The sequence below is a fragment of the Rutidosis leptorrhynchoides genome, chromosome 2, assembly GCF_046630445.1.
Source record: "Rutidosis leptorrhynchoides isolate AG116_Rl617_1_P2 chromosome 2, CSIRO_AGI_Rlap_v1, whole genome shotgun sequence".
Classification (NCBI taxonomy): Eukaryota; Viridiplantae; Streptophyta; class Magnoliopsida; order Asterales; family Asteraceae; genus Rutidosis; species Rutidosis leptorrhynchoides.
Genome location: NC_092334.1, coordinates 661019150 through 661091238, shown reverse-complemented (window position 1 = coordinate 661091238; position 72089 = coordinate 661019150). Strand labels below are relative to the sequence as shown.

General features: G+C 33.1%; 2 protein-coding genes across 2 annotated transcripts; both read right to left on the bottom strand.

Moving 5' to 3' along the window:
• Positions 1–18020: 18020 nt before the first annotated feature.
• LOC139890207 (protein S-acyltransferase 11-like) lies at positions 18021–20709 on the bottom strand. Its single transcript, XM_071873103.1, has 4 exons — positions 20614–20709; positions 20073–20298; positions 19683–19981; positions 18021–18506 (listed from the first exon to the last, which is right to left on the bottom strand). The coding sequence occupies exons 1-4, from the start codon at positions 20707–20709 to the stop codon at positions 18021–18023; spliced, it is 1107 nt and encodes a 368-aa protein (XP_071729204.1).
• A 1667-nt stretch (positions 20710–22376) lies between these two features.
• LOC139893852 (uncharacterized) lies at positions 22377–25089 on the bottom strand. Its single transcript, XM_071877039.1, has 8 exons — positions 24945–25089; positions 24559–24671; positions 24409–24480; positions 24062–24097; positions 23179–23221; positions 22801–22888; positions 22639–22696; positions 22377–22546 (listed from the first exon to the last, which is right to left on the bottom strand). The coding sequence occupies exons 1-8, from the start codon at positions 25021–25023 to the stop codon at positions 22496–22498; spliced, it is 540 nt and encodes a 179-aa protein (XP_071733140.1). The 5' UTR covers positions 25024–25089; the 3' UTR covers positions 22377–22495.
• Between the last annotated feature and the right edge of the window lie 47000 nt (positions 25090–72089).

The following is a 72089-nucleotide window of genomic DNA, read 5'->3' as shown; positions in this document are numbered from 1 at the left end:
TAATCAACTATTGTGAATCGTTTATAATGTATATGAACGGGTCCTTTCAGTTGGTATCAGAGCGGTGGTCTTAGCGAACCAGGTCTGCATTAGTGTGTCTAACTGATAAGTCGTTAGGATGCATTAGTGAGTCTGGACTTCGACCGTGTCTGCATGTCAAAAGTTTTGCTTATCATTTCTAGTCGGAAATCATCTGCTTATCATCCATAGGAAATTACCTGCTTATTATTATTAGTCTAGACACGTCTTGCTACATTAATTGCATGAGTAGTGTATAGACAAAATTCATATCTTAGCGTATCTGCTAAATCATATCTTATCGTATCTGTTACTTTAAACTTTGCCTGACATACCCCACAAATTCCTCCGTAATCTATGAAATCTTTTGATCTCTATATATAGATATCCTATGTAAATAGAATACACCCGATAGCCGAAAAATCATTTTATATCGAAAATCCTTTATCCAATCGTACGAAATGGAATTTGTCATCAGTTCAAGTCACTCGGATTCCGAAATGGAATCTCACTCAAGCTCCGAAAGCAGTGTGACCGGAATGGATCAACCAATCAGTCATCACCTATTCTGGATGAATTGGGGATGGGTTCATAGCCTCCTCAATCATTGGAAACAAGAAGAAGGCGATCCTTTCCATCCACCACATTGCCCTCTTGGCGAAGAACCTGAAGCACTTACCGGCGAACCTGTTCGAGACACCATTTTCTCTCTCATTTCCAGGGTATCTCGTCACGATTATATACTACATCAAATTCTAGATTTTATTTATCCTCTCATTCCGACCGACAATCATCCTGGAATAATAGAAGAAGTCAACGAACTTCGCGCTCGGGTAGTGGCTTTGGAGAATATGGTGCAGAGATTACAAACACCAGCAGCAGCACCAGCAGCATAACCAGTACCACCATCATCAATGCCAACAGTACCATTACCACCTCCAACCACAACCGCGTTGTAAACCTCAACTTCACAATCTGTCCCACTAGCATCAACGTCATACGCACCATAGATACCAAGGAGTACCAACAACAATAACTGACGAAGCATTAATTCATAACTTCATTGGAGAAACATTCCGCGGCGATTATATAATCTCTAAAGTCTTAGAGATTATCTAATCTAGCACTAACCATAAATCAGCTAAGCGAACCAAAATGATAGAAGGAAGAGTAGAAACCCTGACAAAAATGGTGTGTGATTAACAAGTTAAACTTGTTTTACCAACAGCATCAACAGTACCGTCAACGTCACCAGCATCGTCAGTACAGTCAACATCAGAATCAACAACACCTATAATATCACAAACTCCGTCAGTTCAAGAATCACTGTGGACATCATTACGAATCAATAACGTGTATATTGTATCAACAAGTTATGAAGAATTAACTGATTCCCTCTGAAGAAATTATATATATATTTTATATATATATATATTTTGAAATAAAAAATAAATCTTTTCGTGCTAAGCTATTGTGTGTGAATCTTAACTACTCGGTTAATTCATATTACAAATATGCAATAATGTACGTCCCTCGCCCGCGACTTAACCATCGTTAACTACAATCTCTGTCTCAATTCAACAAATTCCAATTCCTAATAAATCAAGTATATATTTTATTTTTCACTTCATCATTGATGTAACCGAAACTTTTCAGATAACATCATTCGTACTTTGAGAAGTTCACAAGAATTTAACGAAAACCAACATCACATCTCAACAAATAACGAAGTATTGATTCATAATTTCAATATTATTGAAAAAATACTTATGTAACCTCTAAAGCCTTCAAGGAATTATTCAATTCTAGTTCCAACCGTAAATCGAATGAGTTTAATTTAGTATTAACTCATTAAAATCTATGTTACATCTGAGGAGAATATATACATATATATTTTCATAAAGACTGTAATAAAATTCTTATGTACAAAATATTAATTGTGAAAAATTTTTAACGGGTAGGTAATACCCGAGAGATATATATAAATTCACAATTAATATGTTACATTCTTCGAATCAGATCAAGCAAATTATCAATTATACTTCCTACTTTCACAATAATATACATTCTTTCATAGAAATCAAAACAACCATACTCATTCAAACCCAATTACATATTCTGATTTTAAAATCTCAGAATTCAATTCGAGATATAACCGGTACCATCACTTTTAGATTCCTACATCTTTCAAAGCTATACTTTGACTTCAAAAGTGTGTTAGAACATCAAACGTATACAAACAATTACAATCTGTGTTCAAACCCTTCGAAAATCTCTGAAGACACTTCAAATAATGAGCAATCGAGATGATGATCCAACCACATATTACCCACAGTTATGTACTTAAAAAGTTCTCGAAACCAAAGTCATAATTCAACACATATCTGTGTCAGATCTTTTGGCATTTATTAGCAAAAAAATAACCTTGCAATTCCTTTGCAAAGTAGCAAATTATATCACAGCTCCAGCAAGACAACTTCGATTTTTTCATTCGGGGTAGCCTTATCATAATTTTGATATATGTGATTACCCTTTTGTTACCGGAGAACTTTTCATATTCCACCACATTAGCAATAAACTTACCAACAACTTCACTGATCTTGGGCATTCCGAAGAATCTTTATATTTATCGAAACCTCATTATTTACTCATCTGCCTCTTGTAACGAGAATTGCCATACGAATCATTGGGAATTAGCAATCAGTATTTTGAAATCTCACAGCATGTTGACGCCAACAGTTATACATAACGTCTATTTCCAAGGCTTACATACTTCGAATGTGAAGTTTCTGAAAAACACTCTGAACCGCGAACTAGTTCTCGAAATGCTGTTGAAGCAACAAAAACTGTAAACGACCTTAGCAGTAAAAAGTTTGATGATAAAGATTAGTGTATTAACAAAGCTCAGAAATAGAGAAGTTTTGGAACTGGAAAACGGATTGTGCAAAGTATGAAGGAGGCTGTGGACAAATCACAAAGACTGAACCTGCCTTCAAAGAATCCAAATGATTCAGTGTCTGCTGAAGTCATTAACGAATACCTTGCTCCTGACACTAAACCCTTACAGACAATATTCTTCATCATCCTCTGATATTAGAAATTCTAAGATATCATCGTATCTTTCATTATAAATATCCTCCATATTTCTGAAGATATTTCCATAACTATTCTTATCTGGAATCATTTATCTCTTTGCGCTATCTGTATTACATCAAAAAGGAAACTGTTTAGTTCCTATACTCTGTAAACCTTTGAGTTTAAAATATGAATGTTTTTGAAGTAGTGTTGGAAACTGAAGCATGAGTTAGTATAATATAATGACACTTGATCAACGTGATTATATTACAGTAATTCATGATGAGTTTCTAAATGGAACGTGATGATTCACAGATCATAACATCATCATGTGCCATGTTATACGACTCTTGTATTCTATTTAACCTCTAAAATATCAAGAAAATATTTCTTGATGATTCGGCCTTTTCCAAGGTATTCTAGTAATTTGACAAGTCAAGATCGTGCCATCACAATTTCCTTCCTAGAACATTAACAATGTTCATTCCGAAATTCATATCTGTGAATTCTGGACCATTACAAGCGGTGCTTAATCGCAAGAAGAAGAAACGAAAGGACAAAACTCCGAAATAGAAATTGGGGTATAAATTGCAGCAAATAAAAGAGAGCATTAACTGTGGATGACAATGATTATAGAAGATAGAAACAGAGACTTTGAAATATAAGGAAAGATATAAAGCCCAACGACAAACCAAAAATTATAAACTATATATATCGATGCATATAGCAATATAAAGACACGGGAGAACTAGAAACACTATAAACCCAAGAGTATAGTAGAAGTAAATAGATTCTTTCGGCGGTAGATGAAAAAGAAGAATGACCGATATGAAAGTTATAAGTATATCGAGAATCAGAACTGGATGGAGCATATTGATGGACACTTTAAAATATGAGTTGAGGGGGAAAGAATAGAAGGTGATCAAACATGACTAGGAACTTAGAAATTAACAGATTTAACTCACACAATGACGGAATAAGTGAATCAAACCCTCTAGTAAATAGGTTAAGCTTTTTGGGATTAATTTAGTCATACCATAACTAAATCAAGTGTGATTAAATCAACACCTAGAGCTATTATTCACTACCTGGGTGATTTGGGTTGAGAGAGAATCGGAGGAGCTCACCAGATCTGAGTGTGTATAACAAATGAGAGGCTTAACCTAAAATGAAGAACATAAGACTTTATATACCCCTGCTGTTGACTCACCCGTACGATTCATCCATCACACATACGAGTTGGCTTCATCAGCCGTACGGGTGATCACTCACTCGTGTCTTCTCATTTAAGTTATAATTGTGACTTAGCTCAGTATCAACCGTGCGTATGAGCCTATCAGCCGTACGAGTGAGGTTTCACTCGGACGTCTGACTAAGTCTAACATAGTCAAACATCCAAATCTCGTTCCTGCAGTTGCTATAACCACATACAAACACGGATAGGATAATAACGAACAATCATGGTGGCCTGTAAACTGTTGTACCTGCAATGGACGTGGGTAGATGTTTAGGGACTTGCATAAAATGCATCAACAGAAGGTGTGAGTTGTAAGAAAACGAAGGAGGTGAATTTATAAGAAAATCTCCGACGGAACAATTAAAATGGACGATCGCATTTAAAGCGGATCCTAATTCCTTTTGTTACCGGAGAATAAATCTTATTACAAAGATTTTCTTCAAATCCCTTGAAATCTGGAAATCAATCATATCTACGTCAAATGATAAGATGAATCTACACTTACTCATTTCACTCTTCTATGTTAGCTTCATTCGTACTCTTTATATAAATGGATTGTTTATCCAAATTATTCGCTGATGATAAAACTCTAATTTTCAGCCGGTATGCATCATGAAAACATACTTATTATCATTCACGACCTTTCCACTCAAATTTCGGGACGAAATTTCTTTAACGGGTAGGTACTGTGACAACCCGAAAATTTCCAACCAAATTTAAACTTTATCTTTATATTATTTCGACACGATAAGCAAAGTTTGTTAAGTTAAATTTCAAGAATTTTAAATTGTGTTCATACATTCCTTATAACCTCGATTAAATTCCGACGATTCACGAACCATTATATATAAATAAATATGTATATATATATTATAACTTGAGAATATTAATAAAGTATTAAACGTATAATACTTTACATGAACGTATTTGTTTCAATATGTTTATCGATGGAATTAGAAGATAATATCAAATAATTGATTTATCAGATACATTATGATATGATTACGGGTCTATGTTATGAGGTCCACTGTGATTTAAGAAATCTATTCTTTTTGACAACATTCGGAAAATAGTAAAGTGATTTATAAGTAAGAACGTGAAGTGTAAATAACTTAGATGTTGGATATCGACAAGTTAAGTAACTCGACATTTTTCATTAAGATGATTTCATACGTTTATTTAACCTTTGAACTTTATCTCATGCTTCACCAACAAACTGTAATTTAAAAACTTGAAACCTATTATGAATATATATGATTCTACTTTTCTAAAACATTTTATGATATAACGATTTCCATTATTTTAACCTTTAAACAAAATGATTCTTAAAAATATATTTGGTTTTGGAAAACAAAATTATTATATTTATTTGATTTAGTTTCAAACGTACAAAAACGTTTTCAGTTTAAAAAGAACTTTATTATTAAAACGTATATAACTTTTATAAATATCTAGAACCACTTTTGACAACTCATTACTTAACCAGTATGATAAAGATAATGATATTTATATTTTATTTAATATATATAACTATTTAAATTAATATTATATATATTTATACGCGTATTATACGTACATAGTTTTATACTTTTACTATACTTAAACTTTACCTTTACTTTATTTTTACTTTACTTTAACTTTAATAATTCACTTTAATAATTCATACTTTAATAATTCACTTTAATAATTCATACTTTAATAATTCACTTTAATAATTCATACTTTAATAATTCATACTTTAATAATTCACTTTAATAATTCAAAAATTTATTATAAATAGAATTCAATAGGTTTCATTATTTCATAGAAACTTGAAAATATTTTTCTCTAAACTCTCTCAATCGATTTACATATATATATTTACTCCGTATTATTTCAAGATATTATTAGTATACATAAAATATTATGTCAGAGTGCTGTCCGAGTGATTTCGAAATTGTTTTTCGAATGGGATTGGATTAAGGAAATTATGGGTTATAGCTATGGAGGTGATTGGGTATGGTTCATGGGTATGCTCGTGAGGTCAATATAGTGTTTATCATTTTCGTTGCGTCTACGTACCTTTCCTGCAATATTGAATCTCAATATTGATACGTGAGTACTCATAATTTAACTTTTACATACTAATAGTGTATCCCTGACTAGTGCTCGAGTATATAGGATTATGCATGTTTGTACTTTTGATATTGCCTTTAGTTAGGTTATGTTGAATCCTGAATTAGTTATATATGCGACTGAGATAAGGTATAAGATATGCATGTCGTTGGAAAGCTAGCGAAAAATTAAGAACTTTTCATTTAGATATCGAATGATTTCGATGAACTGATTTGAAGTTATAGTACATCGAATTTTTGTATTATTATTAAAAATGATTATTATTATCGTCGTTATTATTGTCGTTCTAGTTTTATCTTATTATTATTATTATTATTATTATCTTTATCAATAAAAGGATTTATCATTAAAAAAAATTGTTATTTTTTTATTATTACTATCGTTATTATCATTAAAGTTATAATTAGTATTATTATTATTATTATCCAATTATTATTATTATTATTATTATTATTATTATTATTATTATTGGTATTATTATTATTATTATCATTATTAATATATATATCATTATTTAAAAATGGTTATTGTTATTGTTAATATTATTATTACTATATTATCATTAAGATAATTATTAGTATTATCGTTAATAATGTTATAGTAACTATCATTATTAATATTAGTGTAATTAAAACAAATATTTGTAACACCTAATTATTTTGATTACTATTATTATCATTATTACGAACACGATATAAAAGACGATTAAAAGCAATTAAACGAAACGATTAGGAAATAATGGGTAAGAGTATCATGATGAAATTAAAATATTATAAGATATTGATTTAGATAAAATTATCGTTCTTATTATTTTTATCATTACTATTATTATTAAAATTATCGTTAGTATTAAAACTATCATTTTAACAAAAATTATCATTTTAATAAGAATGTCATTGTTACTATAAAATATCATTATTATTATTATTATTTTAAATAGAATTATTATTTTAAAGATAATATTAAAAATTATCGTAAATATTAAAGTTATCATAATTAGAATTATCGTTTTATCATAATGTCATCTTAGTAATTATAAATATTGATATTTTTATAATAATAATTATTATTATAAAATAATACAACTTTTACTTACTATCATTATAGATATTATTTTATCAAATAAATATTTGATACAAACATATTTTACTACGTGTAATAACTTACTTTAATAATACCTATCATATTATCTTTATAATATTAAATGAACCCTATAAATTTTATTACTTAATATATATAAAAGTATATTTTATTATATACATATAATATAAAATTTTATTTATTAATAAATAAATTATATTATTTACTCTAATAAATCTTTTAAAAATATTTAAAAATATAAAACGACTATATTTAAACTATATATTAATCATGTATAGATTTTTGGAAATTATTTTGAGTCAAATTTACTTTTGTTGACTTTTGCATATTAGTCTCGAGCATTAGGATTGTGGTACACTATGACTTGACCTAATTTGTTAGACAAATATTGACCAACACATAAATATATATAATTAATTTAGGTTCGTGAATCCGAGGCCAACCTTGCACTTGTTCAATGACGTTATATGTATTTTTACTACGAAATACAGTATGGTGAGTTTCATTTGCCTTTTTACCCTTTATATTTTTGGGACTGAGAATACATGCACTTTTATAAATGTTTGATGAAATAGACACAAGTAATTGAAACTACATTCTATGGTTGAATTATCGAAATCGAATATGCCCCTTTTTTATTAAAGTCTGGTAATCTAAGAATTAGGGAACAGACACCCTAATTGACGCGAATCCTAAAGATAGATCTATTGGGCCTAACAAACCCCATCCAAAGTACCGGATGCTTTAGTACTTCGAAATTTATATCATGTCCGAAGGAGGATCCCGGAATGATAGGGGATATTCTTATATGTATCTAGTTAATGTCGGTTACCAGGTGTTCACCATATGAATGATTATTTTTTGTCTCTATGCATGGGACGTATATTTATGAGAACTGAAAATAAAATTCTTGTGGTCTATTAAAATGATGGAAATAAATGATTATGATAAACTAATGAACTCACCAACCTTTTGGTTGACACTTTAAAGCATGTTTATTCTCAGGTGTTAAAGAAATCTTCCGCTGTACATTTGCTCATTTTAAAGATATTACTTGGAGTCTTTCATAGCATATTTCGAAGAACGTTGCATTCGAGTCATTGAGTTCATCAAAGATTATTATTAAATCAATTTATAGTTGGATAGTGGATATTATGAAATGGTATGCATGCCTGTCAATTTTTGATGTAAAGAAAGATTGTCTTTTAAAAACGAATGCAACGTTTGTAAAATGTATCATATAGAGATCAAATACCTCGCAATGTAATCAACTATTGTGAATCGTTTATAATGTATATGAACGGGTCCTTTCAGTATAGGGCTGAAAGAATTTGGGTACCAAAATTTGGAGAAATGAGAGAAATGGTACTTAGAGAAGCTCATAAAACCAGATACTCAATACATCCTGAAATGGGGAAGATGTACAAGGATCTTAAGAAACATTTTTGGTGGCCAGGTATGAAAGCCGATATTGCTAAATATGTAGGAGAATGTTTGACGTGTTCTAAGGTCAAAGCTGAACATCAGAAACCATCAGGTCTACTACAACAACCTGAAATCCCGGAATGAAAATGGGAAAACATTACCATGGATTTCATTACTAAATTGCCAAGGACTGCAAGTGGTTATGATACTATTTGGGTAATAGTTGATCGTCTCACCAAGTCAGCACACTTTCTGCCAATAAGAGAAGATGACAGGATGGAGAAGTTAGCACGACTGTATTTGAAGGAAGTCGTCTCCATACATGGAATACCAATCTCTATTATCTCTGATAGGGATGGCAGATTTATTTCAAGATTCTGGCAGACATTACAGCAAGCATTAGCAACTCGTCTAGACATGAGTACTGCCTATCATCCACAAACTGATGGGCAGAGCGAAAGGACGATACAAACGCTTGAAGACATGCTACGAGCATGTGTTATTGATTTCGGAAACAGTTGGGATCGACATCTACCGTTAGCAGAATTTTCCTACAACAACAGCTATCATTAAAGCATTGAGATGGCACCGTTTGAAGCACTTTATGGTAGAAAGTGCAGGTCTCCGATTTGTTGGAGTGAAGTGGGGGATAGACAGATTACGGGTCCGGAGATAATACAAGAAACTACCGAGAAGATCATCCAAATTCAACAACGGTTGAAAACCGCCCAAATTCGACAAAAGAGCTACGCCGACATTAAAAGAAAAGACATAGAATTTAAAATTGGAGAAATGGTCATGCTTAAGGTTGCACCTTGGAAAGGTGTTGTTCGATTTGGTAAACGGGGGAAATTAAATCCAAGGTATATTGGACCATTCAAGATTATTGATCGTGTCACACTAGTAGCTTACCGACTTGAGTTACCTCAACAACTTGCGAATGTACATAACACTATCCACATCTCGAATTTGAAGAAATGTTTTGCTAAAGAAGATCTCACTATTCCGTTGGACGAAATCCAAATCAATGAAAAACTTCAATTCATTGAAGAACCCGTCGAAATAATGGATCGTGAGGTTAAGAGACTTAAAAAAAACAAGATACCGATTGTTAAGGTTTTATGGAATGCTCGTAGAGGACCCGAGTTCACCTGGGAGCATGAAGATCAGATGAAGAAGAAATACCCGCATCTATTTCCAGAAGATTCGTCAACACTTTCAACAGCTTAAAATTTCGGGACGAAATTTATTTAACGGGTAGGTACTGTAGTGACCCGAACTTTTCCATGTTTTTATATATTAAATGAAATTGATATTTACATGATTAAATGTTTCCAACATGTTAAGCAATCAAACTTGTTAAGACTTGATTAATTGAAATAGGTTTCATATAGACAATTGACCACCCAAGTTGACCGGCGATTCACGAACGTTAAAACTTGTAAAAACTATATGATGACATATATATGGATATATATATAGTTAACATGATATTATGATAAGTAAACATATCATTAATTATATTAACAATGAACTACATATGTAAAAACAAGACTATTAACTTAATGATTTTGAAACGAGACATATATGTAACGATTATCGTTGTAACGACATTTAATGTATATATATATATATATCATATTAAGATATATTAATACATCATGATATCATGATAATATAATAATTTAACATCTCATTTGATTTAATAAACAATGGGTTAACAACATTTAACAAGATCGTTAACCTAAAGGTTTCAAAAGAACACTTACATGTAACGACTAACGATGACTTAACGACTCAGTTAAAATGTATATACATGTAGTGTTTTAATATGTATTCATACACTTTTGAAAGACTTCAAGACACTTATCAAAATACTTCTACTTAAGAAAAATGCTTACAATTACATCCTCGTTCAGTTTCATCAACAATTCTACTCGTATGCACCCGTATTTGTACTCGTACAATACACAGCTTTTAGATGTATGTATTATTGGTATATACACTCCAATGATCAGCTCTTAGCAGCCCATGTGAGTCACCTAACACATGTGGGAACCATCATTTGGCAACTAGCATGAAATATCTCATAAAATTACAAAAATATGAGTAATCATTCATGACTTATTTACATGAAAACAAAATTACATATCCTTTATATCTAATCCATACACCAACGACAAAAAACACCTACAAACACTTTCATTCTTCAATTTTCTTCATCTAATTGATCTCTCTCAAGTTCTTTCTTCAAGTTCTAAGTGTTCTTCATAAATTCTACAAGTTCTAGTTTCATAAAATCAAGAATACTTCCAAGTTTGCTAGCTTACTTCCAATCTTGTAGAGTGATCATCCAACCTCAAGAAATCTTTCTTATTTACAGTAAGATATCTTTCTAATACAAGGTAATACTCATATTCAAACTTTGATTCAATTTCTATAACTATAACAATCTTATTTCGAGTGGAAATCTTACTTGAACTTATTTTCGTGTCATGATTCTGCTTCAAGAACTTTCAAGCCATCCAAGGATCCTTTGAAGCTAGATCCATTTTTCTCATTTCCAGTAGCTTTATCCAGAAAACTTGAGGTAGTAATGATATTCATAACATCATTCAATTCATACATATAAAGCTATCTTATTCGAAGGTTTAAACTTGTAATCACTAGAACATAGTTTAGTTAATTCTAAACTTGTTCGCAAACAAAAGTTAATCCTTCTAACTTGACTTTTAAAATCAACTAAACACATGTTCTATATCTATATGATATGCTAACTTAATGATTTAAAACCTGGAAACACGAAGAACACTGTAAAACCGGACATACGCCGTCGTAGTAACACCGCGTGCAGTTTTGGGTTAGTTAATTAAAAACTATGATAAACTTTGATTTAAAAGTTGTTCTTCTGGGAAAATTATTTTTCTTATGAACATGAAACTATATCCAAAAATCATGATTAAACTCAAAGTGGAAGTATGTTTTCTAAAATGGTCATCTAGACGTCGTTCTTTCAACTGAAATGACTACCTTTACAAAAACGACTTGTAACTTATATTTCCGACTATAAACCTATACTTTTTCTGTTTAGATTCATAAAATAGAGTTCAATATGAAACCATAGCAATTTGATTCACTCAAAACGGATTTAAAATGAAGAAGTTATGGGTAAAACAAGATTGGATAATTTTACTTGTTGTAGCAACGTGAAAATTGGTAACAAATCTATATTAATCATATCCTAGCTAACTTATATTGTATTATACATGTATTCTAATATATTATGTAATCTTGGGATACCATAGACACGTATGCAAATGTTTTGACATATCATATCGACTCATGTGTATATATTATTTGGAACAACCATAGACACTCTATATGCAGTAATGTGGGAGTTAGCTATACAGGGTTGAGGTTGATTCCAAAAATATATATACTTTGAGTTGTGATCTAGCCTGAGACGTGTATACACTGGGTCGTGGATTGATTCACGATAATATATATCAATTTTTTTCTGTACATCTAGCGTTGGACAACTAGTTGTAGGTTACTAACGAGGACAGCTGACTTAATAAACTTAAAACATCAAAATGTATTAAAAGTGTTGTAAATATATTTTGAATATACTTTGATATATATGTACATATTTGTTATAGGTTCGTGAATCGACCAGTGGCCAAGTCTTACTTCCCGACGAAGTAAAAATCTGTGAAAGTGAGTTATAGTCCCACTTTTAAAATCTAATATTTTTGGGATGAGAATACATGCTGGTTTTATAAATGATTTACAAAATAGACACAAGTACGTGAAACTACATTCTATGGTTGAATTATCAAAATCGAATATGCCCCTTTTTATTAAGTCTGGTAATCTAAGAATTAGGGAACAGACACCCTAATTGATGTGAATCCTAAAGATAGATCTATTGGGCCTAACAAACCCCATCCAAAGTACCGGATGCTTTAGTACTTCGAAATTTATATCATATCCGAAGGGTGTCCCGGAATGATGGGGATATTCTTATATATGCATCTTGTTAATGTCGGTTACCAGGTGTTCACCATATGAATGATTTTTATCTCTATGTATGGGATGTGTATTGAAATATGAAATCTTGTGGTCTATTGTTACGATTTGATATATATATAGGTTAAACCTATAACTCACCAACATTTTTGTTGACGTTTAAAGCATGTTTATTCTCAGGTGAATACTAAGAGCTTCTGCTGTTGCATACTAAAATAAGGACAAGATTTGGAGTCCATGTTTGTATGATATTGTGTAAAAACTGCATTTAAGAAACATATGTCGATGTAATATATTTCTATTGTAAACCATTATGTAATGGTCGTGTGTAAACAGTATATTTTAGATTATCATTATTTGATAATCTACGTAATGCTTTTGAAACCTTTATTGATAAAATAAAGGTTATGGTTATTTTAAAAATGAATGCAGTCTTTGAAAAACGTCTCATATAGAGGTCAAAACCTCGCAACGAAATCAATTAATATACAACGTTTATAATCAATATGAACGGGACATTTCAGAAGTGGATTTAGCCAACGGAACAACTTCTCCAAAGAGAGAAGCCACCTTCGAAGTATTGCAATCAGAAACGTGTGTTAGCAGAATACCAACTATTTCGATCCAAGTAAATCTAAAGAAACCGTGAGCAAGGTCCTTGAATGGCGAAACCAAAACAAACTCATCACAGTCACTTTCCAAAACAGATTTCATTCCACCTAGATCCGCACATAACACCATACACCTGAAACGACCCAATTTTATAACCCCGTTAACAACAACCTTGTGCTTGACTAAAAACACTTGTAGCTTCAATTCAGAAAAAGGTAACACATCTACCATCAAAACGCTAAGTTCTAGGGAATCAGAAACAAGAGCGTTTGAGGACAACTTACAACGTAATTTTAAAGTTGCTGATTTGCGCCCATAATCTGAAGACTTTTTGTTGCCTCTTCGAACCGGCCACCTTACATATATGGGGCGACCAAATAGTCGTGAACCGTTCATAGACTTCACAGCAGCATCGGCAGCAGCACCCGCATGATTGGAAAACGAAACAAAGCTATATCTTCAGCCCTCTTGCTAAAAGTCTCGTGGCTCACTTTATTTAAACTCTCATTCATAATTCCTGGTTCCTTCAAGTTTCTTTTACTTCAAACTAAGGCACATTTCTTTAAAAAGGGGTATTACTTTAAAAAGGGGCGAAGCCCATTCATCATTCGCACTCGCTCGTGACATTTCTAATTTGTTCGCGAGTCATCGATAAATAACGCCACTCACATATTTCTTTTTAAAAGAGGAGCGAACCCATAAAAAGTTCACACTCCTACTCACATGAACCACGATTCGCACTCCTACGCACACGAACCAACAATTTTGGTTTGTAAAATATTACAAACCTCGATAACAACTTAGTTCACACAATTTTGGTTTGTAACTTATTACGATCCTTGATAACAACTTCGTTCGGACACGTCACACGCGAATTAACGCGAAAGAAGGGTGTAAATTGACAAAATAAATAAATAAATAAAATTCTTCAGAAAGTGTAATTTGAAATAGGCATCGTTAAAAAGTGTATTTTAATTAATTTTCCATACATTAAACTAGGGCATCTAGGCTAATGATGGGCTAGGCCCGATACAATATGAAAGAGGTCTTAATGGTTTAGTCTTAGTTCTCCATGACTAGACGCCACATCAGCACTTCCTTCTTAGGACTAAACTCATGATCAAACCTGGAACTAAACACTCCCAAAAGTTACATCTTTCTTCCATATTTTTTAATTACTTTTTATTTTTTTCTAAACAATTAAATAATTAAATAATTAAAATTAAACATAAAAGGTATTGATATAAAACTAAAATTTCATTAAAAATAAAAAAAGCGTTACAATAATTAAAATAAAACGCGACATAAATAAAATAAAATACTAAAAATAAACTACTCGTCGTCGTCCGGACGTGCCAATTCCTTAGCATATATTTTCTTAAGTCTCGCTCGATAATTCATCATCATTTCATATTCGTCGGGAGGCAAGTCACGTGACACCGGTTTGGAAAGAAGCTTCAAACTTTTCAACATTGTTCTCGTCTCGCTTTCTTCACAAAGCTTTTTCATGGTTTTAGTCCCCCCTAGTTGAGAAGCTTCAGCGGTTTGATCTAGCTTTATCCGAACTTCGTTGGATGACATACGACTCGCGGCATCGGATGAGTACGAATCCCTTTGACTTTTAGCTCGACTTAGAGAACGTCGTATTGGGTCGTGATCTTTGACTAAATTTTCAAAGTGGGTTAGGTCAGGGTTCGTGCTTGTGTTCGGGTTCGAACTAGCCACGGTTGGAATTGGTATTTCATCGGCTTGTTTTCTTTTGTTGGTACCCGATATACCTTCACTTTCCATAAACTTCGGGCAATCCCTTAAAACTCGCCACGCCTCCTCAAAAGCGAATTGTCGCTTGGTTTGGTATTTGAATTATTTTCGTGCCACATTCATAACGTCCTCCCCCCGAACAACCACTTTTCCACATTTTCTCAAGTTTCGAATAAATAGCAATAAAAATCTTAACATATCTTTGAATTTTATCCCATTTACCACTTATTTGATCTGCACGCCTTTGCTCCGAAACTAACGAATTGTATTGTCTTCGGACTTCACCCCAAAATGAATTATAAGTTTGGTCGTTTCCCGCATCCGGATGTTCGGAAACATACACATAACACTCGGCTAAAAATTTTGTTTCCAAGTCGGTCCAAGGAACTTTTTTCCGACACCTCACTTTTTTCCCTCGAACATCGGCCATGGGTTCATCTCCGGATTCGACATCGGCTTCGACATGGCGTGGAGTTTCGAGAACTTCTTCATCATCCGATTCGTCACGAAGTCTTGGATAATATGATGTTTGTTGGGATTGTTGTTGAGACTGTTGTTGAGATTGTTGGTTCGCGAAAATTGGAAATGGTTGAGATTGTTGATTCATATTGTAGGGATATTGTTGTTAATATTGTTGGTTAGTGTAGTATTGTTGTTGCTGACTTTGTTGTGTGTGAACGTTTGAAAACATACCCGCAAATGCATTAGATGGATTAGCATTTGCAAAGCGAGAAAAACCGGTATTTTGTTGCGATTGTTCAAGCAACGTTTGCATCATGTCGCGACCGACCACATTCGAATCTTGAACTTGAGGGTGTTGTTTCGATTTGCCTTTGCTTGGAGTTTTTTTGGAACTCATTGTTTAGTAAAAAAAGATGGTATAAAATGTGGAAATGAAAGAATTTGATTTAAATGAGTGAAATGGAGTGTAGCTTGTAGTTGTGTAAAATCTAGAAATGGAGTGTAGTTTATATAGTGTTTAAAAAAGAAAAGAAAAGAAAGCCGTTAGCTAGCCGTTATACCTTTTTTTTGTTTTGTTTTGTTTTGTTTTTTTTTAATCTCAAACGGTCATTTTTTGGAGAAATATCCGTCCACAAATATGTTTTAAAAGGACGATGAGAAAGGCGATGAGCTGGGCGAAGAGCTAGGCGGCCCCCTGGGCGGCTCGCTACCATCGGCGCCCAGGAGGGCGGATGGCTGGGCGGCCCCCAGGACTAATTCTAGGGCAACTATTCGTTTTGCGAGTAGCCCGGAGTCATTGCAGGCGAACCGCCCTGGCAATGAAAAGAATAACTTTGTGGTTGCATGGAATCGAACCCTTCACCTCCACATTGGAAGGCCAAAATCTTACCACTTCACCACCCACCCCATGGTTGGTTCGCTTGGTTGCTAGTTTACTATAAAGCACCTACGTTGATCACTTGTTTAAATATTTGGAAATGATTAGGGTTGTTTAAAATTCCATTTCAAATTGTTTCATTTGAAAATTGAAATAACAAAATCGAATGAGGAAAAACAAACAGATGGAATTTAATTTTGGGGTTTGATTTTGTTTAGGTTCACTTTACAGACCAAAATTCGATTTTCGGGTTGCTTTTTCGATCTTACTGTTATGAATTCGCTTAAATAAAAATCGAGTTCAAAGTCAAATTCAAACTAAGTACAGTACTCGTAATATATTTCAGTCGCTTTTCGATTTTAATTTTATGAATTCGCTTAAATCAAAATTCAAGTTCAAAATCGAATTCAATTAATAAAATATTGAAATATAATTTTATATATAGATCACAAATAGTTTTTAAAATCAAAAGTCGAATTCAAAACTGATTTGGTATGATTTGGTATTACTATTTTTGGTTATATTATGGTTACAATATTTTTTTTGGTTTTTACCGAAATCGAACTGAGTTCAAATTCGATTTATGTCGAATTTAAAATTGATTTTGTATGATTATTTTGGTTATATTATGATTTTTGGTTTTGTTTTCCGGTGCGTTATTGGTCGATTTTGGATTTTGCTTCCAAAAATTCAAACAAAACAAACTGTAGAAAAACGGAGGAAACCGAAAACTAAATCAATGAACACTTCTAGATATTCGAGATTTTTAACAGAGAATATATAAGTACTGTCACCTTTTTGAGACCATGTACAATTTATATGCTGCACTTCTATGAAATTTGTGAACAAGGATGACCGAGGACATTGTAGGTAATAAGTTTCAAAACAGAACATTTTCATCATCCCTAAGAAAAGGTCAACCTAGAATTGTCTTCACTTAGTTAGTTGCTTAATTTGTTAAACTTCGTCTTGTTGAAAAATCAAAACTGTCGTCAACTTGTTAGTTACTTAATGGGTCAAGCTTGGTCTTTTTGACACTAAACCTGACTATTGTGACAACCTTTGATACTGCAAATCAAATTTTCCTTTGTCCTAATCCAAAGTTAGGGATTTGATGGATCCCTTAACTCCTTCTGGTAGTAATAATTAGAACCTGTTCTACACAATGGTAAACAACTAAATTTTTTTCTAAAGACTGAACAAATCATATACAGATATAAGCAGAAAACTTTCTTACTTTTACAACACAAAACAAGTGACCACATGACACCCCAACTCGTATAAGTTAGTTATGACGTACAATACGGTTCACTTCTTGTGGATCTTTCTAGAATTCCAAAAACCTAGTAGATATCTAGTTGCAGAATAAGGGCATCCAAAGAACCTAACAATATTTTTGCAATCTTTTTTGCTGTTTCGATTAGTCCCTCGAGAACTCAAATGACTTAAATACGTCTTTCCTTCATATATGTAACACATTTGCTGCCACAAAAGCACACACAACCCGATTTCTACTGAAATACTTGCAACAAATAGGTATACAAGAATAAAACCTCTGATCGATAAAGACTCTACGGATGTAAACAAGAAGAAAACAATTTCCTTGAGAAATGTATAAATTAACATGTAGTCAGTTGGCCTACTCAAAACTGAGATAGGAATTTTTCTTAACGGTGGCCATATATGAAACGCTGCGAACGAAGTTACTAGTGATACGTAAAAATTACTTATCACTGCTGAAATCAGAAAGATAACGAAGACACGATGATTTGCAGTGCCCACACAATTCCCAATCTGCTTATATAAAGTTAGAAAGTACATTTAGTATGTAATTTTGAACTGCTGATTTAAAACATTATACAAATCTAAAATTCTGATAATTTAAATTAGGAGAGCAGAAAAAAACTTTTTGAAGTTGAAAATCTTACACAGATATTAGGGGTGTTCAATATTTGGTTTCAAACATGATTAACCCAAAAAACGAACCGAGTGATAACTGAAAAAGAAAACTAAATTTGAATTCAGTTTTCGGTTCGGTTTTCTAATTTGAATTTGATTTTCGATTTTACTTTTTTGAATTCGGTTTAACGGGAAAGTGAATTCAACTAATGATATATTGAACTTATTATTTTGCTTAAAATATATTTTTTGGGTTTTAACTGATTCGAATTCGAATTCGATTTTAATTTCCGGTTTTACTTTCAAAATTTTCAAAAGAGAACAAATTGAACTGAATAAATCGAAAACAGAACCGATGAACACCCGTAAAAATATTTTGCCTTTCAATTTTTAAAATAGTTTATGTTATCATTCCTAATGTTTATAAAACACAAACAAATTTTTTTTGAAAATGCAGATTAAAAAAAAAGCAAATTAAAAATCCAATATCTGATTCTAATAAGCTTATAAAAAGAGGAAATTTTTTTCATAAAATCATAAAAGTAAATACATAATATATATTTATTTTTTTGAAAGGCAAAGTTAATACATAATTGACATCGTATAAGACCTCTGCCAACGCTAGTCCTTTTTGGTTCGTCATTTTGTTGTTTAAAAAGACACCATAGTTATCAAGCAGTCGTTTGCGTCTATAGAAGGATTTGTAGCAAAATCGTCTTTATGAAGATATACAAAGACACCACATGGTGGGCCCAAAAAACAGAAAAAGTCAATAAATATTCATGTTCTATATAGTGTTAATGGCCCATGAGTTGATTATATATTAATATTGTATTATTATTATTATAATTATTATTATAATTATAATTATAATTATAATATAATTATTATAATAAAATATGTAGGTCCAGTCTTTTTTAAAAAGTATGTAATGATTGAGAGTGTTTAGTCTTTTTCAGTGTTTTTAAGAAAATAATGATGTGACGCTGACGTGGAGTTCAGTCTTTCCAAAGAAGCATGTCATGGTTGGGAGTGGTCTAACATGTAAGGTTAAAAAAGACGAATGCTTACAAAGGGACAATGATGATCCATGTCCAACACACAAATTCCACATGAACGACAATGATGAGTATTCGATGACTTCGGCTTTGCACAGTAGTTACAAAAAGTGTACCCTTCAAGCCCACCTTTTCCCACTGTCGGATAACTACCCCAGGGTATGAGCGGCGGTGTACCAGGAGATCGAAACGCCGAAAGTATATAAGTAGAAATTGTGATTATCGATAACACAATCGATGTAGTCATATGGAATATGCCACAAAAATAACTTACTGAAAAAACTACCGGATATATAGCCCATATACCACCACCTACATACTCGGTTTGACACACTAAATCAGATAAAAGAACACACCCTGAACTTATAAACACAATTAAAAGTTAAAAGGTACAAAGTTTTACCTATAATGAAAGACATGAATAGTAGGAGAATACAAACGGAACATCTATCTCGCAAACGTCTCCACCAAAAGTAGTTAACATCACATTTAAGTGCATTATGATTAGTTATGGCTCCACACCACCCACATTTGAAAATTGGTGTATAAGGCGAAAGTATAAGAATTAATCCACACCCCCAACAAGTTACTTCGTGCTCTTCCGTTATCGATGCTACATAATGATCTTCCTACAAATGTTAAAAATTCAGTTGTTTAGAATAATATAAAAATCAAAGATCACAAATTAATATCAGAAAATTTAAGCAAGTAGCAGTTATACAATTTTACAATTACAATATGATGTATATAATAATATATCATATAATGTATGTATAAAATAAATATAAAAAGATGCATAGGAGACAATATTGTTGAAAACCTAAACTAATATAAGGTTAATGAAATAAATAAAAATTTATTTAATTGGATTACAGAATAATTAAGGAACTTATAGATTCTGATGTATAATTAATTGGATAATGTGATAATGAGGATGAAAGTACCTGATCGGAAGGAGGCTGGAGGGTGGGGCCTGGGGTGTATTCTGATGACGGTGGTGGTGGTGGTGGCGGAGTGGTGGTGGAGTCCGTTAAATTCATCGGAAATGAAAAATTGAAAAATATGATTGGATGTAAACTACTCTTGTTTGAATTCAGATCAATAGGAAAGAAATAAATTGCGACCTCAATCCTTTTGATCGATAAATGATGTGACTATGATTTATAATTCATTAAACCCAAAAAAACTGTGTTGGAATCTGCATGGATTCTTCATTGGATTTGGCTAGAATCATAAAGAAGGGGATTGAAGAATTATTATTACATTTTTCATAAGCATGGGCAAAACTAAAACTATCATTTTATTATTTTTATATTTATATTTATATAAATAATATATAATATTTTGTTATGTTATTTAACATATTCATAATTTTTATTAATTAATTGAATTCTTTTCACGATATCTTTTAAATTTTGGAAAATGCTAATAACAACACTTAAGAATTAAATTGATTTATAGTACATAGAGTAGTTATTTTCTAGGAGCTGTTTGATTTTTATTAATGTACAAGTAGTTTTTGCATGTCCCAACCTCTTAATAACAATTCATTGTTAAATTGCATAAAACTATTGTATAATTTCATAACTGTCACTTTAAATTAAGTATATAACAAAAACGTAAAAAAGATTATTTACCTTAACGACAACCATTAGAGTTTGTCATTAGAAAAAAATATTTAAATTTTATATCATTAAATAGACTTCTTTTTCTTATTATTAATATTAATATTAATATGTATAAATGAATTAAAACTAAAAATTTTCTAATGACAGCCCTAAGAATGTCTTTAAGCCATTCAGATATGCATCAAACAATTGTACATCGAGTATAACTAACCACTTCATCCAGAAAACCACCCTAATGTACCAATTATTTATGCATACATTTATTTCTTAATGACAACCCTTAGGGTTGTTATTAGAAAAAGCCATCCTTAAAATTACCATGTTTTCGAGGGTACGTTATTAGTTACTTTTTTTCATATTAACCAAAGGATCATGCTAACAATAATTTTTAGGACTGTCGTTATTATGTTTTAAAGGGGTGTAATGAGCGATTACTTACTAGGTTGAAAGCAACACTTTTTAAACTGTGTAATAGTTTTATGCGCATTAACAACGGCATTAAGGGCGGTCACTAGCAAAATCCTAAACTGAATATACATTTTTATATTTTATCTTGTCTCAAAATACCTATTCATTATAAATTTCTTAACAGTCAAAATTTTTATAGAGGTTAACATAAAATATAGATAGTGTATAGCATGATGACCTAAGGATTTTTAAACTATGTTTAAAGTGAAAATGCACATTTAATTTGGAACGAAAAAGTACAGGTTTTCATTCTCCTTACAAGAATGTGAACCATAAAATCAAGTAACAAGATAAAAGCAGTAGCTATGGAGTGTTGTGCTCGGGTTCACACGCACATCACGCCTTGCACCAAGCCATCTTGAGTTGCAAGCAGGACCTAGAGGTGGCAGCAGCAGCACAGTACAATTCATAGTTTAATCTAGAATAATGCGGATAAATAAAAAGAGATGATTTACCATTGATAATGTGATGTACATATCTGTCACTGGAGTGTAATTGAAATGTTTCAAGTTATGAATAAGTAATAATAGTTAAGGTTTAGTTGGGGAATTTTTTGGTATCCTGTTATCTTATATAATTTTAATTTCAATTGTATCAAAAATATGAAAACATACATCTCAAGAATAAGTTATATTGAAGCTATATATCTGTCTACATAGTGAAAGACGTTAAGAGATTGTTCTACATTTGATTAAATCGCCTTTCTGTCAAGGGGATAATGATATGCCTGTTACTCTTTTGAAGTTATTACTAGCAGCCCAAGAGCACCTATTAGAATATACTGTAAACAAGCAAAATCAATCAGTAATCGTTGATTACGCTATAAATGAAAAAACAGTTAGAAATAAATAAGCTTATTATACAAAATTTAACCTTGATAATGGGCTGTTCTGTCATTATAATTGTCACCCAACCAACATAAGGCAAGAATCTGTCAAAAAAAAGAACCAGATGCATGAATTTTGTTTGACAACAAATATGAGTAGATATTTGGTATAAAATAAATGAGCAGTTTAGTTTGAAATTTTATTTTACCCAATAGCTCTCCCCATAATATGATGCCGTTGCAACCACATCTGACCTTGAGCATACAGAAGCCTGTCATCTCCAAAATTGTTGTCACCTAGAAGAACACAATGGCCGCCAAATATTCAATTTACTTATTTGTTAACACATGATATTGTGGACTCGGGTAGGATATAAGACACGCTGTATCCTGTTGTTAAACGTATTTAAGGGGACCCATATAAGTAAAACTACAGCAATCAACACACAACTTAACTTGCTATTCTTCCCCCTCATTTCTTTAAGTGATCTCAACATCATTAATGCAAAAAATTTAAAATAATTTATTGTCAATTTATAGCTAGCTTAATAATCTAGTTTATAAATGTATATAGATAAATAGATTACCTTTTGTAAGGACATCAACTTCTCCGTCTTCATGCTCATGTACCTACAGAAAAATATATAAGTAATAAAATATGATAATTGGGACAATATACTTGTCCGTAGCTAAAACAATATTACTCTTGTAAGTTGCAACTGATCCAGAAAACACAGAAGTAGTGGTTTTTGGAAGATGGGTTTGGAATTTGAGAAACTATATTGGCACATAAGTTGACAAGTCAAGTACCAAAAAGAATTACTTATTTTTGACTAGGTAATTTAAGAATAAATCTGATTGTAAAACTTTGAAAAAAGTTGGTGACAGCGTATTACATACCAAGGAGTCACAGTAAATAACTTATTAAAGCTTTGCAATAAATGGTACCAGAGTCAAATTCCCAAAAGTTATGATCAAAAATGCATGTTGAAGACCAATATATAATGTTAAATCAGAACACAAAAGCTAGCTACGCAAAAACTTAATTAGCCCCGCCTTGCTTAATAAAAGTTATTCTAAGCTCAGCAAGCTCTCAGTTATACAAACATGGAGAACATGAAACGTGTACAGGACAAAGCAATTGCAATGAACATGTTAGTGGTTAGTACAAATATACAACACTTTTAAATCAAACATTCCTCGAGGTGATTAGGTGGACACTGATGTCTCCTTATAACTAAGTGGACACGGCAGATGATAGCACAAGATATATGAAAAATCTTTCTCTGGATGAGCTTTGAGCTATGAGTAAGTTGATACATCAAATACCATGTTGTTTGAGAAAGCTCGATTTACTCAATTCAACGCAACTCATGACACCATTTACTCCAAAACATCAGCTATTGTTCAAGATTATTGGATACAGCAAAAAATGAAAAAGTAAATGTCTTTTTGACATGCATAACATACCTTAATCACACGATGAACTATTGGAATTTCCCGGCCCTACATAATACAAAGGCAAGAACATAAGAAAGCAAACTTTGTCAAGCACTAACAACATAACATTTATCAAAGTAAGATGACACTACCTCCTTAATTATCGATAACAAAGAAACAATAGAAAAGAACTTATATCTTATCATTATAAGGATCAACCGATCTACGTAAATGACCTCCGTAATTTACTAAGGTTATGATATATAGGTAAGAAAGCTCTAAGTTCTAATATAATCATGACACTAACCACAATACATAATCTAAAAAGGTACAAAAAGAGCATTCTACGAACAAAAGCTATAAATTAAGAAGCATACGTCAACATTAAACACCACGATTTCTCCAGCGCGAATTGGTTCCTTACTCATATGCAAAAACAAAATATCACCCTGCAACACATTCAAAAGAGTTAAAACCAAAACCGTATTCACATACCAATAAGCTTAGACATGTATCTCATCACTTACCCTTTTAAAACCAGGTTCCATACTACCAGAAAGCACAACAACAACAGGTGATTCACTACCAGTAATACACATTAGTCCTTTCCATATTATTAACGCAGATGTAACAATCATACCTACAATTAAAAACAATAATTTATTCCAAAAACTAATACTACAAGTAAACAAACACTTGATATAAATTATCTTCACAATTAACAGAGTATTAATCAAACCCTAAATCTTCAAAATTCAAAGATCTACAGATTAATATCACATCTACGATCATTCGCAGATATCTAAGATGAATTTGCAATAATAAAGTTAAGTACTCAGCGATTATATATGAATTATGCAATTTGTATCGATGAAAAACGGAAATGTAAGATAACAAGTGCAAAATTATTAACCGAGGCTAATTGCTTGCGTGATTAATTGTCTAAACTGCATCGATTTCACTGAATCGATTTGCTCCCCGATCCATCCCATCTTGTAAATAATCTGTTTTGCGTGCTCGATTAAGTAAATTGGGAGTGTGTGAAGTAATTTTGCCCTAATCTGTTCATCTGTTACTCAAATTAAAGCATTTCATAAAAGTTTTAAAAATGGTCCCTGGACTGTATGGTAAGGTGTATTTTTGACGCTTAACTTATTACTATACTAAGTTATGAATAGTATCAAGGGCGTTTTCGTCTTTTTACTTCTTCTTCTTTTTTCCCTTTCAGAAAAGCCCCCCACATTTTGTTCCCTCGCTTCGCGCCGGGGCTCAGTTTCCAATGTATTTTATTATGTTTATTTTGCAAAATTATTTCGTGGCTAACGATGATATCGTTGAAGCGCAACTCGAGTCGAACGAAAAGGTATTACCCGTCAAAGATTTAGATGTTATCTTAAATTAACAATATATGTGTATTCCCGCGTTTCGTTAGGGAGTTGTTGACTTTTTAAAATTTAACGCAATTAACTCGTTAGCTTATATTAACACTCTATATGATTTAAGAATAGAATATTTAGTTAGTAATATAAAAAAAATTACTAAATAATTTTTTAAAAAAATAATAAGACCCATATGTATATGTTGTTAATATATGAAAATAGTTACGGAGCCTGTGAGGAAAAAATCAACGTGTATGAAAGGTGGACTCAAATATTTAGCGTTTTTTGAAAAGTGTCCGTTTTGCGTATAGTTAGTGACATTGAGTTCGTAAAATTATTTCGAGCTTAACGATGATGTCGGAAAAATTTAACTCGTTGCGGGCGAGAAGATATGACCCGTTGAATATTTGAGTGGAGTTTATTTAAGATTTTTTATGAAAATGTTGATTTGACACTTTACCCTCTAAAATTTTGACGGGTTATACCTTTTCGTTCGACTCGAGTTGCGCTTCAACGACATCATCGTTAGCCACAAAATAATTTTGCAAAATAAACATAATAAAATACATTGGAAATCGAACCCCGACGCTAAGCAAGGTTGAAAGACTAGCTGTAAACCTAAACTTAAAAAGTTAGGACTTTTCTAAGGGTGACTACTTGATTTTTAATAAACCCACTCTAAATTACTTCTAAATGTATAATACAAACTGTTAATATGTAGAAATGAATAAATTTATTAAAAATTAAAGTGAACATATCATCATTGTTATTCTAAAGACAATTTTTAGAATAGTCGTTGGTGTATTGGTAATGAGCAACCTATTTCGCAGATCTCAGAGGTTGTGGACGTCTTGTGTTCGAGTTTTACCTTAGGAGGTTTTATCACACGCGATTCCTGTATGGATTTGTCATGGGGCTTTCCTCCTGAGAGGTAGTAGGATTGTAATTAGGAATGGCAATGGATCATATATGGATCGGGTGATATCGTATTCATATTCATATCCATTTAGTTTTTGTTCATCCACATTTATATCCATATGCATTTGATTTTAGTTCATCCATCCATATGCCTATTCACTGGATTAAGCCGGTTAATGAATATCCATTGAATATTAAAAAAAATGTTATATTATGCGATGAAAACAAAAACGTGGTATAACAATAATAAATATAACATGACATAATTAAAAACTATCCACAAGAATATGTAATTTTTGTCGAATATAGTACATAATTTGTTAATTAATTATTAAATGTAGATTATGAAAAATCAAATATGTATTTTGTATGTTTACTTTGTTAGATATACGTGTTTTATCGTAATATATAACAATTATTTCATTATAAGGTTGAAAGCAAAATGTAAATTTAAAGCTAAATGCATTTGTTATAGTAATTATGTAAGCATATATCTATATTTATGTATTTGTATATGTATTTCAGGTGTTAATGGATATATTTATGGATGAAACTTTTCATACATATCCATATTCATGTCCATTTAAGTTCATCCATAATTGTATCCATAATCATGTAGGTTCATCCATATCCATCACGAAGCGGTTGGACCGGATGAATATCCAATAGATCGGGTGGTCATTGTAATCCATAACTGTAATGTTCGTACCAAGGAAATGATCGGGTGGATAAGTTCCGACATCGCGTTCGAACTTCCGTCAGTAAATCCTAACCTCCGTTATAAAAAAAATTATGTATAAATATATTGTACATTAAAATAACTAACAAAAAAGTTATATTAAGCGTTATCTACAATACACTCATGAATATTAACGATAACCTTTGTTAAAAAAATTCAAAAATAAAAAAGATATGTATTAGATATGTCTATTGATTTAGTAAAGCTTGTCTAATTTCTTTTCTAGCGAAAAAACAAGAACTTGTTTAACAGGCTTCAACAAAAACTAAAGATCCAAATAAACGTACAAATCAAAGACAACCGAGTTTAAAACAAGAACTACAACCTAACTTAACGATCTCTATTGAGTAACTATTTATTAGTGATCATACTATAATACTAAATAAGATGGGATGATATTGAAACACTGTTCACAATGGCGCTTGGAAAATACTTTAAACTTTGGAGGTATTTTGGTAATTTTCTAATTATAATTATTAATATTAATTTCTTTTTGCTCTTCCTTTTAATTCTTTTATTTTTTTTAACGTTTAATTGCTCGATCATTAACCGTTTTTTTACCGTTCAATCAACCGACCCATAATCATCTTTTTAAACGTTCAAGTAATCGACTGTTAATATCAAAACTACCCCACAGCGAAACACGAGTTTTATATCCTCGTTATTACTATTTATTATCGGTTTCAAAAGTAATCTGAAAGCTAAAAACACATAAATGTGAGTTACACGTTCAACACACTTAACATAGCTAACACTTAATAAAAAAAAAAACAAAACTACATTAACTTTATGCCTTCAATTGTATTTATTCTTAAACATGTTTTATTTCCATGCAAATATCATGTTGGTTTTTGAGTAATCCAAACTCTATCTTTAATTAGAATATCTGAGAAGATATTGTTTGTGAGTTTATAGTTTCTAAAAGAGTTAAACATAAGGTTGAATTTATCTCATATTATTACAGATTTTTTTTCTTTCCCGAACTATTCAACTTAGAGGTCGTTAATCCAAGCCCATGAGATATTATTATGGAATATGTTACTTTGTATAAACAGAATACATCATTGTAACTATGTGATACCAAAAGGTCATTCACCTAACAATATCGTAGTATCATTTCAACAAGGTAGTTTAAATGTTCAAGTCTTGGAATGTACAAATATTTATATATTTACGATAGATGGTAGGGTGTGTGAGAATTAAACTTTTTTAAAAACCGCATAATATAATAGAAAATACATAATGATATATGATGTATATTCAATCATTTTAGAAATTTTGAAATAAGAGTACATAAAAATACAATCATCATGTTACTATATGTTTTATCAAAAACAAGTCATACACACTTTTGGGAGTTATAGTACTAGTATCTATTCAAAGGTAAAAGATGTTCCAAGTAGTCATGGCAAAGGAGTTGACCAAAAAAACCCCTTGAATATTGAATACTATACTAATCTCAAACATTTGTGAAGAAAAAACGTCATTATAAGCATATTTTAAATATCTTTTCATTTGTCTTCATTCATGTTAAACCATAATACAAATACCAGCTCTTTGATTCCTTCGTTACAATCAACATTTCTTTGATCTTTCCAAAGCTAACCATGGCCAAAACTAGACTTCCCCAACAACCATCTCTCAAAATCTCCAAGAAACAACCCACACAACATTTCAATAGTCTCATTAAAGTTTTGAAACCAAAAGTTTACATAACTAACTCATCCGACTTCAAAACTTTAGTACAAAAACTTACCGGCAACACTTCAAAATCTCCAATTACTACTATGCCTATTGTGGCATTACAACCAACTCATGTGATTGAAATTGACGATCGCGATAGCCCTGATCCTAGCCTTGATTGCAGTTTTGATCATAGCCCTGATCCTAGCTTTGATTTTAGCATTGATCATAATCCTATTCTTGATTGTAGTCCCGATCCTAGTCTTGATTTTAGCGTGGAACATATTCTTGATTGTAATCCCGATTCTAGCCTTGATAGCAATCTTGATCATAGCGTCAATTGTAGCCCTGATCCTAGTCTTGATAACATGTTCATGACGTTTGATTATAGTACCTGTTCTTCCGAAGTGGTAGTACAATGGCCACAAGATCGAGTCATGGACTACGTGAATGAGATCGAGCTCAAGAACCTTGAGTCGTGGCTCTTAGACTTTGATCCATCGACTATTATACATGATACATCGTTTGTGCCCACGAATACGTACGATTATAACTACAACTTGTAGTTTATCACGTGAGCTATGAATGTGAATGTATATATATCTAGCTACTAGTTATGGTTTTGAACATCTTGTTAATATTACTTACATATACATAATATATTCTTTCTCCTGCATATCAATCGCCAATTGTATTTATTTGTTTCACAATTACAAAATTTAAATTATTATTTATATAACTATAAATAGAAAATAGAAACTTTGTTCTCAATATTTGTGTTATGTATGAAAAATTGCTAGAACTACGAACAAAGTTTACAAAAGATCAATTTTATCAGCGATATATTAAACTAGGAAGTGGCCGTTGGCCCACTTCGTTGGGCCAGAAAATTTAAACCTACTAAACGAAGTTTGTAAAAAAAAAAAAAAAAAAGTACTGTAGCGGTACTGTAGCAAACGAAGTTTGCAAAAAAGTTACTGTAGCGGTATTGTTCATTCGTGCCGGCTGTTATATATATTGTAAATATATAATATAATTATTGTATTATGACTTGTATTAGGATATTAGGATATTAGGATAGGGAGTATTATTGTATTAGGTTTTAGGAGTCCTCATGAACAAAGACACAAAGTAATCTTAGGATTCAAGCCTTGTATCCATATATTTACTTGTATTGAATGGAACTAGTTTTTTTGTCCACGCTTTGTTGCGGATCACCATAATTTTTTGTTTTCAAATTTAAATTGTTTTTGTGATTTAGAAATAGTATATACAATTTCAATAAAAATATGCAATTAAATATATTTACATAATAGTTATGCAATTTGTTTTTAAATAATCATTAGATTACCAACAACATGACCAAGAAATTGTACCTTTTATGACAAAAAATCACATTTCAAAAATTTTGCATATAATTCTTCCTCCTTGAGCAACTTCAACACCAATATTAAGTGCTGCTCATGCTCTTCCTTACTCTCTGAGTAGACCAAGATATCGTATATAAAGACAATGGAAAACTTGTCTACGTACGGTACAGACCCATTTCATGAGATCTACAAGCACAAGCGGTGCATTTGCCAAACGAAATAGCATGACCAGAAACTCATAATGACCATAGCGGGTTCTAAATGTTGTTTAGGAATATCATCCTTCTTCACTATCAACTGATAATATCCCGATCTCATATCGATCTTAGAGTAAACATAAGATCCTTGCAGCTGATCAAATAAATCATCAATAGGGGGTAACAATTATTAATCGTTAATTTGTTCAAGTCACGATAATCAATACACATTCTGAAAGACCCATCCTTCTTCTTGATGAATAATACCGGATCTCACCAAGGTGAAGAACTCGGTCGAATAAATTTTCTCATCCAACAACTCCTACAATTGGCTTTGGAAGTCTTGCATTTATGAACGTGCCAAATTGTAAAGCGAACTGGATACCGATGCTGCTTCCAAAACTAAATTGATTTGAAATTCCAACGCTCGATGCTGGGGAGACCAGGCAATTCTTCCGAAAAAACTTCATGAAATTCCCTGACACATCATCGATGCGCTTCCCTTCCGTCTCAATCTTCTTCACATGAGCTAAAATGACATACGACCTTTCCTCAAGTATATTTAAACCTTCAAACAACTCATATGATTTAGCATCGTGTTGCTCTTGTCTTCGTAAACTATCAACGATACTTCATTCACACAAGGGATTCAAATGACCTTCCCAGCACAAATAACCTCCGCTTTATTCTTGGATAACCAATCCATACCGATCACCACATCGAAACTTCTCAATTTTATGGGCGCTAGGTCCACCTCAAAGTTCTCACCTGCTAGGTTTATGTTGCACCCCCGATATATCTTTTCGTTTTTCATCAACTTACCTTGGCTAATTCTATTTTGTACTTATTATCTAGGGATGTTAATATCTGTAGCAACATAAAATAAAATTGAACTTGCGGGCATAGCCCAACGGTTCTCCCCAAGTACTTTGTGTCATGGGATATGGAGAGGTCATGGGTTCGATCCTTAAGGATGACATGAATTTCTTTAAACCAATTGAAACACAAACAATGGTGGTATATATTGACCCTATAGAGAGGTTTTACCGGATTCGTTCACGGACCCCTACCCAGAATCACTGCCCAAATGGATGTGTTCCCGGGTACCGTCGATCGGGTTCGGGTTTTCGCGCGAACGTGTGTGTTACGTGTAAATGATGAGGGTCGTTGAAAGAAATGATCTACTGATGCCAAAAAATTGCCGTTAAAAAAAACATCAAATAAAATTGATACCACAATATTGTTGAGCAAGAACGTACACGTAACTAAGTCATGATGCTCAGCAGCTTCCCTTGCATTGATATTGGAAGTCCTACCACGTGCGGGTCCAACATCATTTTTCTTGTTCGAGCATTGATTCTTGAAATGACTCGGTCGACCGTACTCAAACAATAATGCGAAGTAGTTTTATACGCATTTCCGGCAGGAGCAAGGCTTCTACAATGCTTGGTCATATGGCACATTTTGCAGTTCTCACAAATCACAGTGCAATACCCAGAATGGTGTTTACCGCATCTCCTACAAAATGGTTGATTTACCTTGTAACCCAATTTAGAAGATGAATATTCCTTGTTGTTCCAGGTCACCTCATTTTTGTTATTTGGGTATGAGTGGAATTACTTCCTTGATTCTCATTCCACTTTGTCTTACCATCATTCGCTTTTACCTTAGTAGACGACACTTTCTTTTCCCGGCGAACAATTTGATCCATCAAGTTATGTGCCATACGAATCGCATCTTGAATAGTTTTTGGGTTTGATGAAGTAACATAGCCTTGTATATTCTTAGAAAGTCCCCACATATACCTCTCAATCCTCAAGTATTCAGGTGTGACCATAGTCGGGCACATCAAAGCTAACTTCATAAACTGATTTATATATAGCAATATCACTTCTAGCGACCTTTAAATTCCAGCACGGTTTACATTTTTTGAACTTTGTTCCTTGAAAAGTACTATCAATCATTCTTCGTTTAACCTCTTTCTACAAGGTGGCATAAGCTTCCTCCATCCCCACAGATTGGGAAAAGAACTCCACCAAGTTAGGGCACTATCATAGAGTGTGCACATGACGTAATTAACTATGTCTGCATCTGCGTATCCACTGATCTGGAATACTGACTTGATTTTTTCAAATCACCAAGTGAAGCCAACTGGTCCCTCGGTCCCTTTGAAAGTATGAGGTTTGTAGTTCATGAAGGCTTTGTATGAGCAACTTAGTGGAGCATTAACTCCACCAGTATTATCTGCGTTTTGAGCATTTGCCAAGGCTTCAGTCTTGGCTCTTCATGGAAGTTGCGGACGCCTTGCGTTCTAGCCTCATCTGAGGGAGTTTTACTACACGTGATTCCCGTACGAATTCGTCATGGGGGTTTCATTCTGAGGGGCGGTAGGACTATAATGTTCGTACCAGCGATATCATTGGGTGGTTGCGTTCCGACATCACGTTCGGACCTCGGTCGGTGACTCGTAACGCTGTTAAAAATGACTAAAATCGCGATAATAATTCAAATTCTCATAATGGATAGGACATAAGCTCAAGAGATAGTTTAATCTCAGTTAACTAGTAATTAGTCAACTTAAATTATACCTTACATCAATAAATAATCAATTTACCTGATCATAATATGACAACGTACTAATATTAAGATATAACATTCGATTGTGATGTCGATGGCAATGGTAACATCAAATGTCAACTTAACGTCCACATTGAAGATGTTAAATCCATACTTTGATTTGCATACGGCGATTCATATATATTTATCATAAATATATAAATATAAATTTTTAAACCAACAATTTTAAGTACTTAATACTGTATTTCAAAAATCAAGTATTTGGTGAACACATTCAAATGTTTAGAGGTGAAGTTTTTATTTTACTTTTTCATGGCGAAGATACAGTAATATAAATAACGAATTCGAAAATCAACAAGGTATAAAACGGATCATATAAAATTATAAATCTAGAATAAAAACAAACCGCACTAAAAAGAAAACTAACAAGATAAACCAAACAAACACCTAACCACAAACATGGTAGAGAAACGGATAACAAGGCCAAATAAAACAAACAAGGCTAAGATCTAAAATTCTAAACCCAGAATCACCTAAACCTTTCTCGACAAAACACCGAACAATCAGGAGAACGGTGAAGGCCGATGAATCGCCAAAAATTAGAGAAACGGAAAAACCCCGAACGCTACGAAATTTTACGAGGTGTCGCGAAAGTGATCTCATCCAAAAAGACTCGTCCCGACCCGAGCTCTGAAACCAGATCTCCAACAAGGAGATCGTCGTGGTCCAAACCCGAAGGCATTACCAGAAAAACAAGGGACCCGACGAGAAATCCATATCAACAAGTGAAACAGAACACGTACCCGAAGTTCGCCAACTGCCACATCCCCCCCCTCAACCAAGGACATCTACCACGAACAGGGTGATGGGCAACACGACCAGCCAACGAAGGTCAAAACCCCTCGCAGCCACCAACAAGAAACCATCATTAGTGAAATGCCCCGTTCATATCGATTATAAACGTTTCATAATAATTGGTTTCATTGCGAGGTATTTGACCTCTATATGATACATTTTACAAACATTGCATTCGTTTTTAAAAGACAAACTTTCATTACATCGAAAGTTGACACACATGCATACCATTTCATAATATATCCAAACTATAAATGACTTAATAATAATCTTGTTGAACTCAACGACTCGAATGCAACGTCTTTTGAAATATGCCATGAATGACTCTAAGTAATATCTCTAAAATGAGCAAATGCACAGCGGAATATTTCTTTCATACCTGAGAATAAACATGCTTAAAAGTGTCAACCAAAAGGTTGGTGAGTTCATAAGTTTATCGTAAACAATAAAATTCAGTAATTTTGATAGACCACAAGATTTAAATACAGTACACCTATCTCGTGTACGAAACCATTTTTCATAAATGCTTGGCAGAGTAGGTTCGTATCCTTTTCTCCCTCGTAGGTTACCTCGCGATTTTTAATAACCGTACACATATCTCGTGCACAAAATAACATACACATAACCTGTGTATAAAAATCATTCTCTCTACATATAACATTTACTTGGTAACCGACCTTAACATATAAAGCGCATCATGAATATCCCCAAAATAAACAGAACTTTCAGTCTGTAATATACAAGTATCGTCTGTATATATATAAACCTCAAAGTACTAAAGCATCTGTAACCCGGATGGGGCTGGTCAGTACCTATAGATCTACCTTTAGGATTCGCGTCAATTAGGGGCCATTTCCCTAATTCTTAGGTTATCAAGCTATAATAATCAGGGGCGATATTCGATATAATAATCCACAGAACAACCCGTCTGTATAATAATTCGTTAGAGGAATGTTTTGCTTGTGTCTATCGCGTCAAACATTTATAAAACATTTCATGTATTCTCAGTCCCAAAAATATATATTGCAAAAGTATTGAAAAAGGGAGCATATGAAACTCACGATACGATATTTTGTAATAAAAATATGCATACGACGGAACTGAACAATGCAAGGTTGGTCTCGGATTCACGAACCTATATCTGTTATATATATATTAAAACATGTAACAAGTTCGTATATTAATTTTATTAATATACTTTTTATATATAATGATTCGTATTAATAAATAACTTAAATATAGTTATTTTATATATTTTAAATAAATACATAATATTTATATATGAGATGTAAGATCCTGTTTTTGCAGTGGTTTTGGACGTCGTCCAAAAGAGTGGGACGCCGTCCCATTGTGAAGGGCTGAACGCTGTCCAGTATTCTGGACGCCGTCCAGTTGAACTGGCGAGCCTGCTTTTGTGTTTTTGGATATTTAAAAGGGGTAGTTTGGTATTTTCACATTGTGAACGACTTTAAGGCCCTAGATCAGTTTGTGGAGCCTCATTTACTCCATTTACAACCACCAAACCTCTTCCACTTAAATTCTAGAGAGAGAGAGAGAAAGAGTGATTCAAGTGTGAGAAAGCTCAAATCGAAGTAGAAGGAGCTTGTTTCGGGTTAGAGCTCGAGCATTAAAGTTGTTCATCTCCTCACTATCTACATTTTGATTGTAGTGGTAAGTCTTAACCTTGATTTCCTTACTATTAATTGTTTAAGGGTTAGGGTTTGGGTTAGTGATGTGTATAAAACCCATTTGTTAGTGATTTGGGGATTTTTCGGTAAGTTTGGGTCATGAGGACCCAAAAGATGACTAACCTAGGGTTTTGAAAAGTTAAAGTGTGTAAATGGGTCTTAAGGACTTAGTAAATCACTAGCACACTTAGTAATTAATGTTAGTGGGTGTCATTTGGGTGTGGGTGACCCAAATGGGTGTGTAGACCTTGAGATGGGTCAAATGGGTCTTGGGCGACCTAGGTTGTGAAATGTGTATGAAAACACACTAAAATTGTGATTATTAAAGTGTTTTAAGACGATAATTGGCTAGCGTTAGGGTTTTGGCGAAGTTGACCTAATCTTAGGGTTAAAGGTGCAAATGGGTCGAAATTGTACCAAGGGTCAAAATGACGCTAGAATGGTGAGTGAGTTGGTTGACCAACTTGATCTTGTGATTGATTATGTGCATAATGTAATAGGTACGTTACATTGAAGATTGCAAGCTCGATTATCTTTCACAAAGGACTTTGAGGTGAGTGGAATAATTATATATGTATGTATATGATTTATTTGCTTGTGGGGTATGGATTTAAAGTTCGATGTTGACGATGCCATACCACTATTATTTGTTGGATGAGGGTTTAAAGTTCGTTGTTGACGATACCTCATGTATGGAGTTAAAGTTCGATGTCGACGATGCCATACCGCTTTTGTAATGATTTTGATGAGGGGTTAAAGTTCGATGTAGACGATACCTCATGTGTGGGTTTAAAGTTTGATGTTGACGATACCACATTAATTGGGACGGGTGGGGTTTAAGTTCGATGTTGACGATACCATTCGTTGGGCTAGCCTTGGGTTTTGAGTACTTTGGATGTTGTGAACATCAATGTTATATATATTCGTGTTGTAGCATGTTATATTGTTGTGTTATATGCTATTGTTATACTAGCTTTGTTATCGTGGTTTTTAGCGTTATACATTGTGATGGTATGCTAATTATGTAGCTAGTATGTATGTGGTTGGTGTAAGTGTTTGCAAGTAAGTAAGTTATATATGTATATGTATAATTTTTGCATTCACTAGGCTTTAGCTTACCCTCTCGTTGTTTATCTTTTTATAGGCTCCGGCGTTGACAAGGGTAAGGGCATTTGATTGGATTAGAGATCCCGCTTGTTGTTTAGGGGATGCTTTTGGGTTTTGATAGCTTTTGCAGTTTGACCGAGACTTGGGTAGTTTAACCCCAAACACCATGCTCATAGTGTCGTTTGGAAATTAAACTAATGTGGTCGAAACTCATGATTTGTACGAAACTCGTAAAACGGCCGTTGTGGGCTCCGTTTTGTAAAACTTGTTTCGATGTTGGAAATTTATTAGTTTTACTTATATTGATATGTTGCGATAATTTGTTTCGTTGGAAAGTGTCGGGAAGCGGGTTTTTCGTTCAAGTGTAAAGAAAACTGATCAGTCCCTGTTAGATCAATTGGACGCCGTCCAAAAAGGCTGGACGCCGTCCAGGCTTTCATTACTGGACGCCGTCCAGAAATCTGGACGCCGTCCAGATGTACAGGTCCAGATTTTTTTTTATGCCGTATTTTTGGTATAACGAGGATTGGGTCGTTACAAGTGGTATTAGAGCATGGTCTAAGGGATTTAGGCGACTTGAGATAGGTGCCTAGACTTAGATTTTATTGTGTGTGCGTTTTATTGCGGGACTTGTAGGAGACGGGTCGGACCGGGAGTTGATTAGTGCTTAGGTTTATGTAAACTAACCTTGCGCTAATTGTTTTGTGTTGTGATTAGCAATCATCAAGCGAGATAGACGTTGTACTAGCGAGTTAATGCGACATGATTGCGTAACAATGATTAGCTACCATTGTTACGGGTTCAAATCGTGTCAAACAAGTGATGTACGACGATTGTTGAGCAAGATGGGGTAGTGTGGTGTATATGTGTATACATATGTGTTAAGTCCTTTCGTTTCGTTGCTTAATTTACTTCGTTTTATAGAATGAAGATGAGAAATGGACACGACACCAATGACGGAAGTACGAGTGAGGACGTTGAACTCACGGCCAAGGTTGAGGCCATCTTTAAAAGGCTAAAAACGGAATTTCTTGACGATGTTCGAAAGGTTTTCCAAGAGTCTGTTGATGGGCAAGTAACCGAAATGATAAATGAGCGAATGAATGCCGCGATCGAGGAGGCATTAGAAGCTAGAAACATTCATCCTCGTGGCGAAGGGGGTGATGGTAACGGTGGGAATGGAAGGCGGGACTTCCATTACAAAAATTTCAAGGATGCTCAACCCCCGATGTTTAATGGGGTACGAGATCCGTTAAAAAGCACATGTTGGATCTCCGATATCGAGGGAGCTTTCCGTACCGCGGAATGTCCTCCAGAGAAGAAGGCGAGGTATGGTTCTAGCATGTTACGAGAAGAGGCGAAGTTATGGTGGGATGATAAGATTCAATTGTACGGGGAGGAGCAATGCATGAGCTTAACTTGGGAAGAGTTTAAGAAGGAATTTTTCAAAGAATACCGAACTTCTTCCGACCTCGATAGAATCCGGGACGAGTTGCACAATTTCCAACAAGGTTCAATGGACTTGGTTACTCTCAAGTCTACCTTCTTGGCAAAGACTCATTTTTGTCCGCAATATGTTGGTGATGATCACAAGTTAATGAAAGATTTCTACCGTACGTTAAGCGATGAGTTGACGGGTAAGATTAGTCAGGGAGCGGCTAAGTCTTTTGACGAGTTATTTGAATTGGCTCGGGGTTTTAAGCCGGAGGTTCCAAGAAAAAGCGATTTCACTTTTTCTAAAAGAAAGTTTGAAGGATCAAGTCATTCGAACTTTTTAAACAAGAAGTCAAAGAAGGGGTTCTGAAAGTGTAAATAGTGTGAAGAAGGGTGATTTTGGGAACTTTGTCCCTACTTGCTACAATTGTGGGGTACGTGGACATATGGCTCGAGATTGTCCGAAGCCAACTTCAACAAACAAGCTCACTTATTTTAATTGCAACAAAGAAGGATACCGAAATTCGGAGTGTCCCGATTTGCGAAACAATAATGTTAAGCGTCTAGAGAAAGCAGCGGGCACGGCTAGGGGTTGCAACTACTTGATGACGAATGATGAAGCCAAGCAATCCAACGAAGTTGTCTCAGGTACTTTTATGGTTAACTCTAATCCAGCAAGGATTCTATTTGATAGCGGTGCGAATTTGTCATTTGTGTCTGATAATGCTAAAAACGAACATATATTTCATAGCATTATCCCTCAAGAAAGACAAGCTTTTAGTTGCAAATGTCCTATTTACAAGTGATATTCGTTTAAATAATAAAAGGTGAAGACAAAAGATAGATTCGACGAATTGAAGACGCAAAACGACCAAAAAGCTCAAAAGTACAAAATACAATCAAAGTGGTTCCAATTATTGATAAGAAACGTCTAAAAATTACAAGAGTACAAGATTCAAAACGCAAAGTACAAGATATTAAATTGTACGCAAGGACGTTCGAAAATCCGGAACCGGGACCAGAGTCAACTCTCAACGCTCGACGCAACGGACTAAAAATTACAAGTTAACTATGTATATAAATATAATATAATATATAATTAATTATATAAATTATATATATATTATATTTATATATTAAAACCGTCGGCAAAGAAGATCCAAAAAGGGATGAGCTGTAAAAGCAAACTCCGCGACTTGCGGAGTTTGAAGGGGAAATATACCGCGACTCGCGGAGCCCCAAATTCTGAAACTGCCTATAAAAGCCAGCGAATTAGACGAGTTTTATATATCTTTTTCTTCTCCTCATTCATACGTAATATATATATATATATATATATATATATATATATATATATATATATATATATATATATTATAATTTTAATTTTAATTTTAATTTTAATTTTTAATTCTAATAATAAGGGTATGTTAGCGAATGTTATAAGGGTGTAAGTCGAAATTCTGTCCGTGTAACGCTACGCTATTTTTAATCATTGTAAGTTGTGCTCAAACTTTTTAATTTAATGTCTCGTAGCTAAATTATTATTATGCTTATTTAATGCCGAAGTAATCATGATGTTGGGCTAATTATTAAAATTGGGTAATTGAGTTTTGTACCATAATTGGGGTTTGGACAAAAGAACGACACTTGTGGAAATTAGACTATGGGCTATTAATGGGCTTTATATTTGTTTAACTAAATGATAGTTTGTTAATTTTAATATAAAGATTTACAATTGGACGTCACTATAAATAACCATATACACTCGATCGGACACGATGGGCGGGATATTTATATGTACGAATAATCGTTCATTTAACCGGACACGAAAATGAATTAATAGTCTATGAAATTATTAAAACAGGGGTGAAATTATGTACAAGGACACTTGGCATAATTGATAACAAAGTATTAAAACCTTGGGTTACACACAGTCGATATCCTGGTGTAATTATTAACCAAAGTATTAAAACCTTGTTACAGTTTAAGTCTCCAATTAGTTGAAATATTTAACTTCGGGTATAAGGATAATTTGACGAGGACACTCGCACTTTATATTTATGACTGATGGACTGTTATGGACAAAAACCAGGCAGACATATTAAATAATCCAGGACAAAGGACAATTAACCCATGGGCATAAAACTAAAATCAACACGTCAAACATCATGATTACGGAAGTTTAAATAAGCATAATTCTTTTATTTCATATTTAATTTCCTTTATTTTACATTTAATTGCACTTCTAATTATCGCACTTTTATTTATTGTCATTGTATTTAATTGCACTTTTAATTATCGTACTTTTTAATTATCGCAATTTTATTTTATCGCACTTTTATTTATCGCAATTTCTTTATCGTTATTTACTTTACGCTTTAAATTAAGTTATATTTATTTTTATTATTTTACATTAGGTTTTAACTGCGACTAAAGTTTTTTAAAATCGACAAACCGGTCATTAAACGGTAAAAACCCCCCTTTTTATAATAATAATATTACTTATTTATATATTTGTATTTTTATAAATTAAAACTAATATAGCGTTAAGCTTTGGTTAAAGATTTTTTCCTGTGGAACGAACCGGACTTACTAAAAACTACACTACTGTACGATTAGGTACACTGCCTATAAGTGTTGTAGCAAGGTTTAAGTATATCCATTCTTTAAATAAATAAATATCTTGTGTAAAATTGTATTGTATTTAATAGTATTTCCTAGAAAAATATACACTATTTCATATACGCCTCGCATAACATCAAGTATTTTTGGTGCCGCTGCCGGGGAACAAAATCTAGCTTAAAAGTCGAAAGCGCAACGCTAAATATAAAAAAAAAACGATTTTTATTTTTAGTTTACTTTTATAAAAATATGTTTTTGTAAAAATACGTTTTAAATATTCGAAAATATAAAAAGAAAAACAAAAATATAAATATTTTTAAGAGTTTGTTAAATATTTAAGTTTTATAAAGTTTCTTTATTTTTATTTTATAAAAATATAAGTTTTATTTAAATATTTTGTGTTTATTTAAAACATAAAATCAAAACTGAAAAAAAAATATGTATATATATATATATATATATATATATATATATATATATATATATATATATATATATATATATATATATATATATATATATATATATATATATATATATATATATATATCTAGTTTTAAGATTTTTATTTATAAAATTATAAAATATTTCTATTTTTATTTTAGTTTTTAAAATATAAGTTTTATTAAATTTATATAAATATATTAATTAAAAACAGAAAAATAAAAAAAAATAATTACGAAACCTGTCAAACGAAACCACCTAATCTGAAATTTCATACCCCGCGACTCGCGGAGTTTGTTGCCAGGTGTACCGCAACTCGCGGAGCCACCCTGACACGACCAGAAACCCTAATCGCATTAATTACGGAGTATTATTAATTATTATTATTAATAAACCCTAAATTAGTTAATTAATTTATTATTTAGTTTAAGTTTTAATTAATTTGTAATAATTAATTTTAATTAGTTTTATTTATATATATAAAAGTAATAGTTTTATAAAATAAATAATATAAAAATAATATTTTTATAAAAATTGTACTTTTTACAACTTTAAGTTTATTTTTATATTTTGTATCTTTTTATTTGTTTATTCGTAATATTTTTATTTTTCGCTCGTAATTAGTTTTAAGTTATAGTTTTTGCCATAATTATTTTTACTTCTAGATTTTTAGGCTTTGCCGTAAATTCCCTTAAGTGCTTTTTCTTTAGACTAAGATTTAGGTGCTCTAGAATTTTGCGACGCCTTTTTAAGTTTTAGTTCCTTTTTAAGTTATTGCCATTTGGAATATAGTTTTACTTGTAAGCTTTAATATTTTTAGACGCAACTTTTAATTCTTAGTTTTTAGTTCCTTTTTAAGTTTCGACGCGCTACTTTCTTATTTTTATTTTTCGACGCCTTTTATTTTTCAACCCTTTTCTTTTTCGACCTATTTCGACGCGCTCTTTCTTTTTCTTTCTTATTTCTAGCCATTCTAGTTTTTAGGACATAGAATTTTTTTTTTTTTCCTACTTCTTCTCTAAATTTCTTTAAATTACGAAAATTTATTTTAAGTGGTTAAATTGATAGACATCGAAATTTTCTGGTTCATAGTAATAGTTGGATTTGTACGTAGACCGGGTTATTGGAGCCAAACAGTACTCAATTATATTGAGACCAAACGAATCCTGCCCCTCTGCTGCATCTTTTGGCTATTCGAAACGTGGGCAAAATCAGAAAAGTCTATTAATTGGATAACTTATATAATTTTTCTTTCCTTTTAAAAACTAATAGGATATTCAGCGAATGCACCGAGCAAGACGTTCACCACCTTTTGTATGTTCACCACCTGTAACTCGATCAAGACATCTAGCAAATATTGTCGCCGTTGATTTTTTTTAGAATCGTCATCCAGTCTACCAAGTACTCCAATTCAAATTTTCGATAATCCATTTTTTGAACCCGACCTCACAATTGAGAATCCGGAGAATATTCAGGGACGATTCATAGATCCTGAACCATTAATCTTTCCTCCGGAACCACCAATCATTCAAACAGAGATTGTTGAGGAACGAACCATTAAATCAGAATCCTCTAGTGATTCAGATTCAACAAATTCAATTATGGAGAATCTGGAACCTTTAAGTATGGAAGACCGAATGAGAGCTAAACGCACTGGCCAAGGTCACGCAATTACTCATCCAGACATTAATGCGTCAGATTATGAAATCAAAGGACAAATTCTACACATGGTAACTAATCAATACCAATTTAGTGGTGCGCCGAAGGAAGATCCAAATGAACATCTTCGTACCTTTAATAGGATATGCACACTATTTAAAAAAAGAGAAGTTGAGGATGAACAGATATATCTCATGTTATTTCCCTGGACTTTAAAGGGAGAAGCCAAAGATTGTTTGGAATCGTTACCTGAAGGGGCGATTGATACATGGGACGTTTTAGTTGAAAAATTTCTTAAACAATTCTTTCCGGCTTCTAAAGCCATAAGACTTCAAGGAGAAATTGTTACGTTCACACAGAAACCGAATGAAACTCTATATGAGGCGTGGACAAGATTTGGAAAGTTATTAAGAGGATGTCCGTAACATGGTTTAGACACCTGTCAAATAGTACAAATATTCTACCAAGGATGCGACATCACTACAAGGAAAGACATCGATATAGCAGCTGGTGGTTCTATTATGAAGAAAACAGAAACTGATGCTTACAAAATTATTGATAACACTGCTTCCCACTCACATGAGTGGCACCAAGAAAAAGATATCGTTAGATCATCTAAAGCAGCTAGAGCCGATTCTAGCTATGACTTAGATTCCATTTCCGCAAAGATAGATGCTGTCGAGAGACGAATGGAAAAGATGACTAAAGATATTCACTCAATACGAATTAGTTGTGAGCAGTGTGGAGGACCACATTTGACAAAAGATTGTCTCAGTATTGAACTAACTATGGAACAAAGAGAGAATATTTCATACATAAACCAAAGGCCTGGAAATAATTATCAGAATAATTATCAACCGCCAAGACCGATTTACAATCAAAACCAGAATTATAACCGAAATGTTTCATACAACAACCAACAAGGTCCTAGCAATCAACAAGTATCCAATAATACTTACAATCAGCAAAGACCAAATTTTCAAAACAAACCACCACAACCCGATGATAAAAAGCCGAATTTAGAAGATATGATAACGAAGCTAGTTGAAACTCAAACGCAGTTTTTCACATCTCAGAAACAAACTAATGAACAAAATGCTCAAGCATTTAGAAATCAACAAGCTTCTATTCAAAATTTGGAACAAGAAGTAAGTAACCTAGCAAGGTTAATAGGTGAAAGAAAACCGGGAAGTCTACCTAGTGATACAAATGCTAACCCCCGGAATGAAACAGCTAAAGCTATTACCACAAGAAGTGGTACAACACTTAAACCACCTGAAATACCTGTAATTTCTGATGAAGCTATTCCTACTCTACAAGAACCACAACCTGAACAAGATAAGGAAAAAGAACCGATAGTTGAAAAGGTTAATGAAGATAACACAATTAAAGCTAAACCTTATGTTAAACCATACCAACCACCACTTCCTTACCCGAGTAAAATGAAAAAAGAAAGACTTGAAGCCGAGCAATCCAAATTCTTGGATATGTTTAAATAGATAAATGTAAATCTTCCTTTCATTGATGTGATTTCAGGAATGCCTAGATGTGCTAAATTTCTGAAAGATCTAATCTCGAATAGAAAGAAAATGGAAGAACTCTCGGCTGTTACTATGAATGCTAATTGTTCAGTAGTGCTGTTGAATAAGATACCAGAAAAATAATCTGATCCAGGAAGTTTCACAATTCCATGTTTTCTGGGTAGTCTTAGTTCAATAGAAGCATTGGCAGACTTAGGTGCTAGTATAAATTTAATGCCGTATTCACTATACACTAAACTAGACCTTGGAGAATTGAAACCAACACGAATAAGCATACAACTAGCTGATCGATCAATAAAATATCCTAGAGGGATAATGGAGAATGTGCTAGTTAAAGTTGGTACTTTAGTATTTCCAGTAGATTTTGTTGTTCTGGACATGAAAGAAGATTCTCAAGTTCCTCTCATATTAGGAAGACCATTCTTAAACACGGCTAAAGCAATGATAGATGTAGTGACCCAAACTTTTCCATGTTTATATATATTAATTGAGATTGATATTTACATGATTAAATGTTTCCAACATGTTAAGCAATCAAACTTGTTAAGACTTTATTAATTGAAATATGTTTCATATAGACAATTGACCACCCAAGTTGACCGGTGATTCACGAACGTTAAAACTTGTAAAAACTATATGATGACATATATATGGATATATATATAGTTAACATGATACTATGATAAGTAAACATATCATTAAGTATATTAACAATGAACTACATATGTAAAAACAAGACTACTAACTTAATGATTTTTAAACGAGACATATATGTAACGATTATCGTTGTAAAGACATTTAATGTATATATATCATATTAAGAGATATTCATACATGATAATATCATGATAATATAATAATTTAAAATCTCATTTGATATTATAAACATTGGGTTAACAACATTTAACAAGATCGTTAACCTAAAGGTTTCAAAACAACATTTACATGTAACGACTAACGATGACTTAACGACTCAGTTAAAATGTATATACATGTAGTGTTTTAATATGTATTTATACACTTTTGAAAGACTTCAATACACTTATCAAAATACTTCTACTTAACAAAAATGCTTACAATTACATCCTCGTTCAGTTTCATCAACAATTCTACTCGTATGCACCCGTATTCGTACTCGTACAATACACAGCTTTTAGATGTATGTACTATTGGTATATACACTCTAATGATCAGCTCTTAGCAGCCCATGTGAGTCACCTAACATATGTGGGAACCATCATTTGGCAACTAGCATGAAATATCTCATAAAATTACAAAAATATGAGTAATCATTCATGACTTATTTACATGAAAACAAAATTACATATCCTTTATATCTAATCCATACACCAACGACCAAAAACACCTACAAACACTTTCATTCTTCAATTTTCTTCATCTAATTGATCTCTCTCAAGTTCTATCTTCATGTTCTAAGTGTTCTTCATAAATTCTACAAGTTCTAGTTACATAAAATCAAGAATACTTTCAAGTTTGCTAGCTCACTTCCAATCTTGTAAGGTGATCATCCAACCTCAAGAAATCTTTGTTTCTTACAGTAGGTTATCATTCTAATACAAGGTAATAATCATATTCAAACTTTGGTTCAATTTCTATAACTATAATAATCTTATTTCAAGTGATCATCTTACTTGAACTTGTTTTCGTGTCATGATTCTGCTTCAAGAACTTCGAGCCATCCAAGGATCCGTTGAAGCTAGATCCATTTTTCTATTTTCCAGTAGGTTTATCCAAGGAACTTAAGGTAGTAATGATGTTCATAACATCATTCGATTCATACATATAAAGCTATCTTATTCGAAGGTTTAAACTTGTAATCACTAGAACATAGTTTAGTTAATTCTAAACTTGTTCGCAAACAAAAGTTAATCCTTCTAACTTGACTTTTAAAATCAACTAAACACATGTTCTATATCTATATTATATGCTAACTTAATGATTTAAAACCTGGAAATACAAAAAAACACCGTAAAACCGGATTTACGCCGTCGTAGTAACACCGCGGGCTGTTTTGGGTTAGTTAATTAAAAACTATGATAAACTTTGACTTAAAAGTTGTTATTCTGAGAAAATGATTTTTATTATGAACATGAAACTATATCCAAAAATTATGGTTAAACTCAAAGTGGAAGTATGTTTTCTAAAATGGTCATCTAGACGTCGTTCTTTCGACTGAAATGACTACCTTTACAAAAACGACTTGTAACTTATTTTTCCGACTATAAACCTATACTTTTTCTGTTTAGGTTCATAAAATAGAGTTCAATATGAAACCATAGCAATTTGATTCACTCAAAACGGATTTAAAATGAAGAAGTTATGGGTAAAACAAGACTGGATAATTTTTCTCATTTTAGCTACGTGAAAATTGGTAACAAATCTATTCCAACCATAACTTAATCAAATTGTATTGTATATTATGTAATCTTGAGATACCATAGACACGTATACAATGTTTCGACCTATCATGTCGACACATCTATATATATTTCGGAACAACCATAGACACTCTATATGTGAATGTTGGAGTTAGCTATACAGGGTTGAGGTTGATTCCAAAATATATATAGTTTGAGTTGTGATCAATACTGAGATACGTATACACTGGGTTGTGGATTGATTCAAGATAATATTTATCGATTTATTTCTGTACATCTAACTATGGACAACTAGTTGTAGGTTACTAACGAGGACAGCTGACTTAATAAACTTAAAACATCAAAATATATTAAAAGTGTTGTAAATATATTTTGAACATACTTTGATATATATGTATATATTGTTATAGGTTCGTGAATCAACCAGTGGCCAAGTCTTACTTCCCGACGAAGTAAAAATCTGTGAAAGTGAGTTATAGTCCCACTTTTAAAATCTAATATTTTTGGGATGAGAATACATGCAGGTTTTATAAATGATTTACAAAATAGACACAAGTACGTGAAACTACATTCTATGGTTGAATTATCGAAATCGAATATGCCCCTTTTTATTAAGTCTGGTAATCTAAGAATTAGGGAACAGACACCCTAATTGACGCGAATCCTAAAGATAGATCTATTGGGCCTAACAAACCCCATCCAAAGTACCGGATGCTTTAGTACTTCGAAATTTATATCATATCCGAAGGGTGTCCCGGAATGATGGGGATATTCTTATATATGCATCTTGTTAATGTCGGTTACCAGGTGTTCACCATATGAATGATTTTTATCTCTATGTATGGGATGTGTATTGAAATATGAAATCTTGTGGTCTATTATTATGATTTGATATATATAGGTTAAACCTATAACTCACCAACATTTTTGTTGATGTTTTAAGCATGTTTATTCTCAGGTGATTATTAAGAGCTTCCGCTGTCGCATACTTAAATAAGGACGAGATTTGGAGTCCATGCTTGTATAATATTGTGTAAAAACTGCATTCAAGAAACTTATTTTGTTGTAACATATTTGTATTGTAAACCACTATGTAATGGTCGTGTGTAAACAGGATATTTTAGATTATCATTATTTGATAATCTACGTAAAGCTTTTTAAACCTTTATTGATGAAAGAAAGGTTATGGTTTGTTTTAAAATGAATGCAGTCTTTGAAAAACGTCTCAAATAGAGGTCAAAACCTCGCAACGAAATCAATTAATATGGAACGTTTTTAATCAATAAGAACGGGACATTTCAGTTGGTATCCGAGCGTTGGTCCTAGAGAACCAGAGTTTTGCATTAGTGTGTCTTATCGAGTTTGTTAGGATGCATTAGTGAGTCTGGACTTCGACCGTGTTTACTTGAAAAATGATTGCTTAACAAATTTTGTTGGAAACTATATATTTTTAACATGTGAATATTATGTAATATATTAATCTCTTAACGCGTTTGATATTATGTGATAGATGTCTACCTCTAGAACAAGTCCCATTGACTCACCTAATAATAATGAAGAGTCAAATGTAAATTGGAATGATTCGTGGACTGATTCACAAGTTCCCGAAGAGGAACCGGAAGAAGAGTCGAAACCGGAAGAAGAATCGGAACCGGAAGAAGAATCGGAACCGGATGAAGAAATAGAACCGGTGGGGGAAATAATAAAACGGTTACGTAAAAGAAAATCCTCAACCAACCGACCAAGGTTAATTATGGTCAATGGTGTTTCCGCCAAGGAAGCAAAATATTGGGAGGATTACCAATTCTCCGATGAATCGGATTCAGACGAGAATTCCGATGATGTTATAGAAATTACCCCAACTGAATTTAAAAAGGCAAAAGAAAATAATAAGGAAAAGGGCATAAAAATAGAGAAATCTAATTCCAACCCCGATGAACTTTATATGTATCGTCAACCCCCGAAGTCCTTAAGTTGTAACAATGACCCGGGAACCTCTAAACCACCAGGTTTTTCTAAACCAATGTGGAAAACGATGGCTCGTATTAGGGGAACATCATATATCCCTAGAAACTTGGCAAAACGAACCAAAACCGAAGAAGAAGAAGAAACAAGCGAGTCGGAATAAGATAGTTGTATTCGTGTGGTGTAATATATATAATATAGTGTGCTTATGCTTTATGATATATGTAAAAATTGCTTGTATTAATAAGTATTTTTTTTATGAATCTAACTCTTGTCTATTTTACAGTATAAAAACACAAAATGGATAGACAACCCAATATTTTAAGAGACCTGCCTGGAGACATGATTGATGAAATCTTGTCTAGAGTCGGTCAGAATTCTTCGGCACAACTATTTAAGGCGAGATCAGTTTGTAAGACATTTGAAGAATGTTCCAGGAATGCCTTGGTTTATAAAAGGCTTTCGTTTGAAAGATGTGGGATATCACATTGGGAAATCCATAAGTTACGATGTGTTTACTTTGACGCATATATTGCGGGGAACCCAAATGCTATTTTACTCAATGGGTTAAGAAATTATTTTGACTCAATGTATCCGAATATTGGACTTGGTGATTTAGAAAAAGCGACTAACATGCAACATAAAGAAGCATGTTATGCTTACGGATTAGTAATGTTCGCTTCTCACCAAAGTGAGAACAAGAACATCGGGCTACAACTATTAAACAAAACGTTCCCACAAGTGACGGAGTCGGTAATTGGGGTAAGAAATGAGGTTTTTAGATTGTTACGGGACTGTTGGACATTACGTAACCCTCATCCCTTTGACGACGTTACAACACGCTGTCTTATCAACGGCCATAACGGTTATGTTCCACAAGACCAAGGATGGGAAGTAATCCTAGTAAAACCAGAATGCATGACTTGTTTATGGACGTATGAATTACGTGTCTTTATTGCCTTTGCTGAACGACTTGTGTACTAGCTAGAATTATCTTCACAACCATCTTGTATCAAATTTATTGTGTGCTATATTTCATGCTATATGTAAAATAAGCGGTATTGTAAGTTTGTAAAATATTGTGTAAAAGTTTGAACGCCAAATATTATTATAATCAGTTTTTCATATAGAATTGAAGTAGTTGAATTGTATATTAGCTACTAAGTATGAACTTAACGGGTAGGTACTACCCGAATTTAAACTTATAAAACGCTAATATGAAGAAAAATCTTTTATAAATGAGTTCATATTATGCTACGAAATACTATTAACTACACTTAATATTCTGTATGATTAACTTGTTCCATTTGACTATTTTGAAGGAAATGGCACCGACTACTCGACACACCGTGAATATGAATGAAGAGGAATTCCGTACTTTTCTAGCTTCAAACATAGCCGCAGTACAGGCTGCGCTACATACCAACAATAACCTTGGATCTAGCAATACAGGAAATCGTGTAGGATGCACCTACAAAGAATTCACTGCCTGTAAACCTTTGGAATTTGATGGAACCGAAGGACCGATCGGATTGAAACGGTGGACCGAGAAGGTCGAATCGGTGTTTGCCATAAGTAAGTGTACTGAAGAGGACAAAGTGAAGTACGCTACGCATACCTTCACAGGTTCTGCGTTAACATGGTGGAATACCTATCTAGAGCAAGGGGACAAGACGATGCGTACGCACTACCGTGGTCAGCATTCAAGCACTTGATGAACGAGAAGTACCGTCCCAGAACCGAGGTCAATAAGCTCAAGACAGAACTTAGAGGGTTACGAACCCAAGGATTTGATATTACCACGTACGAAAGACGATTCACAGAATTGTGCCTATTGTGTCCGGGAGCATTCGAAGATGAGGAAGAGAAGATCGACGCGTTTGTGAAAGGATTATCGGAAAGAATCCAAGAAGATATAAGTTCACACGAGCCCGCCTCCATACAACAGGCATGTAGAATGGCTCACAAACTAGTGAACCAGATTGAAGAAAGAATTAAAGAACAGACTGCTGAAGAGGCCAATGTGAAGCAAGTCAAAAGAAAGTGGGAGGAAAACGGTGATAAGAATCACCAATACAACAATAACAGCAATTACAACAATAATCGCAACAATTATCCCAACAATCGCAGCATCAATCGCAACTATAACAAACGGCCCAACAACAACAACAACAACAACAACAACAACAACAACAGCAACAACAGCAGCAACTACAACAATCATCCCAACAACAATAATAACCGCAACAACAACAACAATCAGAAGCAGGTATGCCAAAGGTGTGAAAAGTATCACTCGGGGTTCTGCACCAAATTTTACAACAGGTGTAAAAGAAATGGTCATAGCGCGGTGAAGTGTGAGGTCTACGGACCAGGGGTTAATAGAACGAAAGGAACAAATGGTGTCGGAACGAGTAATGGCAGAGCAAGTAGTGTCGGAGCAAGTTATGCCAATGTAGTTTGTTATAAATGTGGAAAACCGGGCCACATTATTAGAAATTGCCCGAACCAGGAGAACACGAATGGACAAGGCCGCGGAAGAGTTTTCAATATTAATGCGGCAGAGGCACAGGAAGACCCGAAGCTTGTTACGGGTACGTTTCTTATTGATAATAAATCTGCTTACGTTTTATTTGATTCGGGTGCGGATAGAAGCTATATGAGTAGAGATTTTTGTGCTAAATTAAGTTGTCCATTGATGCCTTTGGATAGTAAATTTTTACTCGAATTAGCAAATGGTAAATTAATTTCAGCAGATAATATATGTCGGAATCGAGAAATTAAACTAGTTAGCGAAACATTTAAGATTGATTTGATACCAGTAGAGTTAGGGAGTTTTGATGTGATAATCGGTATGGACTGGTTGAAAGAAGTGAAAGTAGAGATCGTTTGTTACAAAAATGCAATTCGCATTATACGAGAAAAAGGAAAACCCTTAATGGTGTACGGAGAAAAGGGCAACACGAAGCTACATCTTATTAGTAATTTGAAGGCACAAAAACTAATAAGAAAAGGTTGCTATGCTGTTCGAGCACACGTCGAGAAAGTACAAACTGAAGAAAAGAGCATCAATGATGTTCCCATTGCAAAAGAATTTCCCGATGTATTTCTGAAAGAATTACCGGGATTACCCCCACATCGAACCGTTGAATTTCAAATAGATCTTGTACCAGGAGCTGCACCAATAGCTCGTGCTCCTTACAGACTCGCACCCAGCGAGATGAAAGAACTGCAAAGCCAATTACAAGAACTTTTAGAGCGTGGTTTTATTCGACCAAGCACATCACCGTGGGGAGCTCCTGTTTTGTTTGTCAAGAAGAAAGATGGTACATTCAGGTTGTGTATTGACTACCGAGAGTTGAACAAACTTACCATCAAGAACCGCTACCCACTACCGAGAATCGATGACTTATTTGATCAACTACAAGGCTCGTCTGTTTATTCAAAGATTGACTTACGTTCCGGGTATCATCAAATGCGGGTGAAAGAAGATGATATTCCAAAGACTGCTTTCAGAACACGTTACGGTCATTACGAGTTTATGGTCATGCCGTTTGGTTTAACTAATGCACCAGCTGTGTTCATGGACCTTATGAACCGAGTGTGTTGATAATGCTAAAAACGAACATATATATTGCATAGCATTATTCCTCAAGAAAGACAAGCTTTTAGTTGCAATTGTTCTATTTAAAAGTGATATTCGTTTAAATAATAAAAGGTGAAGACAAAAGACAGATTCGACGAATTGAAGACGCAAACGACCAAAAAGCTCAAAAGTACAAAAGACAATCAAAGAGGTTCCAATTATTGATAAGAAACGTCTCGAAATTACAAGAGTACAAGATTCAAAACGCAAAGTACAAGATATTAAATTGTACGCAAGGACGTTCGAAAATCCGGAACCGGGACCAGAGTCAACTCTCAACGCTTGACGCAACGGACTAAAAATTACAAGTCAACTATGCACATAAATATAATATAATATTTAAATAATTCTTATAATTATTTATATATTATATAAATAAAATAAACCGTCGGCAAGAAAGACTCCAAAATGGAGTGAGCTGTATTTACAAACTCCGCGACTCGCGGAGTTTGAAGGCAAAAAATGCCGCGAGTCGCGGAGTATCCCTGAACTCAATTCCCTATAAAGCCAACCGAATTCTGACCATTTTACACACTCATATATCTATCTCTCTCAATATATACGTAAATATATATATATATAATTTATATTTTAATTTTAATTTTAATTTTAAATCCTAATAATAAGGGTATGTTAGCGAATGTTGTAAGGGTGTAAGTCGAAATTCTGTCCGTGTAACGCTACGCTATTTTTAATCATTGTAAGTTATGTTCAACCTTTTTAATTTAATGTCTCGTAGCTAAGTTATTATTATGCTTATTTATTCCGAAGTAATCATGATGTTGGGCTAATTACTAAAATTGGGCTTTGTACCATAATTGGGGTTTGGACAAAAGAACGACACTTGTGGAAATTAGACTATGGGCTATTAATGGGCTTTATATTTGTTTAACTAAATGATAGTTTGTTAATGTTAATATAAAGATTTACAATTGGGCGTCCCTATAAATTACCATATACAGTCGATCGGACACGATGGGAGGGTTATTTATATCTACGAATAATCGTTCATTTAACCGGACACGGGAATGGATTAATAGCCACTAGAATAATTAAAACAGGGGTGAAATTATGTACAAGGACACTTGGTATAATTGATAACAAAATATTAAAACCTTGGGTTACACTCAGTCGACATCCTGGTGTAATTATTAAACAAAGTATTAAAATCTTGTTACAGTTTAAGTCCCCAATTAGTTGGAATATTTAACTTCGGGTATAAGGATAATTTGACGAGGACACTCGCACTTTATATTTATGACTGATGGACTGTTATGGACAAAAACCAGACGGACATATTAAATAATCCAGGACAAAGGACAATTAACCAATGGGCATAAAACTAAAATCAACACGTCAAACATCATGATTACGGAAGTTTAAATAAGCATAATTCTTTTATTTCATATTTAATTTCCTTTATTTTATATTTAATTGCACTTCTAATTATCGCATTTTTATTGTTATTGTACTTAATTGCACTTTTAATTATCGTACTTCTTAATTATCGCAAGTTTATTTTATCGCATTTTTATTAATCGCAATTTCATTATCGTTATTTACTTTACGCTTTAAATTAAGTCTTTTATTTATTATTTTACATTTGGTTTTAACTGCGACTAAAGTTTTAAAATCGACAAACCGGTCATTAAACGGTAAAAACCCCCCTTTATAATAATAATATTACTTATATATATATTTGTATTTTTATAAAAGTAAACTAATATAGCGTTAAGCTTTGTTTAAAGATTTTCCCTGTGGAACGAACCGGACTTACTAAAAACTACACTACTGTACGATTAGGTACACTGCCTATAAGTGTTGTAGCAAGGTTTAAGTATATCCATTCTCTAAATAAATAAATATCTTGTGTAAAATTGTATCGTATTTAATAGTATTTTCTTGTAAAATTTAATAGTATTTTATATACACCTTGCGAAACATCAAGTTATTTTTGGCGCCGCTGCCGGGGAATCTCTTAAACGCCGGAAGCGCAACGCTAATATAAAAAAAAAAAAAAAAGATTTTTAGATTACTTTTATTAAAATTCGTTTTTATAAAAATACGTTTTTAATTATACAAAAATATAAAAAGAAAAACAAAAATATAAGTATTTTTAAGATTTTGTTAAATATTTAAGTTTAATAAAGTTTCTTTATTTTTATATAAGTTTTATTTAAGTATTTTGTTTTTATTTAAAACATATAAAAAAAACCGAAAAAATAAAAAATAAAATATATATATAAATCTAGTTTTACGATTTTTATTTATAAAATTATAAAGTAGTTCTATTTTTATTTTAGTTTTTAAATATAAGTTTTTATTATATAAAAATTTTAGATTATAAAACAGAAAATATAAAACAGAAAATATATAAAAAAAAACATCGAATTAAAAACTGTACCTGAGTTGAATTCTGGAACCCCGCGACTCGCGGAGTTTTCTGCTTCGAGCACCGCAACTCGCGGAGACACTCTGACACCGACAGAACCCTAATTCAGCATTAATTACGGGGTATTTATTAATTATTATTATTATTAACCCTAAATAATTATATTTATTATAATTAGTTTTATTTTAAAGTTTCTTTTTATTTAATTTATTTTATTTAGTTAAATTAGTTTAATTAAATTGTAAAATTAATAGTTTTAATAAATAATTAATATAAAAATAATATTTTTTTAAAAATTGTACTTTTTACAACTTTTTGTATATTTTTATATTTTGTCCCTTTTTAATCGTTTTAGCGTAATATTTGTATTTTTAGCTCATATTTAGTTTTAAACTTAGTTTTTGCCATAGTTATTTTTACTTCTAGATTTTTAGGCTTTGCCGTAGAATTCCTTAAGTGCTTTTTCTTTAGACTAAGATTTAGGTGCTTTAGAATTTTGCGACGCCTTTTTAAGTTTTAGTTTCTTTTTAAGTTATTTCCATTTGGGATTTAGTTTTTCCTGTAAGCTTTAATATTTTTAGACGACTTTTACCTATGTATCAATTATCATTCCAATTAGTAATCTCAATTTGCGATTATAATTTTAAGTTAGTTGTAGTAATAAGGTTAGGTTAGTCAAGTGTTTTTAAGTTTTATAAGTTTCTTTTATTTTTCCGTCACCTTTTATTTTTCAACCATTTTTCTTTTTCGACCTTTTTCGACACGCTCTTTTTCTTTCTTATTTCTCGCTATTCTAGTTTTAGGACATAGATTTTTATTCTACTTCTTATCTAAATTTCTTAAAATTACGAAAATTTATTTTAAGTGGTTAAATTGATAGACATCAAAATTTTCTGGTTCGTAGTAATAGTTGGATTTGTACGTGGACCGGGTTATTGGAGCCAAACAGTCCTCAATTATATTGAGACCAAACGAATCCTGCCCCTCTGCTGCATCTTTTGGCTATTCGAAACGTGGGCAAAATCAGAAAAGTCTATTGATTGGATAACTTATTATAATTTTTCTTTCCTTTTAAAAACTAATAGGATATTCAGTGAATGCACCGAGCAAGACATTCACCACCTTTTGTACGTTCACCACCTGTAACTAGATCAAGACATTTAGCAAATATTACCGCCGTTGATTTTTCTTTAGAATCGTCATCCAGTCGACCAAGTACTCCAGTTCAAATTTCCGATAATCCATTTTTTGAACCCGACCTCACAATTGAGAATCCGGAGAATATTCAGGAACGATTCATAGATCCTGAACCACTAAATTTTCATCCGGAACCACCAATCATTCAAACAGAGATTATTGAGGAACGAACCATTAAATCAGAATCCTCTAGTGATTCCGATTCAACAAATTCAATTATGGAGAATCTGGAACCTTTAAGTATGGAAGACCGAATGAGAGCTAAACGCACTGGCCAAGGTCACGCAATTACTCATCCAGACATTAATGCGCCAGATTATGAAATCAAAGGACAAATTCTACACATGGTGACTAATCAATGCCAATTTAGTGGTGCGCCGAAGGAAGATCCAAATGAACATCTACGTACCTTTAATAGGATCTGCACACTATTTAAAATCCGAGAAGTGGAGGATGAACAGATATATCTCATGTTATTTCCCTGGACTTTAAAGGGAGAAGCCAAAGATTGGTTGGAATCGTTACCTGAAGGGGCGATTGATACATGGGACGTTTTAGTTGAAAAATTTCTTAAACAATTCTTTCCGGCATCTAAAGCCGTAAGACTTCAAGGAGAAATTGTTACGTTCACACAGAAACCAAATGAAACTCTATATGAGGCATGGACTAGATTTGGAAAGTTGTTAAGAGGATGTCCGCAACATGGTTTAGATACCTGTCAAATAGTACACATATTCTACCAAGGATGCGACATCACTACAAGGAAAGACATAGATATAGCAGCTGGTGGTTCTATTATGAAGAAAACCGAAACTGATGCTTACAAAATTATTGATAACACTGCTTCCCACTCACATGAGTGGCACCAAGAAAAAGATATCGTTAGATCATCTAAAGCAGCTAGAGCCGATTCTAGCCATGACTTAGATTCCATTTCCGCAAAGATAGATGCTGTCGAGAGACGAATGGAAAAGATGACTAAAGATATTCACTCAATACGAATTAGTTGTGAGCAGTGTGGAGGACCACATTTGACAAAAGATTGTCTCAGTGTTGAATTAACAATGGAACAAAGAGAGAATATTTCATACATAAACCAAAGGCCTGGAAATAATTATCAGAATAATTATCAACTGCCAAGACCTATTTACAATCAAAACCAGAATTATAACCGAAATATTCCATACAACAACCAACAAGGTCCTAGCAATCAACAAGTATCCAATAATACTTACAATCAGCAAAGACCTAATTTTCAAAACAAACCACCACAACAAACCGATGATAAAAAGCCGAATTTAGAAGATATGATGACGAAGCTAGTTGAAACTCAAACGCAGTTTTTCACATCTCAGAAACAAACTAATGAACAAAATGCTCAAGCATTTAGAAATCAACAAGCTTCTATTCAAAATCTGGAACAAGAAGTAAGTAACCTAGCAAGGTTAATAGGTGAAAGAAAATCGGGAAGTCTACCTAGTGATACAAATGCTAACCCCCGATATGAAACAGTTAAAGCCATTACCACAAGAAGTGGTACAACACTTAAACCACCTGAAATACCTGTAACTTCTGATGAAGCTATTCCTACTCCACAAGAACCACAACCTGATCAAGATAAGGAAAAAGAACCGGTAGTTGAAAAGGTTAATGATGATAACACAGTTAAGGCTAAACCTTATGTTAAACCATACCAACCACCACTTCCTTACCCGAGTAAAATGAAGAAAGAGAAACTTGAAGTCGAGCAATCCAAATTCTTGGATATGTTTAAACAGATAAATGTAAATCTTCCTTTCATTGATGTGATTTCAGGAATGCCTAGATATGCTAAATTCTTGAAAGATCTAATTTCAAATAGAAAGAAAATGGAAGAACTCTCGGCTATTACCATGAATGCTAATTGTTCAGCAGTGCTGTTGAATAAGATACCAGAAAAATTTTCTGATCCAGGAAGTTTCACGATTTCATGTTTTCTGGGTAGTCTTAGTTCAATAGAAGCATTAGCAGATTTAGGTGCTAGTATAAATCTAATGCCGTATTCACTATACGCTAAACTAGACCTTGGAGAATTGAAACCAACCAGAATAAGCATACAACTAGCCGATAGATCAATAAAATATCCTAGAGGGATAATGGAGAACATGCTAGTTAAAGTTGGTACTTTAGTATTTCCAGTAGATTTTGTTGTTCTGGACATGGAAGAAGATTCTCAAGTTCCTCTCATATTAGGAAGACCATTCTTAAACACGGCTAAAGCAATGATAGACGTGTTCGGTAAGAAACTGACCCTAAGTATAGAGGATGAGAGTGTTACCTTTTCGGTTGATAGAGCAATGCAACAACCACAATCTGCAGATGATACATGTTATTATATTCAAACCATAGATGCACATGCAGAATTATTAGAAGAATTTCCAGAATTACAAGGAACATGAGAATGTTCTTTAGGAGAAGGTAATGAACCAATTGATGAAGCTGAAATGTTAGCTACACTTATAGCTAATGGATATGAACCAACAACAGAAGAAATCCAAATGCTAAAAGAAGAAGACAGATATCGATACAAATCATCGATAGAAGAACCTCCGAAATTAGAGTTAAAGCCACTTCCAAACCATTTGGAATACGCTTATTTACATGGTGAATCTGAATTACCTGTAATAATATCGTCTTCTCTTACTGAAAATGAGAAATCACAACTCATTTCTGTGTTGAAAGCTCATAAACCAGCCATTGCATGGAAGATTCATGATATTAGAGGAATAAGTCCTTCGTATTGCACACATAAAATCCTTATGGAAGAAGGTCATAAAATGTATGTGCAACGCCAACGAAGACTAAATCCTAATATGCAAGATGTAGTTAAAAAAGAAATTATTAAACTGCTAGATGCAGGTTTGATATATCCAATCTCTGATAGTCCATGGGTAAGCCCAGTTTAATGCGTACCTAAGAAGGGTGGCATGACTGTCATTACAAATGAGAAAAATGAGCTTATTCCTACTAGGACTGTAACAGGATGGCGTGTGTGTATTGATTATAGAAAATTAAATGACGCCACCAGAAAAGATCACTTTCCCTTACCTTTCATAGATCAAATGTTGGAAAGATTAGCCGGAAATAGTTACTATTGTTTTCTAGATGGATTTTCCGGATATTTTCAAATTCCAATAGCACCCGAAGATCAAGAGAAAACCACATTCACGTGCCCTTATGGTACTTTTGCTTACAAACGCATGCCATTTGGACTTTGCAACGCCCCTGCAACCTTTCAAAGGTGTATGATGGCGATTTTTCACGACATGATAGAAGAATGCATGGAAGTTTTCATGGATGACTTTTCAGTCTTCGGTGATACATTTGAATCATGTCTAGTAAATCTGGAACGAATGCTTATTAGATGCGAACAATGAAATCTAGTACTTAATTGGGAGAAATGCCATTTCATGGTTAAAGAAGGCATCGTTCTTGGTCATAAAATTTCAAAAGAAGGAATTGAAGTGGATAGAGCTAAAGTAGATGTAATTGCTAAACTTCCACATCCCACCAATGTTAGAGGAGTTAGGAGTTTTCTAGGGCATGCCGGTTTTTACCGACGTTTCATAAAAGATTTTTCTAAAATTGCCACTCCTATGAATAAACTCCTAGAAAAGGATGCTCCATTCATCTTTTCAGATGAGTGTATCAAATCTTTTAATATTCTTAAAGAGAAACTCACTAATGCGCCGATCATGATAACACCAAATTGGAATCTACCATTTGAACTAATGTGCGATGCAAGTGATTTTGCAATGGGAGCCGTTTTAGGACAAAGGATTGAAAAACGATTTCAACCTATATATTATGCTAGTAAGACGTTACAAGGAGCACAAATGAACTATACAACTACTGAAAAAGAACTCCTTGCTATTGTCTTTGCTTTTGACAAATTTCGATCATATCTCGTTCTAGCAAAAACGGTGGTCTATACCGACCATTCTGCTCTTAGATACCTATTTTCAAAACAAGATGCTAAACCAAGATTAATCCGTTGGATCTTACTCTTACAAGAGTTTGATATTGAAATCCGAGATAAAAGAGGAGCAGAAAATCTCGCCGCTGATCATCTTTCTCGTCTTGAAAATCCCGAATTAGAAGTTCTAAATGAATCGGCCATACAAGACAACTTTCCTGATGAATATCTATTGAAGATAGATCATAAAGAAATTCCATGGTTTGCAGACTATGCAAACTACTTAGTTTGTGGATTCCTTGAAAAAGGATTATCGTACCAAAGACGAAAGAAATTCTTCAGTGATATAAAACACTATTTTTGGGAAGATCCACATTTGTTTAAAAGTTGTCCCGAGGAATAATATGCCGATGTGTATTTGGAGATGAAGCTAGTAAAATATTAAACCATTGTCACACAGGACCAACAGGAGGGCATTATGGGCCTCAACTAACAGCAAGAAAAGTTTATGATGCTGGATTCTATTGGTCTACAATTTACAAAGACGCACACCTTCTTTGCAAATCCTGTGATGCTTGTCAAAGGGCTGGAAAAATAAGTCAACGTGATGAAATGCCACAAAATGTCATCCAAGTATGTGAAGTATTTGACATTTGGGGTATTGACTTTATGGGTCCATTTCCAAAATCTCATAATAATCTCTATATTCTCGTAGCCATTGATTATGTATCTAAATGGGCGAAAGCACAAGCTCTCCCAACTAACGATGCACGAGTTGTAGTCAACTTTTTAAAACGTCTTTTTGCAAGGTTTGGAACACCGAAAGCTTTAATAAGTGATCGGGGTACTCATTTCTGTAATAATCAACTTGAGAAAGTTCTTAAAAGATATGGAGTAACTCATAAAATCTCCACCGCATATCATCCACAAACAAGTGGACAAGTTGAAAATACCAACCGAGCTTTAAAACGTATTCTAGAGAAAATCGTAGGATCAAATCCGAAGGAATGGTCCATTAAATTGGAGGATGCACTCTGGGCTTTTAGAACAGCCTACAAAACTCCAATTGGAACCACACCTTTTAGACTTGTTTATGGAAAAGCATGTCATCTTCCAGTAGAAATTGAACACAAAGCATTTTGGGCTTTGAAGACATGTAATCTTGATTTACATGAAGCCGGACGTCTACGATTAAGTCAACTAAACGAATTAGAAGAATTAAGACATGAAGCATACGAAAATTCGTTAATCTATAAAGAAAGAACGAAGAAATAGCATGATAAAAGAATCAGAAGTTCAAAAGAATTTAAAGAAGGAGACAGAGTTCTTCTTTTCAATTCACGATTCAAGCTATTTCCTGGAAAATTGAAATCAAGATGGTCTGGACCATTCATAGTCAAAAGAGTTTTCCCATACGGAACGATAGAATTAATAAATTCAAATGGGATTGAATTTAAAGTTAATGGTCACAGAGTTAAACACTACATAGATAGTCCGATGGAAGTCGACAACGAAGTTAATCACAATTTCGACACCACAGCTAACTAAGTGTGGGGAGAATCAAGTCTTTAAAGGATAATATGTATTTCTGTTAGAGTTAGATTGTCTGTTTTCGTGTAGTTCTCAAAAATGAAACCTGAATGGTCTTTCCCTAGCAGACCCTAAAGAACTAGTTTTCTCCCCCCATTCTGAATTTTTTTTTTTTTTAGGTTTTTACAAAATAAAGACTGCCCGTGAACTAAACCATGGTCTAATGCTACACGCTTTGATCACTAAACGTAATAATGACACACTTTCGAGTGAAATAGTATCAGTAATCAGAGAAAGATTGGACGGAGTTAGAAAAGAATCCAGATGCGAAGATAATAAGCTACAATTTGGTAAAGAAAAATCAAAATTCGCAGCGAAAAGAAGAGCACGACATCTAGAAAGATGTCACAAATGCGGAAAATGGTCACATGGAGGTAAATGTTCAAATAATCAAACCTATTCAAACACCGAATTTGTTACTTTATGCAGAGACAGACCGTTCATATGTTTAGAAGAAAAGACACTGAATGCTCGAGGTTACGCCTATGTAGACATGGAAAACCAAGTAAACTGACTATCTTATGAATGGGATAGATCATATAACTAAGAAATCTATTTCACAGGTATGTTTGTACAGTTTTTATTTTTTTTATTTTTAACCATTTGATAATAAACGCTAATTTGTTCGCTATAAAGTATTAAATTGGTATTGAATAAAATTAGGTTTGGCGACCGAAATTATTGATATCATTCAAAAATTTATTACATCACTGCGAAATTTAACGTTTATTCTTAAGGTATAAATATCTTTAATCAATCAACCCAAAATATTTCAAAAATTTTTCATGAGTTAAATTAGGTCTTGGAACCGAAATTACTTTACCGAAAAGAGGGGCGCATATTTTTGATAATATTTGATTGATTAAAGTGGGATAAAAAGCCAAAAAGATTTTTAATTTTATTTTTACCATGTTTTTAAAATTAATATATAAATCTTAAATTAATATTGTAAACTTTGTAAAATCAATATATTTAAAATTGTAAATATTTGAAAAATTAATATAAGTTTGGTGTGAATTTATAATATGAATTTTTAAATTAAGTTTGGTATGAATTTATAATATGAATTTTTAAATTAAGTTTGGTGTGAATTTTTAATTTTTAAAATATGAATTTTAATTTTATGCATTTTAAATTGTAAGTTTGGTGTGAATTTTTAATATTAATTTTGAATTTTATATTTAAGTTGTGTGAATTTAAAAACAAAAATTTACTTTATCTCATTAAGTTAAAAATATGATTTTTAAAATTCGTCGTGAGTTGAAGACTAGGTCTTTGAACCGAAATTGCTTTACCCGAAGGAGGGACGAGAACTTTTATTATCATTATTTTTAATCTTATTGAATTAAAGTATGCCAAAAACATTAAAAAAACCCAAAAATCTTAGCTTTTAAAACAATCACTACAAAAAGACAAATTTTAAAATTTTATCGAAGGACGGACTAGGACATCGATCCAAAACGACCTCGTCCTAAATAACAAGGGAAACAAAATTTTAAAATTAATTACTTAATTGTTTTAATTAGTATAAGATATTTAAAAAAAATATATATATATATATATATATACAAACTCCGCGACTCGCGGAGTTTGAAGAGTAAAAACCCCGCGACTCGCGGAGGGACCAAATTACAGAAAAAAAATAAAGCTGAACGAACAGCTCAAACCACACACCACAAAAACACATACAGCTAAAATACTGCGCGAAAAAACCCGAAAAACACCCCCAAAATCACAATTTTTAACCGTTAATCATCAAATCTTTTACTAAAATCATGTTGAGAAGGATGCTATCAAGGAATTACTCAAGAAAAATGGTAAATTTCTACACCTAAACACCATTTAATCCGAAAATTAGTGTTCTTGAGCAATTTTTCCCCAATTTGATTTTGATGCTTTTTAGTGTAATTATTCTTAAATTGTTTATGTATTATGCTTGTATAACCTAGATTGATGCTATTTAACATGATTAGAAGCCTTAAACTTCAAATTTAAAGTAATCTAGGGTTTGTGTTCTTGAGCAAATTTGGGGCTTTTTGATATAAACAGGTTATGGCCGATTTTTGTCTTGAATTGTTGCTAAATTAAGTAGTGTAACATGTTTAGGTAGTTAAATGATCCAAACTTTGAGCCTAAACATGATTTTGAGAATTAAAGGGGACTTTTTCAAGTCTAAAATTCATGAACTTGATTTTTGAGAGATAATGCCATTTGAAACTTGTTTAATTGCTAGTAATGATTATTTTGACATGTTATTTGAGTTGAATGCTTATGAACTTGGCGAACATTTTCGTATATGCTTATTTGAAAAAGTGTAGATTTGATAAAAATGTGAAAATGAGCTTAAGTTTGATATAAATTGATCATGTCATTGTAATTATTTTGATTGATGATTTTGCTGACACTAATGCATATTTGGATGCACAAAAATTGTGTTTGATGTGTTTTGCAGACTGAAAGGGGTGAATCTTCATCCCAAGCTCGCAATGCTCCTGCTGAGAATGCGGAACAACAGGAGGTGGATAACTACTACAAGCAAGATATACCTCATCCAGTCATGACATTTTCTGATATGCACTTGGAAGATTTGCACCCGAACCTGAGATTTGACAGACTTTGGATAGATTATCCAAAATACCAAAGGGGTTTGCATACTCTTCATTCTAAAGTTGTTGAGGTACCTAGGGTCATAGAATGGGGACCATTAGAAGCTGTAGAATTGGCCGGGCCAATTAGGGAATTACTTGCACAGAGGTATGGTAATTCTACTTTTAATGACTGGGTACGTTTATTCACCATGCGTAGACCTGTATATAAAGTATGGTGTGAAGAATTGTTGTGTAGTATAGAATTAAATGATCGGGTAGCTAGTTTAACCGATCGATCTTTTATTAGATTTTTGTTAGGAGGTTCGATGCACCACATGTCTTTACTAGACATGGCTCAGGCTTTACGTATATATACGCCTGAGGAGTTAGCATCTGCCGATTGTAGAGGGTTGATACTAAATGGTAGAAAGATAGATGAAAATTTTGATACACATGGTGTATGGAGTCAAATGACAAGCCATCACCGATTCAAAGGGGGAAATTACTCTTATTTGGATATAGATAGAGCTGAATTAAGAGTGATTCATAGGTTTTTAGCTAATTCGATTACACAAAGAGGTAAGAACAAGGAAAAGGTAAATGAACAGGATTTGTTTTACCATATGTGTATTCGAGACCCACAAAGCACTGTAAGTATACCTTATTGTGTGGGTTATTATTTATCAGCTATGGTTAGGGGGATGAGACCGCATAGCATAATAGGAGGTGGTATTTTTATTACTTTCATTGCTGAATATCTCGGTGTGGATATAAGTCGGGGGGGATTATTAGTCGAAGAACCAGAACCCCGCGATACTATAGGTTTAAATGTATACCATGGTGCGAAAGTTTTGAAGAGGCGAAATAACGCCGCAGTACAATACCATGGTAGACATCCACAGGTTGAGAGAAACCAACAGCAAGGTAATGTAGGAGGGGGAAATGAAATGCAAGAAATGCAAAGGTTTATAGCTTCACAGGAGTACGAAAATGCTAGACAGAGAGCATTTGAAGATTGGCAAGTTCATCAAAACCAAATCATAGCTCATTGCCAACATATAGGTAGAAACTATATTCCTACTCTAAAACCCATATTCCCTCCCTGGTCTATAGAGATGCAACCACCGTATCCTACTTATAACCCTGCCGAAGCATTTTATAGCACCTATGGTTATGCATGGAACCCCTATTGGTATCAGTATCATCCCTAGTCTACTTAGTTTTATTTATTTTGTAATTTGTAATGTTGATACGTTTAATACTTATGTTAATATTGTAATAGTTTTTATAATTTTCTAACTTTTATTCTTAGATTTTAATAATTTTTGAATGTGGGGTAATATACCAAACTTCAAAAATATGTATATATATTTGCAGTTTATCTTATGTACACAACAGGGTAAAACAACGCATTTTCAAAGACTGGTATTAAGTTCAGCAAAAGCAACTAATTTTGACGACAAGATGCAAAATATATGTGAAATAACAACAAGACGGAATGAACAAATGATGTGCACCATTTATCATTCAGCAAACAAACGCCAATATATTTGGAAACTTTGGTAAAAATTTAATCATTTTCACATAAATCACCCTCAATAATTTAAATTGTTACTGATTTCTTGCAAATGAGGGCATTGCAAGATCTTAAGTGTGGGAAGGGGTTAAATTCTTTCGGATTTTATAATTTTTATCTTAAACACTTGGTTACCATTAAAAATACTAGTAAAGCAGTAGTTGTATTAGAATCTAGTGCTCTCTGATAATAAAGAACAGCCCTAGTCTTATATACTGACTACCCAATTCTAGTAAAATTTTTCAAAATTTTCAATTAAATGAACTCAAAATCATGTTTATACATATTTATGAACGATAAAACTAGGTTTTAACACCGAAATTATTGTAACCTCGGAAAGGACATAAATTGAGAAACAAACCAAAATGTTAAAATTCATTTAAAATGGAATAGAGGACAATAAAAAGGAAAATAAAAGCCAAGTGTGGGAAAATTCTCCAAGTTATTCAAAACATATATCACATATTTCTGTAACAAATAACTGAAAATACTTTTGCTTTGGACTAAACTAAATTGTTTTACCTGATTTACTGTAAGAAGAGATGGATCTACACGATGAATCAATTCCATTATTAAAAGGAAGTAAAGTCTTCCGAAAAAGACACGCGCTTCTTGATTTAGGTCAAGAAGTTGTCGTCCAGACCAGCTGTAGGTTGACGAAAAATCTAGAAAAGTCATCACTAAAATTAGCAGGAAATCCACGGACCTCAGCATTAAACAGGGTCGCCAAGTGGTCAGATTTATCCTAACCATGAGAAGGATTTATCTCGTAAAATGGGGGGGCACCATGCAAATTAGCTGGATAAGACTAATGAATCAGATCCCCAGAAAGGATAATCTCCTTAAAAGATCAAAAATCAGCTTTTAAGCCTGATATTACTCAATCCTTGAGATTGACCTTAAAGATTTAGAATTACAAACTCATGGAATTCAATGATATCTAAACTCGAGCTTGAACGAGAAAATATTTTGATCAAAATTACAAACCGATTTGTTTTCTGAAAACCCTATTTTCAATGCGTTCATTACCATTGAACGTAAAATCCTAGGAATTCACCTGGAATTCATTAGGTCACCTGAACTAAATCGGGTGTCAACCGTAAGAACGGTGGTTGCATAGTGGTTAAAGACAGGACCTTGTGCCAGACCGAAAAATCATAAGGGTGAGCTTTACTATTGCTCCTACCAAGGATAGTAATTGCGTTCGACACGTTATAGACCATAATTAAAAGCATGTCAGGGGACATTGCCTTAACAGTTGCTTGTTCAACGCTTTCCTTTACAACCGGACGGTAGTTTACCGAAAGGTAATATACGGGACAAGTAAACTGGACGTGTTGCTTTTCAAATACAAGGTTAGCAAGTGGGTGACACAAAACCGCAAGTTTTGAGCTAAAATTTTCAAATCTGAAACCCACCAAACCCACAAAAATATTTTGCAAACACCGGTAAAGGGTTATTCCGGAAAACTTATCTAGGGTAAAAACTAGATTTAATTTTCAAAAGATCAAATGTTTTCATAAAGATCCAATTTCCTTAATGGATCTAAATTTTTATAGTCATGTGGGACTGTAAACCATATCGTTACTACCATTGTTTATACCGCCGTATAGAAATCACTGATGTACAAAGTGTGAAGAATAAAGAAGTGATTCTAGTATTTCAAGACGATATTGCTTGAGGACAAGCAACGCTCAAGTGTAAGAATATTTGATAATGCTAAAAACGAACATATATTTCATAGCATTATTCCTCAAGAAAGACAAGCTTTTAGTTGCAATTGTTCTATTTAAAAGTGATATTCGTTTAAATAATAAAAGGTGAAGACAAAAGACAGATTCGACGAATTGAAGACGCAAACGACCAAAAAGCTCAAAAGTACAAAAGACAATCAAAGAGGTTCCAATTATTGATAAGAAACGTCTCGAAATTACGAGAGTACAAGATTCAAAACGCAAAGTACAAGATATTAAATTGTACGCAAGGACGTTCGAAAATCCGGAACCGGGACCAGAGTCAACTTTCAACGCTCGACGCAACGGACTAAAAATTACAAGTCAACAATGCACATAAATATAATATAATATTTAAATAATTCTTATAATTATTTATATATTATATAAATAAAATAAACCGTCGGCAAGAAAGACTCCAAAATGGAGTGAGCTGTATTTACAAACTCCGCGACTCGCGGAGTTTGAAGGCAAAAAATGCCGCGAGTCGCGGAGTATCCCTGAACTCAATTCCCTATAAAGCCAACCGAATTCTGATCATTTTACACACTCATATATCTATCTCTCTCAATATATACGTATATATATATATATATATATATATATATAATTTATATTTTAATTTTAATTTTAATTTTAAATCCTAATAATAAGGGTATGTTAGCGAATGTTGTAAGGGTGTAAGTCGAAATTCTGTCCGTGTAACGCTACGCTATTTTTAATCATTGTAAGTTATGTTCAACCTTTTTAATTTAATGTCTCGTAGCTAAGTTATTATTATGCTTATTTAATCCGAAGTAATCATGATGTTGGGCTAATTACTAAAATTGGGTAATTGGGCTTTGTACCATAATTGGGGTTTGGACAAAAGAACGACACTTGTGGAAATTAGACTATGGGCTATTAATGGGCTTTATATTTGTTTAACTAAATGATAGTTTGTTAATGTTAATATAAAGATTTACAATTGGGCGTCCCTATAAATTACCATATACACTCGATCGGATACGATGGGCGGGGTATTTATATGTACGAATAATCGTTCATTTAACCGGACACGGGAATGGATTAATAGCCACTAGAATAATTAAAACAGGGGTGAAATTATGTACAAGGACACTTGGTATAATTGATAACAAAATATTAAAACCTTGGGTTACACTCAGTCGACATCCTGGTGTAATTATTAAACAAAGTATTAAAATCTTGTTACAGTTTAAGTCCCCAATTAGTTGGAATATTTAACTTCGGGTATAAGGATAATTTGACGAGGACACTCGCACTTTATATTTATGACTGATGGACTGTTATGGATAAAAACCAGATGGACATATTAAATAATCCAGGACAAAGGACAATTAACTCATGGGCATAAAACTAAAATCAACACGTCAAACATCATGATTACGGAAGTTTAAATAAGCATAATTCTTTTATTTCATATTTAATTTCCTTTATTTTATATTTAATTGCACTTCTAATTATCGCATTTTTATTGTTATTGTATTTAATTGCACTTTTAATTATCGTACTTCTTAATTATCTCAAGTTTATTTTATCGCATTTTTATTAATCGCAATTTCATTATCGTTATTTACTTTACGCTTTAAATTAAGTCTTTTATTTATTATTTTACATTTGGTTTTAACTGCGACTAAAGTTTTAAAATCGACAAACCGGTCATTAAACGGTAAAAACCCCCCTTTATAATAATAATATTACTTATATATATATTTGTATTTTTATAAAAGTAAACTAATATAGCGTTAAGCTTTGTTTAAAGATTTTCCCTGTGGAACGAACCGGACTTACTAAAAACTACACTACTGTACGATTAGGTACACTGCCTATAAGTGTTGTAGCAAGGTTTAAGTATATCCGTTCTCTAAATAAATAAATATCTTGTGTAAAATTGTATCGTATTTAATAGTATTTTCTTGTAAAATTTAATAGTATTTTATATACACCTCGCGAAACATCATGGGTGGACCATACCTTGACAAGTTTGTCATTGTTTTCATTGATGACATACTTATTTACTCAAAGAATGACCAAGAACACGGTGAACATTTGAGAAAGGTGTTAGAAGTATTGAAGAAGGAAGAATTGTATGCTAAGTTTTCAAAGTGTGCATTTTGGTTGGAAGAAGTTCAATTCCTCGGTCACATAGTGAACAAAGAAGGTATTAAGGTGGATCCGGCAAAGATAGAAACTGTTGAAAAGTGGAAAACCCCGAAAACTCCGAAACACATATCCCAGTTTTTAGGACTAGCTGGTTACTACAGAAGGTTCATCCAAGACTTTTCCAGAATAGCAAAACCCTTGACTGCATTAACGCATAAAGGGAAGAAATTTGAATGGAATGATGAATAAGAGAAAGCGTTTCAGTTATTGAAGAAAAAGCTAACTACGGCACCTATATTGTCATTACCTGAAGGGAATGATGATTTTGTGATTTATTGTGATGCATCAAAGCAAGGTCTCGGTTGTGTATTAATGCAACAAACGAAGGTGATTGCTTATGCATCTAGACAATTGAAGATTCACGAACAAAATTATACGACACATGATTTGGAATTAGGCTCGGTTGTTTTTGCATTAAAGACTTGGAGGCACTACTTATATGGGGTCAAAAGTATTATATATACCGACCACAAAAGTCTTCAACACATATTTAATCAGAAACAACTGAATATGAGGCAGCGTAGGTGGATTGAATTATTGAATGATTACGACTTTGAGATTCGTTACCACCCGGGGAAGGCAAATGTGGTAGCCGATGCCTTGAGCAGGAAGGACAGAGAACCCATTCGAGTAAAATCTATGAATATAATGATTCATAATAACCTTACTACTCAAATAAAGGAGGCGCAACAAGGAGTTTTAAAAGAGGGAAATTTAAGGGATGAAATACCCAAAGGATCGGAGAAGCATCTTAATATTCGGGAAGACGGAACCCGGTATAGGGCTGAAAGGATTTGGGTACCAAAATTTGGAGATATGAGAGAAATGGTACTTAGAGAAACTCATAAAACCAGATACTCAATACATCCTGGAATGGGGAAGATGTACAAGGATCTCAAGAAACATTTTTGGTGGCCGGGTATGAAAGCCGATGTTGCTAAATACGTAGGAGAATGTTTGACGTGTTCTAAGGTCAAAGCTGAGCATCAGAAACCATCAGGTCTACTTCAACAACTCGAAATCCCAGAATGGAAATGGGAAAACATTATCATGGATTTCATCACTAAATTGCCAAGGACTGCAAGTAGTTTTGATACTATTTGGGTAATAGTTGATCGTCTCACCAAATCAGCACACTTCCTGCCAATAAGAGAAGATGACAAGATGGAGAAGTTAGCACGACTGTATTTGAAGGAAGTCGTCTCCAGACATGGAATACCAATCTCTATTATCTCTGATAGGGATGGCAGATTTATTTCAAGATTCTGGCAGACATTACAGCAAGCATTAGGAACTTGTCTAGACATGAGTACTGCCTATCATCCACAAACTGATGGGCAGAGCGAAAGGATGATACAAACGCTTGAAGACATGCTACGAGCATGTGTTATTGATTTCGGAAACAGTTGGGATCGACATCTACCGTTAGCAGAATTTTCCTACAACAACAGCTACCATTCAAGCATTGAGATGGCGCCGTTTGAAGCACTTTATGGTAGAAAGTGCAGGTCTCCGATTTGTTGGAGTGAAGTGGGGGATAGACAGATTACGGGTCCGGAGATTATACAAGAAACTACCGAGAAGATCATCCAAATTCAACAACGGTTGAAAACCGCCCAAAGTCGACAAAAGAGCTACACTGACATTAAAAGAAAAGATATAGAATTTGAAATTGGAGAGATGGTCATGCTTAAAGTTGCACCTTGGAAAGGCGTTGTTCGATTTGGTAAACGAGGGAAATTAAATCCAAGGTATATTGGACCATTCAAGATTATTGATCGTGTCGGACCAGTAGCTTACCGACTTGAGTTACCTCAACAACTCGCGGTTGTACATAATACTTTCCACGTCTCAAATTTGAAGAAATATTTTGCTAAAGAAGATCTCACTATTCCGTTAGATGAAATCCAAATCAACGAAAAACTTCAATTCATCGAAGAACCCGTCGAAATAATGGATCGTGATTTTAAAAGACTTAAGCAAAACAAGATACCAATTGTTAAGGTTCGATGGAATGCTTGTAGAGGACCCGAGTTTACCTGGGAGTGTGAAGATCAGATGAAGAAGAAATACCCGCATCTATTTCCAGAAGATTCGTCAACACCTTCAACGGCTTAAAATTTCGGGACGAAATTTATTTAACGGGTACGTACTGTAGTGACCCGAACTTTTCCATGTTTATATATATATTAATTGAGATTGATATTTACATGATTAAATGTTTCCAACATGTTAAGCAATCAAACTTGTTAAGACTTGATTAATTGAAATATGTTTCATATAGACAATTGACCACCCAAGTTGACCGGTGATTCACGAACGTTAAAACTTGTAAAAACTATATGATGACATATATATGGATATATATATAGTTAACATGATACTATGATAAGTAAACATATCATTAAATATATTAACAATGAACTACATATGTAAAAACAAGACTACTAACTTAATGATTTTTAAACGAGACATATATGTAACGATTATCGTTGTAAAGACATTTAATGTATATATATCATATTAAGAGATATTCATACATGATAATATCATGATAATATAATAATTTAAAATCTCATTTGATATTATAAACATTGGGTTAACAACATTTAACAAG

Bases quoted from the DNA above. Each gene is read 5' to 3' on its own strand.
- LOC139890207 (XM_071873103.1), bottom strand. From the start codon at position 20,709: ATGAATTTAACGGACTCCACCACCACTCCGCCACCACCACCACCACCG. The intron at 19,982-20,072 runs GTAAAACTTTGT...CCGAGTATGTAG, and splicing joins ATTCATGTCTTTCATTATAG to GTGGTGGTATATGGGCTATA. The intron at 18,507-19,682 runs GTAAGCATTCGT...TTATATAAGCAG, and splicing joins TGGATCATCATTGTCCCTTT to ATTGGGAATTGTGTGGGCAC.
- LOC139893852 (XM_071877039.1), bottom strand. From the start codon at position 25,023: ATGGGATGGATCGGGGAGCAAATCGATTCAGTGAAATCGATGCAGTTT. The intron at 24,672-24,944 runs GTTAATAATTTT...TTTTAATTGTAG, and splicing joins CACGCAAGCAATTAGCCTCG to GTATGATTGTTACATCTGCG. The intron at 24,098-24,408 runs GTATGCTTCTTA...TGTATTATGTAG, and splicing joins TCGTGGTGTTTAATGTTGAC to GGCCGGGAAATTCCAATAGT.